This window comes from Asparagus officinalis, chromosome 10 (genome assembly GCF_001876935.1).
Source record: "Asparagus officinalis chromosome 10, Aspof.V1, whole genome shotgun sequence".
In the NCBI taxonomy this organism is placed as follows: Eukaryota; Viridiplantae; Streptophyta; class Magnoliopsida; order Asparagales; family Asparagaceae; genus Asparagus; species Asparagus officinalis.
Window position 1 is genome coordinate 7,035,367 of NC_033803.1, and position 63,551 is coordinate 7,098,917.

The 63,551-nt window shown below is 41.3% G+C and overlaps 4 protein-coding genes across 13 annotated transcripts; all 4 read right to left on the reverse strand.

Moving 5' to 3' along the window:
- Positions 35,032-35,743, reverse strand: LOC109825848 (subtilisin-like protease SBT1.5). The gene has a single exon (XM_020392751.1). The coding sequence runs from the start codon at positions 35,710-35,712 to the stop codon at positions 35,041-35,043; it is 672 nt and encodes a 223-aa protein (XP_020248340.1). The 5' UTR covers positions 35,713-35,743; the 3' UTR covers positions 35,032-35,040.
- On the reverse strand, positions 35,937-37,295 carry LOC109826410 (subtilisin-like protease SBT1.4). Its single transcript, XM_020393443.1, has one exon. It carries the CDS (start codon positions 37,293-37,295, stop codon positions 35,937-35,939), a length of 1,359 nt encoding a protein of 452 aa, XP_020249032.1.
- LOC109826064 (probable inactive beta-glucosidase 14) lies at positions 48,010-51,311 on the reverse strand. Of its 10 annotated transcripts, none has more exons than XM_020393023.1 (12): positions 51,065-51,311; positions 50,752-50,842; positions 50,354-50,422; positions 50,018-50,067; positions 49,785-49,948; positions 49,596-49,654; positions 49,405-49,480; positions 49,249-49,323; positions 49,041-49,128; positions 48,797-48,865; positions 48,684-48,727; positions 48,010-48,231 (listed from the first exon to the last, which is right to left on the reverse strand). In XM_020393023.1, the coding sequence occupies exons 2-12, from the start codon at positions 50,827-50,829 to the stop codon at positions 48,227-48,229; spliced, it is 777 nt and encodes a 258-aa protein (XP_020248612.1). In that variant the 5' UTR covers positions 50,830-50,842; positions 51,065-51,311; the 3' UTR covers positions 48,010-48,226. The 10 variants fall into 10 exon arrangements, with proteins under 10 accessions (XP_020248612.1, XP_020248611.1, XP_020248608.1 ...); XM_020393022.1 differs by lacking the exon at positions 48,010-48,231 and adding an exon at positions 48,239-48,472; XM_020393019.1 differs by lacking the exon at positions 48,010-48,231 and having other exon boundaries at positions 48,479-48,695; positions 48,765-48,865; positions 50,354-50,388.
- Positions 54,062-59,563, reverse strand: LOC109825933 (senescence-specific cysteine protease SAG39-like). Its single transcript, XM_020392850.1, has 4 exons — positions 59,254-59,563; positions 54,605-55,006; positions 54,371-54,535; positions 54,062-54,301 (listed from the first exon to the last, which is right to left on the reverse strand). The coding sequence occupies exons 1-4, from the start codon at positions 59,561-59,563 to the stop codon at positions 54,267-54,269; spliced, it is 912 nt and encodes a 303-aa protein (XP_020248439.1). The 3' UTR covers positions 54,062-54,266.

Below are 63,551 nucleotides of genomic sequence, written 5' to 3' on the forward strand. Positions count from 1 at the left end.
TCCGATATCTCTTTTGCAGTAAGCATGGTAAGTCGCTACATGCATGATCCGAGGAAGGGTCATATGGACGCAGTGTACCAGATTCTTAGGTATTTGAAGAGTGCCCCCGGAAAAGGGCTGATATTCAGGAAGAATGAGCATATGAGCATTGAGGGTTATTGTGACTCGGATTGGGCTAGCTGTGCTGATGACAGGAGGTCCACCTCAGGATACTATATCTTTATAGGAGGCAACTTGGTCTCGTGGAAGAGCAAGAAGCAGTCAGTGGTGGCGAGATCAACAGCTGAAGCAGAGTATAGAGCTATGACCTTGGGAGTCGCGGAATTGTTGTGGTTGAAGAGTATGTTGGTGGAGCTGAAACTGGATCAAGGAGCAAAGATGAAGCTGTGGTGTGATAACAAGTCAGCCATCAGTATCGCTAATAACCCAGTGCAGCATGATAGAACCAAACACATCGAGATCGATAGGTTCTTCATCAAAGAGAAGTTGGACAGTGGATTACTAGAGTTAAGTCATGTTTTAACTAAAGACCAGGCAACAGATTGTCTGACTAAGGGACTTAGCTCAGTAGATATGATTAGAGGATGTGACAAGATGGGCTTAGTGGATATCTTTCGCCCATCTTGAGGAGGAGTGTTGACATATTAGGATAGTTGATGGTGTTATTTGTAAGATGTGTTAGTAGGGGGCCTATATAAGCCCATGTTATCTCATTAATAAGATTAGGGTTTTCATATTCTTTATGTATATACTCCAGTGATGGATATAGGCCTCATGTATTAAGAAATTACAGAAACTCAGAAGAATCAGGCAAACCAGGCGGGCGGTCGACCAGTCCGGTCGACCGCATTCGTGCAAAAAGCTTACTGTGCGACAGAAAGGTGGTCGGTCGACCGGGCCAGTCGACCGCAGGTGTTTCGGTCGACCGGTGCGGTCGACCGAGGAGCTCTCTGGATTTTTGGGTTTCTGCTGGAAGGTGGTCGGTCGACCGGGCCGGTCGACCGGAATTGATCGCGGTCGACCGTGCCGGTCGACCGACGTCGTTTTGGGCTGGGCTTTCAGGTTTTAGATCTTACTCTTGTTGTGCGGCAGAGGTGCTGCCGAAATTTTCACTGCACACAACAAGGGTCGGAAGAGAAGGAGACCAGGTGTTGGGTCTGACGCTTGATCAATGGAGGAGATTATCAAGAAGTTGAACCCTGCGGAGGTGTCAACTTTGATGAAGCTGATGAAGTTGTCGGCTGGTGAGAGCGCGACAAAACCATCCAAGAAGTTGAAACTTCCTACCATAGATCTGAAGTTTGATGGACCAGGTACTTACCTGAGCTGGTCACGACGGGTGAGATACACCCTTGCAGGGAGGAACCTGGAGGGTTATCTGACAGGAGAGGTGACAGAGCCGGATGAGGACTCGGGGGGAAGAGATGAGTGGAAGGCCACTCATATGTTGGTCAGTCTATCGCCGCCACAGTGGATGGCATTGAGAAGGTGAAGGATGTCTGGGAAAAGTTGAGGAGGACCGATGATGGAGTGGGGAATAACCTGAGGGTGTTCCAGATTAAGGGTGAGATTGATGCCACAGTCCAGGGAGATAGGACTGTACAGGAGTATGCCACAGAACTGAAGCGGCTGTGGCTAGATTATGATCACTTCTCACCTCGGGCAAGCTGCAAGGACCCGGGATGTAAAGAACGGGAGGCCTTTCTATAGGAGAGGACTATGGTGTTTCTCAAAGGATTGACATCAGAGTTCGCTCAGCGAATCGCCTTGCTGCTAGCTCAGCCGAAGGTTCCAACACTTGAGGAGGATGTCTCTGCTATGATCCAGGAGGAGACTCGCATTCGACTGCAGGCGGGGACAAGTGGACTTCCTGTGGTGAAGTCCGCACTGGCAGCCTCTAGCAATACTGGATCTAGGGGAGAGACTCGACAGTGCTACAACTACGGTGCTGTGGGTCATCTAAGGCATGCTTGCACCAAGTCACCCAAGGAAGGAGATTCGGGTGGACGTGGACAGTTCGGAGGTCGTGGTCGTGACCGTGGGGGTCGACGAGGTGGAAGAGGAGCAGGAAACCGGGCGAATCTGACGATAGCAGAGGAAGAAGAAGCTGAGGTGATCTTTACTGAGGAGGATCGTGCTCTCCTGGCGATACTCAGGAGGAAGCAACAAGTAGCAGGGGATGGGACTGAGGAGGCATCTACTTCATTCTTCGCCAGAGGCAACACTGCTACCTATGCTCATCCGACCAAAGGTACTGATGACATACATGCTCTTGCTTCTATGTCTCCCGACAGATCCATCAGCATGAATAGTTGACTCCGGTGCGTCTCGCCATGTGACAGGTAATGCTAGTGAGTTCTCATCATATACTCACTTAGCATCGCCTGATAGTATTCAAACAGCTGATGGTACATTTCAGCCAGTGGTTGGTAAGGGTACAGTCGATTGTACTGGTTCTGTAACTTTGTCCAATGTTTTGCATGCTCCTTCCTTTCCAATCAATCTTTTGTCCATTAGTTCTATCATCCTCCAACTAAAATGCATTGTTTCTTTTGATATTCCCAAGGTAATTTTACAGGAGAATGGGACAGGACAGAGACTTGGGACTGACACATGGCGTAGTGGACTGTGGTATCTGGATCGTGAAGGGCTGGATTCAGCATTGGTGTCAATAGTAAAGAGAACAGGAGTAGGATCTGAGATGAGTGCTGAGAGTGTGTTGATGCTTCATCACCAAAGCTTAGGACATACTTCTTTCGGTGTTTTAAGTAGGTTGTATCCATCTTTATTTGAGAAAGTAAATAAAGAGAAACTTGTGTGTGATGCATGTAAGTTGGGAAAGAAGAATAAGAGTGATGTGTTTGGGTGCTTCCAAAACTTTCATAGGACTGTTCAGACTCAATATGGAGCAGTGGTGAAAGTATTGAGGTCAGATAATGGGACAGAGTATACCAACAGAGCGTTTGAAGAATATTTGTCAGTTCAAGGAATATATCACCAGACGACCTGTCCATACACACTAGCTCAGAATAGGGTAGCGGAAAGGAAGAACAGACATCTTTTAGAGGTTGCTAGAAGCATGATGATCTCTATGAATGTCCCAGAGACATTATGGGGACAAGCAGTATTGACCGCAGCAGCGTTGATCAACAGAATGCCCTCGAGAGTGCTGGATTGGAAGTCTCCGTGTGAGATATTGAAGGGAGATAATGGTGGGATCCTTCCACTCAAAGTGTTTGGCTGTGTGTGCTTTGTGAAGGACAACAGGCCATCTGTCGGGAAGCTTGCCCCTAGAGCTGTGAAGTGCATCTTTGTGGGATATTCTGCTACTCAGAAGGGATATGTTTGCTGGAGTCCGGTGGAGAAAAGGTTGTTTGTGATCATGGATGTGCACTTTTGAGAACTCGAGCCATATTACACCCAGAAGTAACTTCATCCGCTGGTAACTCGCCCAATACTAGAAGTATGAGGCGAGAGGAGGAGAATTGTGAGAGATCGGTGAACAATGTGGAGAAATCCATTTCTGTATCGATTCCTTGGGAGGGAGAATTGGTTGAGGAGGAGCAGGAGAATGACGAAGAAATGAAAAATAAGACAAGAGGTGTTAGGCCCACTGTTCAGGGGGAGCTACTAACCTATAGTAGGAAGGGCAAGCAAATTGCAGGAACAGTACCTACAGTGCCACTAGTGCTACCAAGTCTCTTGCCAACGCCTGCCCCGACTCCTGAAACACCTACACCACCACCAGTTTCATCCCAAGGTGATAACATTCCTCTCCCTACTCCTCCCACACCAATATCAATATGGAGGACTACTCGTAGTAATGCGGGAAATCCTCCCGATAGATATGGTTGGGATCTTGCCTAATTTGTATCATATTCTAATATCCACCCTGCACATGGGGCATTCATTGCATTATTGGACTCTGTTACTGTACCTAACAATTGACAGGTTGCTAAGAAGGACCTTAAGTGAAAAGCGGCTATGCAGGAGGAGCTAAGGGCTCTTGAGAAGAACCGCACTTGGGAGCTAGTAAAACTACCAGAAGGAAAGAGAGCAGTTGGATGTAAGTGGGTCTTCACTGTAAAGCAGAATCCAGATGGACAAGTTGAACGCTACAAGGCTCGTCTGGTGGCAAAAGGGTATAGTCAGACATATGGCATCGATTATGATGAGACTTTTGTACCGGTGGCAAAGATGAGCACTGTTCGGACCTTAATCTCTCTGGCAGTAAATGGTGGATGGAAGCTACACCAACTAGATGTGAAGAATGCATTTCTTCATGGAGATCTAGTGGAGGAGGTATACATGGAGATACCACCAGGATTTGGTACAGATCAGACAGTGTGAAAGGTTTGCAGATTGAAGAAGTCTCTCTATGGCCTGAAGCAATCTCCCCGTGCTTGGTTCGACATATTCAGGCCGGCTATGATAGGTATGGGATACCAGCAGATTAATGCCGATCATACCGTGTTCTTTCGAAGAAGTGGAGGTCACATCACTATGCTTGCAGTATATGTGGATGATATGATTATTACAGGGGATAATGAGAAGGAGATTGCCCAACTCAAAGTGAGACTGGGTAAGGAATTCGAGGTGAAAGATCTTGGCTTGCTTCGATACTTTCTTGGAATAGAGATAGCTCAAGGAGCGAAGAGGATCGTCCTATCCCAGAGAAAGTATGCACTGGATCTTCTCAAAGAGACAGGGATATTAGGGTGTAAACCTGCAACTACACCAATCGACCAGAAGTTTAAGCTGGGTGCTGAAGCTGGAGAACCAGTTGATCGTGACAGATACCAAAGGCTGGTGGGCAGGTTAATCTATCTGAGTCACACACGTTCCGATATCTCTTTTGCAGTAAGCGTGGTAAGTCGCTACATGCATGATCCGAGGAAGGGTCATATGGACGCAGTGTACCAGATTCTAAGGTATTTGAAGAATGCCCCCGGAAAAGGGCTAATCTTCAGGAAGAATGAACACATGAGCATTGAGGACTATTGTGACTCTGATTGGGCTAGTCTTTGGCCGCGGCAGCCTATACTGCCGCGCCAATAGCCGCGGCAGTATAGACTGCAGCGGCCAAAGAGAAAGCATTCGGGCAGTTATTTTGCCCCTGTTTCAACTGTGGTGCACTGAGACCCCTATAAATACCTCCCTACACACGAAATAAAGGACAGAGAGTATTTTTGGAGCAGAAGAGGCTTGAGTCTTTGGTGATTTTGAGAAAGAAAGAGAGAATTTTCACCCTCTGACAAGCATCATTTGGTGAATCCTAGAGATCTAAGCTCAGACTTGATCTTTGGAAGAACGGACATCTTACATCGATAAGATATTCGTTTTCAAATCTTTACTTCGATAAACGAAGGAGAGATCCCTAAACAACCTCTCGATCTACGAATCGGTGGTCCACGAACTAAAGCGTTCCCGGCACAGGCAAAGTCCCACAAAAGCAGGAGTTGATAAACAATTTCTGTGTTATTTTCTCGAGAGTTGTATTTTCTTTTATTTTCATTGTAATTCTTTGTAAACGATCGAAGTTTTAATGGAATCTGCAATGGAAACAACTTTCGCTGAAAACATCGGTCGGCCGGGCCGGTCGACCGGAATTGATCGCGGTCGACCGTGCCGGTCGACCGACGTCGTTTTGGGCTGGGCTTTCAGGTTTTTGACCCGTTTCGTTTTGTAAGCTATATATATCCTAAACCTGATTTGTTAGGGTATCAGAAGGACGATTTTGAGCAGCCTCTAAGAGAGATTTGTTGCATCCAATTGTAGGAGAGCTTTGATAGATCAAGTGCTTTGTTTTAGGATTTGGTCTGAGAGATTTGTAACCCTATTTGTATTCTCTTGATTTCTAGTAGAAAGAACTCCCCCCTCCTTGCCCCGTGGACGTAGGCAACTTGCCGAACCACGTAAATTGTGTGTTCTTGCTGTGATTGTGGTTTGCATATTTTTTGTGGTTTAGTTCGAGTTATTGTTCGTGTTGCCCTAGAAAGCTTCCGCCGCGTACAACAATTGGTATCAGAGCTAGATCGACAACATGGGAGATGCAAGCACGTCAGGTTCGTCTCTAACAAAGGCGATACAGAGTCTGAGCATCAATAACACGAAGATTGATGTTCCGAAGTTCGATGGCAAGATCAATTTTGGATTGTGGAGGTGTCAGGTGATGGATGCTTTGGATGCACAGAATTTGGAGGAGACTCTTGAGTTAAAAGAGAAACCCGCTGAGTTGGAGGATAAGGTTTGGAGAAAGATGAACAGTAGAGCTTGTGGTGTTATTAGGTCATGCTTGACGCCGGATCTTATTTATGATGTTATGAACGAGACGTCGGCGAAGAAGATGTGGGAAACACTCAATGAGAAATATCTTACGAAGAGCATTGAGAATCGGCTTCACTTGAAGAAGAGATTTTACCAGTTCAAGATGAAGAGAGGGGTTTCCATCAGGGAGCATGTCAACAATTTCACTAAGCTACTTTCAGATATGGCCAATGTTGATATTATAGTTGAGGATGAAGACAAGGCGATGCTACTTCTGTGTTCGTTGCCCGAAGATGATTATGGTACGTTCGTTCTCACTATGATCAATGGAAGAACTACAGTTAGCTACAAGGAGGTGACCTCAGCTTTGGTGAACTATGAGTTGAGGAAGAGTGATGGTGAACCCTCCGAGAAGGCATCGGGAGATGCGTTAGCAGTTCGAGGCCGAGATCCAAACCGTCGTCAGTTTAACCGCTCAAAGTCAAAGAATAGGAGTGCCTATAAGAGTGTTGGTAGAAATCAATGTCGGTATTGTAAAGAAGAAGGACATTGGAAGATTGACTGTCCAAAGTGGAAAGAAAAAGCCGGAAAGAATAAGGGAAAAGCTGCACAAGCTTCAGAAGTGAATGTTGCAAAAGCTATTGGTGAACATTCAGATTCAGATTCTTCAAGCTATTCATGCCCTGCTTTACCGTCGGTTTGCTATGCGGATTCCACGGAGTAGATGATGGATTCGGGATCTACATATCACATCTGCCCTAAGAGGGAGTGATTTTCTAGCTTTGAGGAGCTGGAAAGAGGGGATGTCGTGCTTATGGGTAATGATCACGTATGCCCTATTGGTGGTATTGGTTCAGTCCGGATCAGGATGCATGATGGTGTAGTAAGGGAATTGAAGGAAGTGAGGTTCGTGCCGCAGTTGACGAAGAACATCATTTCTCTTGGGACTTTGGAGGCAGCAGGATATCGAGTGATCTTAGAGGATGCTACAGTGAAGGTCACGAAGGGTTCTATGGTGGTGATGCGAGGTATCAGGGAAAACTACCTATACTACTTGAAGGGCAAGACAGTTACAGGGGGTCTGGCAGCTTCTATCACTACAGAGGAGGACACTACCACCTTATGGCACATGAGACTTGGACACATAGGAGATAAGTCCCTACAGTCATTGGCTAAACAGGAGCTATTGAAAGGTGCTAAGACCTGCAAGATGGAATTGTGTGAGCATTGTGTACTTGGGAAGAAGACTAGAGTGAAGTTCGGTACCGCTGTTCATAACACCCAAGGTACATTGGATTATACTCACACAGACGTTTGGGGTTCTTCCAAGAACACATCTCCTGGTGGGGCCAACTATTTTGTCACTTTCATTGATGATTATTCCAGGAGGAATTGGGTATACCCGATGAAGCATAAACACCAGGTCCTGGATATTTTTGTGGAGTGGAAAAAGAAAGTGGAGCTGCAGACAGGTAGAAAGGTGAAGACTCTACGTTCAGATAACGGTGGAGAGTACAAGAGTGATCCGTTTCTGCAGTTTTGCCGGGATCACGGCATTAGAAGACACTTCACAGTTTGAGAGACACCGCAACAGAACGGGGTGGCTGAGAGATTGAACCGTACCTTACTGGAGAAGGTGCGGTGTATAATGACGCAGAGTGGATTGCCTAGATCTTTTTGGGCCGAGGCGTTGGTTTATGTGAGCCATCTTATGAACAAGTTGCCGTGCACTGCGATAGACGGGAAGACTCCTTTGGAGCGTTGGTTTGGTTCGGTGGCTAGTGACTATGAGTCGCTTCGGATATTCGGGTGTCCAGCTTATTATCATGTCAATGATGGCAAATTAAATCCGAGAGCGAGGAAAGCAGTCTTTGTGGGATTTAGGGATGGAGTCAAAGGCTTCAAGTTATGGGATCCACAGGATAAGAAAATAGTTATTAGCAGAGATGTCACATTTGACGAGGCGTACATGATGAGGCCTCGAGTCCCTCAGCAGGTGGAGGGAGACCAGACATGAGAGATATCACAGCAGGTGGAGGATGATGTGATTCCACCCACTCCAGAAAACACTGTATCCATTGAGGATCCTACAGAGGTGACACTGGGAGGAGATGAGATGACAGATGGGCAGATACAGGATACAGTAGATCATGGGACTCAGGAACAGGGTCATGTTCAGAGGACCATTGCAGCAGATAGACCGAGGAGAGAGATTCGTCGGCCAGCTAGGTATAATGATGTCATGGTCGCATATGCATTATCAGTGGAGGTCGTTGATGATAAGGTTCCAGCCACATTCAGGGAGGCAGAGTCTAGCCCCGATTCGATCAGGTGGAGGGAAGCTATGGAGGAGGAGATGCGGTCTCTTCAGAAGAACGACACTTGGACACTTGCACATCTACCTAAGGGTAAGAAAGCTATTGGTTGCAAGTGGGTATATGCGAAGAAGGAGGGATCTTCTATTGGGGACATTCGGTTCAAAGCCAGATTAGTTGCCAAGGGATATGCACAGCTTGAGGGCATTGATTACAACGAGGTATTTTCACCCGTTGTGAAGCATTCGTCGATTCGGATTTTATTGGCGTTGGTGGCACAATTGGATTTGGATTTGGTCCAGATGGATGTGAAGACAACCTTTCTATACGGTGATTTAGATGAGGAGATCTACATGACACAACCACAGGGTTTCAAAGCTGCAGGAAAGGAAAATTTGGTTTGTAAGCTGAAGAAGTCTCTTTATGGTTTGAAGCAGTCACCAAGACAGTGGTATAAGAGATTCGACGGCTTTATGATTGGCCGAGGGTACACAAGGAGCCCATATGACCCATGTGTTTATATGCACAAGCTACAGGATGGTGAGCTCATATATTTGCTTTTATATGTTGATGATATGCTTATTGCTTCCAGGAATTCTTCGGCTATTCGAAAGCTGAAAGAGGAGTTATCATCCGAGTTTGAGATGAAGGATCTTGGAGAGGCAAAGAAGATATTGGGTATGGAGATCGAGCGAGACAGGGTGAAGGGGAAATTGAAGCTTACACAGAAGAGCTACTTGCAGAAGATGTTGAAGAAATTCAGCTTTGATGGCAATGCAAAAGCAGTTAGCACACCATTGGCTCCCCACTTCAAGCTTTCAGCGTTGATGTCACCTGTTTCAGTTGAGGACAGAGATTATATGTCGAAGGTCCCATATGCTAGTGCAGTAGGTAGCTTGATGTATGCGATGGTGTGTACGAGGCCAGATTTGTCACAGGCCGTGAGTATGGTATCGAGATACATGCACGACCCCGGGAAGGGTCACTGGGAGGCCGTGAAGTGGATTCTACGGTATGTTCGAGGCACCGCGGATGTTGGTTTAGTATTTCAGAAGAATGAGAAGGATGGGCGTGATTGTATTGGATATGTGGATTCGGATTATGCTGGAGATCTTGACAAACGCCGGTCTACGTCAGGTTATGCTTTTACATTGGCAGGTGCACCTGTATGTTGGCGTTGCACGCTTCAGTCCACAGTGGCTCTCTCTACTACAGAGGCAGAGTATATGGCAGTTACTGAAGCTATTAAGGAGGCTTTATGGTTGCGTGGATTATTGGAGGACTTGGGGATCGCTCAGGAGACTATTCAGATATATTATGATAGTATGTCAGCTATCTATTTGGCGAAGAACCAGGTTTATCATGCGCGCACGAAGCACATCGACGTCAGATTCCACTTTGTACGGGACGTCTTGGATGATGGAGATGTCATATTGGAGAAGGTCCACACAAATGACAACCCTGCAGATATGTTGACCAAAGTTGTTTCAGGAGTGAAATTTGGTCATTGTTTGAAGCTTTTGAACATCCTTCAGTGCTGAGGCCTTTGGAGGCCATTAATATGAACTACGTTCGGCTTGATTCCTTGGGCAAGAGGATACGTAGGCAGTCTTTAGATGCAGCCGGTTTGATCAGTTGATCAAGATGGGGGGAGATCGTGTTTCAGCTCGAGTATTGTTCCTGGACTTGTTGAGGAACTATTGGATGATTTGGTGTCGGCTCAGTTTTTGGTGGAAACATTCGCCGAGGTGGAGAATTGAAGAAATTACAGAAACTCAGAAGAATCAGGCAAACTAGGCGGCGGTCGACCGGTCCGGTCGACCGCATTCGTGTACAAAGCTTACTGTGCGACAGAAAGGAGGTCGGTCGACCGGGCCAGTCGACCGCAGGTGTTTCGGTCGACCGGTGCGGTCGACCGAGGGGTTCTCTGGAGTTTTGGGTTTTCTGCTGGGAGCTGGTCGGTCGACCGGACCGGTCGACCGGAATTGATCGCGGTCGACCGTGCCGGTCGACCGACGCTATTTTGGGCTGGGCTTTCAGGTTTTCGACCCGGTTCGTTTTGTAAGTTCTATATATACCTAAACATGTTTGTTTAGGAGATAGGTTGGACGAATTTGAGCAGCCAAAGAGAGAGAATCATTGCATCCAATTGTGAGAGAGCTTTGAGAGATCTAGAGCTTTGTTTTAGGGTTTGGTCTGAGGGATTTGTAACCCTATTTGTATTCTCTTGATTTCTAGTAGAAAGAACTCCCCCCTCCTTGCCCCGTGGACGTAGGCAACTTGCCGAACCACGTAAATTGTGTGTTCTTGCTGTGATTGTGGTTTGCATATTGTTTGTGGTTTAGTTCGAGTTATTGTTCGTGTTGCCCTAGAAAGCTTCCGCCGCGTACAACAATGTAAGGGGACTGGGACTCCCATTTCATCCACTATTTCTGCATCGAAGCTTTTGAGAGCAATGTGGCCTCTAGGAAAAGGGATATTGAATAAAAATTCGTTCACCACTGAACCTGGTCGCAGAAAGAAAGGTGGCGAGAGGAATACAGAAGTTTGGATTGAGTCGTCGGTTTGATCAGGAGCTCGTGATGCATCATGAAATTTAGCCAATAAGAATATCACTAAGGGCAGTTTCCACAATCGAGATAACCACATTTTGTCTGAAACAGAGAATGTATCATCAGCTGTAAGGAACATAAACTTGAGACTGTCACATTATTCAAAGCCACTGTATCAGTGAGCCAGGCTTCTAATTTAACACGAGCCATAAAGGTTTTAAATTAAGTACTCTAAATAAGATATTCATGTTTGTGTAAGATTTTCAATAAATGATAATTATGTGATCTTTCAGTCAGTTTCAAACAAGATCAAATTAAGGAACCAATACGTATTTAGTATCATGTGGAGAGACGCATGATCAGTCTTATGAATGTAATGACATAACGGGACAAAATCCAACTAATCGATGTAAAAATATTATGTCCTCGCATTCTGTCTCTCCACACCCTTGAATTATATAGGAATGTCTATATGCCCAAATTTACAGGTTCATACATAACATTCACAGGATGAGCTTATGAATTGTGTTGAGCAGCACCTGATCAAGTAAAGTTTTATCTGACCATCTACGTTCAAGAGAAGGCAGTATACATGTTTCATTACAATTTTACTTGATCGGCTAAATTCAAGAGAAGCCAATATGCATGTTTTAGGATAATTCATCACCTCCACCGCGATAAGAGAAGTTTCGGCAGTCGCATTTGATATAAGCTGCTAGAGTTTGTTGCGCACTTCCCTATTTTAAGTTAAATTTTATTTTTCTGTTTTAGTAACAAACTTAAAATGTTGTGAGTTGGATTAAACAGCTAAATCTTCATGTATACTGCCCTGCCCTGTTTTAAACTAGGGTTAATTATAGTCCCCATGCAGTATCACATTATGCTACTTATTACCCGTTAGAGGTTTGATATAGACAGATACACCTCCCGAGTGATTTGTTTCATATATTCTTTTACCCCAGGGGGTTTATGTGCAATTAAACCTTTAAACAAAACTGCGATGACTTGAATCAAACTGCTACATGTTTGATATAAACTGCTATGAATCTTAATGAATCTCTACAGCTTGTTGAAGCATCTCGCCGAACAACCCTCGTTTCGGTTTTCTTGGGAGAGGAATTTGAGTTGGGATTGTGGGGTTTTCATGAATACCTCGCCATGGAAGAACAGCATGCATGCCATTACATTTACAAGAAAATGAAACTTCAGGGAGAAATGGTGCAATCACTCAATCTCCTTCCATTAAAATAACCGCAATCCATTTCTACTCTTTTAACTTTACTTACAAAAGGAACCTACGCAACTAATCTCACCCATGCTTCTATTAAAACTGACACAACCAATCAACATACGAAAGAAACAAGAAAGAGAGTACAGCTATGGAGACGAAGAAGGGGGTATCTTACCTTTGCTACTCCACCAAAAAAAGTAAATTGAGAGAGAGCCAAGAGCTAAAAAGAGATCACACGATAATTGCTCTAGCTATAAGCCAACATCAAAGTGCCAACTAATTCTGAATTTGGCAAAGATTAAAATGACAATAAATTTGTAGGTCCATGGCTAGAGGATGAAGAGATCGCACGATATATGCTCTGGTTATAAGCCAACATCAAAGTGCCAACTAGTTCTGAATTTGGCAAAGATTATAATGACAATAAACTTGTAGGTCCATGGGTAGGTTTAACTTGAGCCAGTCAGTTATGAAGACTAGCTAATAAATTTAACTTTGAGATGGAGAAAAGTCAAAATTATGTAATACTAAAGAAGTTGGTTATAGTAGGGTTACGTGTGGATAGACCCCTACAGTTTTTTTTTGGGGGGTTTTCCCACGAGGAATCCCCCTACCTTATCGTAGATGGGGCTAATCCTTGCTCACGCTTCGTGAGTGGCACTGGCCTGAGGGTTTTTTTTTTTACCTAATGGGGGATTCGAACACGGGATTAGCTCGTTATGGATCGTCCCCCAACAAGAACACAACAGGGCCTTACATCATTGTGTCAACCCTAACCATTATAATATTATTACTTTGAACTTATCATTTTCTACCTTGTTTCTTCAGGTAAACCAACCGAGTGAAAATGTTTGTACTATTTTACCTTCAGGAATCTACTTGTCAATGTAAATTTAAAAAAGAAAAAGACTTTCTCTCAGAATAAGAGAGTAAAGATGCATCGTTCAGGAGGTTATTTGCAGAACTAAGACTAAAAGAACATTAAGTTCCCAAACATGATGCCGCAGGGAGTCTATCCGCAATTGACCGTGTACCGCAAGACTTCTTCAAAAATAATCTTCTTGAATCCTTTGTCAAGAACCGAACTTAAGATTATTATTTATCTGATAATCGTTTGATTAGACAAAAAATTTCTCTCTTATCTTTTCAAACTTCCTTTCTTGGAATAGATAATTCAAGGAAAGAGATGTACCTCCTCTGCTCCTTTCTGTCTCCCTAATTTCATACCCATAAAAAATCCCACGCATGAATTATTGTCACGCTACCAGAGTACGGGGCCACGTTGTGCCTGACCTTGCCCATGAGTTTGTTCGGGTGGGGATCCCTTTTGCATATTGGTACAGCTTCGCGAGCCTTGAAATTTGTTGGAAAGAATGGTTAAATCAAAAATAAAATAGAAAAATTATGATGTTCTGTAATTTTAAATTTTTTAGTCCACTGTTGTGCGTTTGAGAAACGCTGTGCTTAAAGTAATATTTGACCTACTCCGGTGCAATGATCTTAAGGCCAAACTGCTTCTAGGAACAGCAGCACAGTACTCTGGTGTGCACTAACCCAGTACTGTTAAGATCTCCTCGATCTATAAGACCTTTCGGTCAAAGCAAAGATCTCCCCGATCTCAGAACCTTTCGGTTCAAAACCTTTCGGCTTAAGGGCAAGTTTCTACGGGCACAGATTCTGCAGTAGTAGCACAACAGCAACAACAACGTCAAGATCTCCTTGATCTGACGTTCGTTTTCCAAACTCGCGTGTGTTTCTTCATGAGCTACCCAATGGCGCTATTTATAGGCCTCTAAGCCCAGCTCAAGAGTCACTTGCAATTAATGTGACTGTTACAATTCTCAATGATAATTAAAATTATAACATCAATGCATTAAATTGCTCTAAATGCTGTTGTAACTGCTGCATGCAGTGACTCTTGAATATGAGGCAACCAATGGACGCGTTGCTACGTAACGTGAGGATCACGTCTCAGCAAATCAGGCGAACCTCGTTCGTCAAACGAACCTCGTCAAACAAGCGAACCTCGTATGACAGACGAACCTTGTCGAACGAGCGAACCTCGTATGACAGACAAACCTCGTCGAACGAGCGAACCTCGTCAAACAGGCGAACCTCGTATGACAAACGAACCTCATCGAACGAGCGAACCTCGTTAAACAGGCGAACCTCATTTGACAAACAAACCTCGTTGAACGAGCGAAACTCGTTGAACAAGCGAACCTCATCAAACAGGCGAACCTCGTTTGACAAACGAACCTCGTCGAACGAGCGAACCTCGTCTGATCTTGTGAATCAGACGAACCTCGTCTGACTTCGAGAACGCTAAAGTCACACCCTCGTACGAATGCGTAGCTTGTCCGCATGCTGCGAAGCAACCTGCGAGACAACCTTTGTGGCGACCATAGTGGCAGCCAATGTGGCACCACCTCGCCTCGATGCCTCCGTGCGAAGTGCGCCTAACAAAGCGCCACTTAGCACCTCAGCCCGATTAGCCCCGATTCCCGGCCCATTGGCCCACGACCCACTAGAACTTATGAGGGATTAATTCAAATAAAACACTTCTCGGCTTGTCGTTGGCAAGCCTCGAAAGGGATTAATTCAAATAAAACACTTCTCGGCTTGTCGTTGGCAAGCCTCGAACAAGGGACATTTTGAAATATCAAAACATTAACTTTCCACTAGGCTACTAAGCATTTATGAAAAGTACTTGTAGTTAATATATATAGTTTGAAAACTCATTTTGGAAAGTGGTTTTAACCAAAAAAATCTAACAATCCCCCACAAAATTTTAAACTAGTTTCGTGTTATGGTGTCGTCGTTTCAATCGTTGTGCATAAGGTAGATGTCGCAAGGACTTGCATCCCCCTTAGACCAACTGAATAGAAGATAGATGCATGGTGTCGCAGAGACTTGAACCAGCACATGTCTAAAATCCAGCGATCACACACGATCAAACTCATCTGTGGTAGTTTCCACCTTGAATCACAATTGCCTTTACCTTTGCATATTTATGGCCCTGTGATTGTCCTGGTTTCTGCTAGGGCTCTAGGTATCTTTCCACAAGATATCATATGAGACGGCTAAATCTCTACCTAGGCATAGGTGAGTTCTTTAGGCATGTTTCCTATCAAATATCCCACATCCGAAATGCTTTGAACTCATTAAGGCTTAAGAGTCATTCTCTCTCATGATAGGATTCTAGGTGAGTCCCTTAGGCGTGTTTCCTATCTAACACCCCATATCTGAAATGTTTTGGACCCATTAAGGCTTAACAGCCAACCCCTTTACATGATAGAATTATCGGTGAGTCCTTTAGGTATGTTACCTATCCAACATCCCGCATCCGAAATGCTTTGGACTCATTAAGGCTTAACAGCCAACCTCTTTACATGATAGGATTTTACTTGTAAATCTTACTTGACTTTTGAACCAATCATCTTGTCATTAGTAGCGTAAGTTTTGAACTAATAACTTGACAAAATGGTAAGCGTTTGTAAGACTCACCAAACTTTGAAAATCTTACTTGACTTTTAAACCAGTTATCTTATTATTAGTAGTGTATGCTTTGAACTAATAATTAGACGAACATGATAAGTATTTGTATAACTCACAAAACTTTGAGACCCATTACAGCAGACATCCTTTCGACTATGTCCTTTTTTCAGACCTTTAGTCAAAGGATCAGCCACATTCTCTGAAGACCGAACGTCAATCACCGAGATGACTCCTTGGCAAATGGGTTCTCTCAAATAGCCATGCTTCAGACGAATGGTCCGCTTCTTTTCATTGAACAACGAGTTTTCTTCCACAGCACCCGTTGCCTGGTTATCATAATAGATTATAATTGTGCCTCGCAATTCCATCAATGGAAGGTCTCGGAGAATACAATTGAGCCACTCAGCTTCATCTCCTGCAACATAGAGTGTGAAGAACTAAGATTCCATCGATGACTGTGCAATCATAGTTTGCTTCTTAGATTTCCACAAAATGGCAGCTCCGCCCATGGTGAAGACAAAACCTCAAGTAGATCTGCACTCATCTGGTTCTGAGCACTAACTCACATCTGAATAGCCTTCGATTATAGCCAGATATTCAGTATAGAATAGGCCCAGACCTGTAGTTCCTTTCAAGTATCTTATCAATCTCTGGACAACATCCAAATGAAGCTTTTCAGGATTACTTGTGAACCTACTAAGCATTCCTACAGCGAATGCTAGATCTGGCCTTGTGCAGCTCATCGCGTATATAAGACTTCTAATTATCTTTGAGTACCTTAGCTGCTCTACTGGTCTTCCAATGTTCCGTCGAAGCTTCTTGTTGTAATCATACGGCACTGACAGTTCTGACAGGTCGTAGTAGCCATACTTCCTTAGCATGCTCTCGACATAATGAGATTGGGACAATCCAATACCCTCTTCAGAGTATATGATTTTGATTCCGAGAATCACGTCCGCAGTTCCAAGGTCTTTCATGCTGAACTAAGCTGATAGAAATTTCTTGGTAGATATTACTATCTTCAAATTACTCCCGACAATGAGCATATCATCCACATAGAGAAAGATAATCATCACCTTTCCTTCAGCGACCTTGATGTATAGGCACTTGTCAGACTCACTAACTTGATACCTATTATTGTGAACAACCCCATCAAACTTCTCATGCCAGAGTTTCAGTGCCTGCGTAAGTCCATATAGAGACTTAATAAGCTTACAAACTTTACCAGCTGGAGCATCAAGTCCTTCTGGTTTCTCCATGTAGATGTCTTCTGTGAAGTCTCCATTGAGAAAGGCAATCTTCACATCCATCTGTTATATGACGAACCTGTTTATCGTCGCCCATGTGATAAGCATTCTAATGGTAGTGATCCTAAAAATTGGTGCATAGATATCAAAAAAGTCTATTCCTTCTCTCTGAGAGAATCCTTTCGCCACCAGTCTTACTTTGTACTTCTCAATAGTACCATCAGGATGAAGTTTCTTCTTGAAGATCTACTTGTAACTGATAGGCCTAGCTCCTTCAGGTACATCCACCAGCTCCCATATGTGATTTTGGATCAATGAATCCATCTCATTATCTATAGCTTCTTTCCATAGGAGAGCATCTGTTAACTGCATTACTTCTTGGAAAGTTTTTGGATCTTCTTCCACATTATAGGTGATGAAATCATCTCCAAAAATTTTCTGTCTCCTGACACGCTTGAAAGATGGTTCAGTAACTCCTTCATCACTGACACTTTCAGTTTCTCGCGAAACTGGTTCCTCTGGTGCATCTGACGTACTAGCATTCTCTGCTATATCTTTGAACAATAATATTTTATCTTTGATAAACTTATCCTCAAAGAATTCTATATCCCGAGCTTCAATGATGGAGTTCGTTCCAAGATCAAGGAACCTGCAAGCATCACTATCTTCAGCAAAGACAAGAAACACACATTTGTTTGCCTTTGGTCCGAGCTTAGGCCTTCTGATATCTGAAACTCGAACATATGCGAGACACCCCCACACTTTGAGACTATTCAAAGGATCTAGATATCCTAATCATAACTGATGAGGAGTACTATCAATTTTGGAATAGGGTACTCTGTTCAGAATTCAGTTTGCCATCAGCAAAGCTTCTCCCTAATAGCATGTAGGTAGACCGGATATGATTAGCATCGAATTCACCATCTTGGTCAATGTGCAATTCTTCCTTTCTACAATTCCATTAGATTATGGAGAATACGAAGCAATAGTTTCAGTAATGATTCCATGCTCCTTGAAGTATGCCTCCGACTCTTTAGATCGATACTCTCCTCCTTTGTCACTCCTGAGTCTTTTCACCTAAAATCTAAGCTGCTTCTCCACTCGAATTCGAAACTCGACAAACTTGCTAAAGGTTTCATCTTTAGATTTCAGTAGGTAGACATGACAGAAGCAAGAGTGGTCATCAATGAAGGTGATGAAGTACTTCATGCCGCATCGAGTGATGAAGCTCTTGAAATCATAAGTATCTGAATGAATCAGATCCAATAGGTTGGTGTTCCTTGTGACACTTGATATCATAAGTATCTGAGTGAATCAGATCAGCCATTGATACGTTCTTTTTGGCAGCAACATAGGAAGAGAACAAATCTCTGTTGGAGCAGACATGATAGGTAGCACATGTATCTAACCACCAACCAGAGATGTTGTTGGGAGTTACCACTTGAAAGAGCATAGCCACACAATTATCAAGTTGATTAACATTATGTGTTGTTCCCTTCTTTGGTGCTTTGCAATCCTTGGCAAAATGTCCTTGCTTCTCACAGTTGAAGCATTTGCCACTCTTCTTAAAATCTTTCTTCTGAACATTCAAGTTCTTTGCATTATGGTTCTTCTTTTTGTTAAAAGACTTCTTTTTATTAGAAGAAGAACTAGTACCCTTTTCAGAATTAGCAGCCACCATATTAGCAGACACCTTCTGCTTAGCAAGGAGTTCATTCTTCATGCGAGTCCAAATGAACCTCTTCAAATCAGACAGAGTCACCTATTTTTTCCTTCTTCCACCTATTTTTTCCTTCTTCGAATGTCTTTGGAGAATGATATCCAAGATGGAGGAAGCTTGTTGATAATTGCACCAGAAATGAAGGTTTGAAAAAGATTAATCTTTTTATCCTTCAGCTTCAAAACAAGTTTTTCAAGCTATTTGACTCGAGGCAAAACCTCAGTGTCATCTTCGAATTTGAAGTCAAGAAACTTGTCAATGAGGTGAGACTTGGAAAGGTTCTCCTCATCCTTGTATTGCTCCTCCAGAGCATTCCAGATTTTCTTTACAGATGACTTGTTGGTGTAAACATCTGCCAGATAATCAGCCAGGCAGTTAAGGAGATAACTCCTGTAGAAATGATCATCTTTAGCCCAAGAGGCTTCAGACTCAGAGTTTTCTTCAAATTCAGGTTTCTCCTCAAAACCACATAGTAGATTTTCAGGAGTTGTATCCCGAAAATCACTTTTCGACGCCAAGCCTTAAAGTTAGATCCGTCAAAATTCTCTAACTTGAGACAAACCACTCCAAGAGTCCTCGCAGGATCCATTAGTAGATCAAAAATATTACTTTAAGATTGTTGGAAATTATGGTTAAATCTAGAATAAAACAGAGAAATTATGATGTATTGTAATTTTAAATTTTTTAGTCCACTACAGTGCGTTTGAGAAACGCTATGCTTAAAGCAATATTTGGCCTACTCCGGTGCAAGGATCTCAAGGTCAAACTGCTTCCAGGAACAGCAGCACAGTACTCTGGTGTGCACCAACCCAGTACTGTCAAGATCTCCTTGATTTATAAGACCGTTCGGTCAAAGCAAAGATCTCCTCGATCTCAGAACCTTTCGGTTTAAGGGCAAGTTCCTACGGGCATAGATTCTATAGAAGCAGCACAACAGTAACTACAACATCAAGATCTCCTTGATCCGATGTTCATTTTCCAAGTTCGCGTGTATTTCTCAAAAGCTGCCCAAGGGCACTATTTATAGGCCTCTAAGTCCAGCTCAAGAGTCACTTGTAATTAATGTGATTGTTACAATTCTCATTAGTAATTAAGATTGTAACATCAATATATTAAATTACTCTAAATGTTGTTGTACGGCTGCATGCAGTAACTCCTGAACACGAGGCAACCAATGGATGCGTTGCCACGTAACGCGAGGGTCACATCTCAGCAAATCAGACGAACATCGTTTGACAAACGAACCTCGTCAAATAGGCGAACCTCGTATGATAGGTGAACCTCGTCGAACGAACAAACCTCGTCAAATAGGCGAACCTCGTATGATAGATGAACCTCGTCGAATGAGCGAACCTCATATGACAGACGAACCTCGTCAAACATGCGAACCTCGTTTGACGAGCGAACCTCGTCTGATTTTTTGAATCAGACGAACCTCGTCGAACAAGTAGAGCCTCGTCAACCAATTGACGAACCTCATCTGACTTTGAGAACTCTAGGGTCACACCCTTGTGCGAATACGTAGCTCGTCCGCATGCTGCGATACATCCTTTATGGCAGCCAACGTGGCGCCACCTCGCCCTTATGGCTCTGTGCGAAGTGTAAAGTACACCTAACAAAGTGCCTCAGCCCGATTAGCCCCAATCCCCGGTCCATTAGCCCACGGCCCTGTTTGCGTCGAAAGTTGCTCTCGTTGTGGAATTCATTATATCTTCAGTCGATTATAACAAATTCAAAAGAAATAGTCTTTTTATAGGACTTCTTTTACACAACAAAAATGAAAATTACAACTTCTTAGAAACAAACGCAGGATCGTTGTTTGGATCACTGCTTGCGTGGGATCTTTGCCTGTGCCGGGAGCGCTTTGACTCGTGGACCACCAAATCACAGATTCTGATTGAATCGTGAGGGGTTTAATGATTCTTCCTTCGTTTATCGAAGTGAGAATTTGAAACGATATCTTATCAAAGTAAGATAGTCGTTCTTCTTGAGATCAAGTCAAAGCTCAAATCTCAAGGAATTGCCAGAAGCTCAGGAACTCTGCTCTCTCTGCTGCGAATTGCTCAAAAATGATCAGCCCTCTTCAAAAATGATCTCAGGGGGGTATTTATAGCCCCTAGGATGAACAATGCTTCCGAGACAGTGTTTACTGTCTCGGCGGCCGAGACAGCAAAGACTGTCTCGGGTTCCGAGACAGTAAACACTGTCTCGGAAAACCCAACTGCACAGTCATTTCTGCAGTAACTACCTTCCCACGACCTTCCCACGTTTTATAACTCCGTTATTTTGGCAGTTATCAACGTGATTCTCGCCCACAACGTTTTCCATGTTCTTTGGCAGTTAATGGCCACGTGTCGGCGGTTTATAAAATAGTTTCTGAGCCTTCGAGAACTGTCTCGCTCTGCGAGATAGTAAACACTGTCTCGCTCCGTGAGACAGTGAACACTGTCTCGCACGGCGAGACAGTAAAGACTGTCTCGCACGGCGAGACCGTAAAGACTGTGTTTATACTCATATACTATATTGGAGTGTTCGGGAAATAGTTTAACCTCATATACCCGTTAGGAGGTAATCAGGTTATTCTTAAGAATATTTTGAGTAATATTCTCCAGAAACTTCCTGTTGAGATTAGGGAAATAGTTTAGACTCGTATACCTATTGGAGTATTCTGGTCTCTTGTTTGTTGGTAGAGATGAACCCGATGATGGAGAGGAAGAATTTTATATTCTATCTCCTGGTCTCTTGTTTGTTGGTAGAGATGAACCCGATGATGGAGAGGAAGAATTTTATATTCTATCTCCTGGTCTCTTGTTTGTTGGTAGAGATGAACCCGATGATGGAGAGGAAGAATTTTATATTCTATCTCCTGGTCTCTTGTTTGTTGGTAGAGATGAACCCGATGATGGAGGGGAAGAATTTTATTTGGAGTAATATGGTCCCTTTTTTGTTGGTAGAGATGAACCCAATGATGGAGAGGAAGAATTTTATATTCTATCTCCTGGTCTCTTGTTTGTTGGTAGAGATAAACCCAAAATCGGAGAGGAAAAATTTTATATTCTATCTCCTGGTGCAAAGGAAACTCAAAGTGGGATCTCCACTTAGAGAATCTGGACGGGTTTGAATAATCCTAACTGTCATAAGGTTTGATTATTCAACTGAAAGTGGACCTCTCGTTCATGGAAAATGAATCGAAAGGAGATTTTGGTTGTGGTCCTAACTATAGTTTATGGACCTCTCGTTCATGGAAGGAATCGAGAGGGGATTTTGGTTTTGGTCCTAACTGTTTAAAGGTTTGACCAAATAGGGGTTTGAGACGATCCTAACTGTTTAAAGGTTTGACCGTTCAATTTGAGTGGACCTCTCGTTCATGTAAGGAATCGAGAGAGGATTTTGGCTTTGGTCCTAACTGTTTAAAGGTTTGACCAATCATGGAACTAATCGAGAGGGGATTTTGGTTTTGGTCCTAACTGTTTAAAGGTTTGACCAGATGGGAATTTGAGACGATCCTAACTGTTTAAAGGTTTGATCGTTTAATTTGCGGACCTCTCGTTCATGGAAAGAATCGAGAGGGGATTTTGGCTTTGGTCCTAACTGTTTAAAGGTTTGACCAAATGAGGGGTTGAGACGATCCTAACTGTTTAAAGGTTTGATCGCTCGATTTGTGGACCTCTTGTTCATGGAAGGGATCGAGAGGGGATTTTGGTTTTGGTCCTAACTGTTTAAAGGTTTGACCAGATGTGAGTTTGATACGATCGTAACTGTTTAAAGGTTTGATCGTTCAATTTGTGGGCCTCTCGTTCATGGAAGGAATCGAGAGAGGATTTTGGCTTTGGTCCTAACTGTTTAAAGGTTTGACCAGATGTGAGTTTGATACGATCCTAACTGTTTTTGACCAGATGTGAGTTTGATACGATCCTAACTGTTTAAAGGTTTGATCGTTCAATTTGTGGGCCTCTCGTTCATGAGTTCATGGAAGGAATCGAGAGGGGATTTTGGCTTTGGTCCTAACTATTTAAAGGTTTGACCAGATGTGATTTTGATACGATCCTAACTGTTTAAAGGTTTGATCATTCAATTTGTGGGCCTCTCGTTCATGGAAGGAATCGAGAGAGGATTTTGGCTTTGGTCCTAACTGTTTAAAGGTTTGACCAAAATATGAGTTTTGTGAGGGAAGATTGATCTAAAGAGGTGATCGAATCTCATCTCAGCAAAAGAGTATTCGGAAGTCATAGTAGGAGTTTAGTGTTTATCACTTTGTTCATAATGATCGGGTTATCCCTAAGAATATTATATTTAACATTCTTCCGGAAACTTCTTGTTACATGAATTATCCACCCCCAGCTTTCTTTGTAAAACTGGGTGTAACGAGGAGTACGTTATCCTCAGTCGCATGTTCGGGTTATCCTTAAGAATATAAAATTCTCTAGGAATTTCCCGTTACATAAATCATCCACCTCCAGCTTCCTTTGTGAAGCTGGGTTTACCATTGTATTCAGTTGGATGACCGAGAAGCAGTTTATACTCGTATACTCTTTGGAGTGTGGGAACACAGTTTATACTCGTCTATCCGATGGAGTATGGTGTCATTTTTATTTGGTTTGTGTTGCCGTTATGACACCGGAGTCAATTAAGGCTTGGATCTTGTTTTTGAGTCCAAAGAAAATCTCAGTGGGATGAAGAACCCTTCTGTGGTACGCACAGTAATTTGGATCCGTAATCCTCTTAGCTCCCTCCTGATTCATTGGCGAGGAGATATTTCAATATGGCTGGAGCTTCATCATTTTCGAAAGAATACTCCTTTTGAAACTTCGGATCGAGAGTCGCGTTCCTAGCGATTGTAGATGTCGTCGGTCGGCTTCTCTCAGCTTTCTTTCTTTTAAGAAAGTATTCAGCTTGTTCACCGCGTACTTTCAAATCTTTCCAAGTTTTGGATGGTACGACCCCCAGGGCTTTCAGGACATCGATGGAGAGATTATTATGACATGTTTGCAGGATGAACTCTTCTGTGAGTGGATCTCTGCAATTCATTGCTTTGTTACGGAAGCGTTTGACAAAATTGTCGACTGACTCTCCGTCTTTTTGCTTCTCATCTAAAAGGGTTCCGATTGATACTTCGATGTCATCATCGAAGAAATTGCTGAGGAACAAACTTTCCATGTCATCCCAGCAATTGACGCTCCCTGGCTTGAGACGTCGATACCAATCGAAGGCGGGCCCACGAAGGGTGCCAACGAATGACCGGACCATTAAAGCCTCATTTCCAGAGATCATGCCCAAATGAGACTTGTCGAACGGTGTGAAGTTAATCAGATTGAATTTTGCTGGGTACGGTATTGAATCACATTCTCTTGGATAGGGACACGGAATACCCGTTTTCTTTACTTCTTGAGCCGTCATCAAAGCATTGATTTTGTTTTCAAGCTCTTTCATTTTCCCGTTATCGTTTATGTCTTCATTCGAAGGACGTTGAGGAGAATGAGTTAGACCACCCCCTGTAAAAGGTGCCATTGAATCACCCCCAATATCGTTATTGGGAGGATGCGTTAAACCACCCCCAGCGTTATTGCTATTGGGAGGTGCATCAGCAAAGATGACTTCATCCACTTCCGGATCACTGTCATCTGTAATATTTTGAGTGTGGCAGCTGGATTCAGCTCGCTGACTGGACTCAGGAAGTCGAGATCGCTGAGTTAGCAATTCTTTCATTTGTTGAATAGCCAACTCCATTTCTGTCTTCATCTCAGCTCTAATTTCTTCACGTTGTTTGGCTAGAGCTTCTTGAAGTATTTAAGCGAACTGATCAGAGGTGATCGTGAGTACTTCTCTGGTTTGCCCTGTGCTAGATATGGTATCATCCGAAGCGATCGCAGAACAAGTGTCCGAGAGCTCATCCTCTGATGACATTCTTTCATGCATTCTTTGGTAGTCCCTAGGTCTGATAGCTATTAACCGGAGTCGAGACATCTGTCGGGCAATTCTTGAATTGACTTTTCCTCCCGGTAAAAAGTCGGGATTTGATTCACTTGAATGCCATTTAGATTTTCCTTTATCAGCCATGTTGATGGTGATTTCAGGGAATTCGTCGTCTTGGACAGCTGATCTTCTCTTGCGGAAATGTCTCGGCTTAGGCTTCGACATTTCGGTGAAAAGACTGAGCTGATCTTCTCTTGCGGAAATGTCTCGGCTTAGGCTTCGACATTTCGGTGAAAAGACTGCGGAATACTGAGACTCATCGTGGGATGGCTTCTCATTTTGTGTAGTTATATTCCGACAATGCTGCTTTTATAAGTCGTACACAGGAACAATGAGAGCGAATAATTCTCTTTCAAAATTTATTCACACCCCCAACTTGATAATACGATTCATCGGTATGATTGCCAAAAAATCGTATCGTTTGTTGGCATGACCTCCCAGGTATGACGATGTCTTTTGGTGAATGTGTCTTCTTCTTGGGGTGTAAAACCTTGTTGGTATTCTCAGGACAATTTATTACTGTCTTTGAGCGATCCAAGGTTATGTCGGGAGTCACACATTTAGAACCACCCCCTTGCGGGTATGGAGTCTTAACGGGCTCCGAATGCTGATTTTGCACAACTCCAGACTTTGGAATCCAAACTTTGCAGAGTTTTGGTGATTCTTTGGCCACCGTTTCCTTGTTTCCTTCTCGTCTTTGTTGTAAGAGAGCACGGGCATGAGCAGCGTTTGTACGACGCTTTTGTATGCGTTCTTTGAGGGTCGAGCGAGCCCTCTTGACAAAAGTCCATTCATCTGTTGTGAGTTGTGCAGAGATATGAGTGGTTGTTTGTTGAGACAATTGAACCACTCGATGCCTCCTCGACTTTAGGTCCGCGTGATAACGAACCCCGTCGGTTTGTTCCAAGGCCTTAGCTATTTGGCGAGCGCGGCGCTGACGTTGTCTCTGACGAGCCCTCTTCGTCAGTGCCGGTGGGCTTTGATTCGATGGCTCTTTAACTAGATAAGAGTCATTGTGAGCAGAGGTGTTGCTCATAAAATCCTTAGCAACAATCAGGCTAGAGTCTTCATTTTGTGCCTTCTTTGGCATGTAGGTCTTCCTCAATTGTGAGATCCTCTTGTACTTGCGAGACAATGAAGATCTTGAAGAGGATGATGAGAGATATTCCTCAAATTTGGTTTGGTCGAATTCGTATTCGACCACAAATTCAACTGGAATCTTGATCGGCTGCGACACGACGGTCTCGGCAGCGAGACCGTTGGCTCCCACTGTGGTCGCCAGTTTGTTTGCGTCGAAAGTTGCTCTCGTTGTGGAATTCATTATATCTTCAGTCGATTATAACAAATTCAAAAGAAATAGTCTTTTTATAAGACTTTTTTTACACAACAAAAATGAAAATTACAACTTCTTAGAAACAAACGCAGGATCGTTGTTTGAATCACTGCTTGTGTGAGATCTTTGCCTATGCCGGGAGCGCTTTGACTCGTGGACCACCAAATCACAGATTCTGATTGAATCGTGAGGGGTTTAATGATTCTTCCTTCGTTTATCGAAGTGAGAATTTAAAACGATATCTTATCAAAGTAAGATAGTCGTTCTTCTTGAGATCAAGCCAAAGCTCAAATCTCAAGGAATTGCCAGAAGCTCAGGAACTCTGCTCTCTCTACTCCGAATTGCTCAAAAATGATCAGCCCTCTTTAAAAATGATCTCAGGGGGGTATTTATAACCCCTAGGATGAACAATGCTTCTAAGACAGTGTTTGCTGTCTCGGCGGCCGAGACAGCAAAGACTGTCTCGGGCTCCGAGACAGCAAAGACTGTCTCGGGGTCCGAGACAGTAAACACTGTGTTCCGAGACAGTAAAACCCTGTCTCGGAAATCGTTAACTGCCTGATAGTTTTTTGTAACTGCCTTCCCATGTTTCAAACTCCATTATTTTGGCAGTTATCAACGTGATTCTCGCCCACGACGTTTCCCACGTTCTTGAACAGTTAGTGGCCACATGTTGGCAGTTATGCAAAGTAGTTTTTGCCCTCTGAGAGCTGTCTCACATGCGAGACAGTAAATTCTGTCTCGCACGGCGAGACAGTAAATACTGTCTCGCAGGGGCGAGACAGTGAATGTCTCGGGTGCGAGACAGTAAAGTCTGTCTCGCGTGCGAGACAGTAAAGTCTGTCTTTTTCTTTGATTTTTCGATAATCTCCTTTTGAGCTGCGCTTGGATATCTTTTAGCATTTTTTAACGCCTACAGGCCCCCCGGCCCAAGGCCCACAGCCCACGACGCACGATAACTTATGAGAGATTAATTCAAATAAAACACTTCTTAGCTTGTCGTTGGCAAGCTTCGAACAAGGGACCTTTTGAAACACCAAAACATTAACTTTTCACTAGGATACTAAGCATTTATGAAAAATACTTATAGTTAATATATATAGTTTGAAAACTCATTTTGGAAAGCGGTTTTGACTAAAAAAATCCATACATTTTATATTATGTATTATATGTTATATATATATATTATGATATAATAATATATATATATTATATATATATTATATATATTATAATTTTTATAATATATATATATATAATATATATATATATATATATATATTAGAGAGAGAGAGAGAGAGATAGAGGAGGGAGAACCTTGGTACTCACAGTTTTTAAGGCAACTTGGTAGTGATGTGGACTAATCTGCCCCTTACATCACATCTCTATAAAATAAGCCTATCAATCCACCCTTCACCAACTCCAAGTTAGATAGGGACAAATTAGACTACATCACTACCAAGTTGCTGGAGCACAACTTGGGTACCCAAGTCTCTATTTTTCTCATTATATATATAAATAAATAGTATATTATATATATATATTATGCGCCGCAGTTGAAAATTTTGGCAGCACCTCGGCACAACAATAGAGTTAGATCACAATAAGAATCCTTGTTTCTTAAAGGGAACAAGAATCTGAAGCCGAATATCCCATCAAAGTGGGATACTAGCTCTTCCTCTCGTCAGTTCTAGGACTGCTCATCGAGGGAACCTAAAAAGCTATTACAAATCATATAAATAGCGAGACAACCAATTTTACGTGGTTCGGCAAATTGCCTACGTCCACGGGGCAAGGAGGGGGGAGATTTACAATTAGAGGGAGAGAATACAACTAGGGTTTACAATTACTCAATCTAAACCCTCACACAAACTCTCAGATTCCTCACACAAAAACTCTCTCAAAAGGATGCACAAAACCCAAAAATAGGCCTCTGCCTTTTCTTTTGCACAGCCACACACAAAGAGTTTTCTCCAGCCACAAAAAACCAAGTCCTTGCACTTGCACCGCCGATTTCTTTCTGCGTTCCCCTCTTTTGCACGCCCTAGGAACTCATGGAAAAAAGATATTTATAGGCTGTTGCTTCGTACTTGGGTGGGCCGCACAAGACTCCACTTTCATAATTGCTTGTGGCCCTACCCGTAATTGTTGCTGCCTTTCACGCGGTTGCTTGTGCTCCGCTTCATTCACGTGTCCGCTGGCGCCCACCACGTCACATTCACAATTCTCCACCTCGGCGAAGTTTTTCCAAACTGAGCCGACACCAAAGCATCCAAATGTCCCACTTGTTGTGTCCAGTACGTCGTGAAGTTAATTTACGATAACAGACTCACTCCACAACAAGTCGGGAACCCGAACGAGAGTCCAAACAATCTCACCCCATCAAAAAATTAACTAATCCAAAACCGGCTGCATCGAAAAGACTGCCTACGTATCCTCTTGCCTAAGGAATTAAGCCAAACGTAGTTCACTCAAATGGCCGCCAACGGCCTCAACAATCATGAATATGCAACAAGTTTCGACAATGATCAAACTTGTTGCTCGAAACCACCTTAGTGAGCATATCTGCCGGATTATCCTTCGTGTGGACTTTCACAATCTCCACATCGCCATCTTCAAGAACATCCCAAATGAAGTGATAACGAACATCAATGTGCTTCGTTCTCGCATGAAAAACCTGATTCTTCACCAAATAGATAGCACTCATGCTATCATAATGAATAGTGACAGACCTCTGCGATATACCAAGTTCCTCCAAAAGTCCTTGAAGCCAAATAGCCTCCTTCACAGCCTCCGTAACTGCCATATACTCTGCCTCCGTCATAGATAATGCCACCGTCGACTGTAAGGTGTATCTCCAACACACCGACGCACGGATCAGAGTAAACACATACCCCGTCGTAGACTGACGCTTATCCAAATCTCCGGCATAATCCGAATCAACATAGCCAATGCACAACTGCCCACATGTAGTGTCCCGATCATAAACTAAACCAACATTGAGCGTACCTCGAATGTACCTCAAAATCCATCTCACGGCGTCTCAATGACCCATTCCTGGATCGTGCATGTATCTCGAAACTATGCTCACCGCCTGTGAAAAATCCACCCTCGTAAATACCATCACATACATCAAGCTTCTAACTGCACTCGCATATGGAGTCTTCGATATCAACTCTTGATCTTCAACTGTCTTCGGTGAAAGACCAGCTAAAAGCTTCAAATGGGCTCCCAAAGGTACACTAACCGGCTTCGTATCCATGCTAACATGGAATTGCTGTAGAACCTTCTTCAAATAAGCCACCTGTGTCAAACAAATTCTTCCCTTCTTCTTGTCTCTGTCGATCTCCATCCCTAGAATGCGCTTTGCCTCGCCAAGGTCCTTCATCTCAAACTCATTTGAAAGCTGAACTTTCAACTCATCTATAGCCGACCTGAAAATAGAGGCAACTAACATGTCATCGACATAAAGCAACAAATAAATATACGCACCTCCTCTCAACTTGCAAAAATATACGTAAGGATCAAACTGGCTCTGAATGTATGAATGACCAATCATAAAACCATCGAATCGCCTATACCACTGTCGAGGAGACTGCTTCAAACCGTATAGCGATTTTTTCAATCTGCAAACTAATTTTTCCTTCCCTGCAGCTCAGAATCCTAATGGCTGAGTTATATATATTTCTTCATCAAGATCATCATGAAGAAATGTGATCTTCACATCCAACTGATCTAACTCTAAACCATACTGTGCCACCAAAGCTAGCAAAATCCGAATCGAAGAGTGCTTCACCACCGGAGAGAAAACCTCGTTATAATCAATACCTTCCTCCTGTGCATAGCCCTTCGCAACTAACCTAGCTTTGAATCTCAATGGAGTGCTCTTAATACCCTCCTTCTTCGTGTATACCCACTTACAACCAATTACCTTCCGCCCCTTTGGAAGCTCAACTAGCTCCCATGTATCGTTCTTATGAAGAGACTCCATCTCCTCCTGCATAGCTACCTGCCACGAATCAGCCTCTGAACTCTGCTCGGCTTCTCTGAATGTAGTAGGCACTATCTCATCGATACTCTCCACCGGAAGTGTATACGCAACTGTGTCAGCATACCGTGTTGGCATCTATATGTCTCTCCTCTGTCTCCGAACCATAATAGAATCCTGAACCTAAACCGTCGGTCCCTGATCCTGCACATCAGTACCCGTATCCTCCGTGTCACCGTTGTGCTCGCCTGATGTCACCTCAGTCAGCACTCTAATAGATATTATATCATCTGGACAATGTGGAGCTGCATCGATCTCCACCACCTACGATATCTCCTTCGTCGGGTCACTCTCTACCTGATGAGAGCTGGAAAGCTTCAAGATAGAAGCCTCATCAAATGTGACGTCTCTACTCAGCATAATCTTCCTATCAACTGGATCCAAGCTTCAAGATAGAAGCCTCATCAAATGTGACGTCTCTACTCAGCATAATCTTCCTATCAACTGGATCCCAAAGCTTGTATCCCTTGACACCAAAATGTGACGTCTCTACTCAGCATAATCTTCCTATCAACTGGATCCCAAAGCTTGTATCCCTTGACACCATGCTTGAATCCTATAAATATAGCATTCCTAGCTCGAGGTTCCAATTTATCTTTTCTCACATGATAAAATATAGGGCACCCAAATACCTTGAGCTAGTCATAATCATGTGTTGACTCTCCCGACCACTTCTCCATAGGGGTTTTCCCCTCAATCATATATGAAGGCAGTCTATTAATGAGATGGCTCGTATATGTAAGTGTCTCAGCCCAAAAGATCTTCTCCAAACCACTCTGCGACAATAAACATCGGACCTTCTTTAGCAAAGATCAATTTAGCCTCTCTGCCACCCCCATTCTGCTGTGGTGTATGACTAACTGTGAAATGTCTCTCTATGCCCTCATCTCGACATAGCTGCAGAAAGGGGTCTGATGTGTATTCACCGCCGTTGTCGGATCGCAACGTCTTGATCTTTCTCCCAGTTTGCAGTTCCAATCTCTTCTTCCACTCCATAAACAATCTAGGACTTCATTCTTATGCTTCATGGTGTACACCCAACAACGTCTAGAATAGTCATCAACGAACGTGACGAACCAATATCGATCACTAAGTGATGTAGTCTTGGTGGGACCCCAAACGTCTGTGTGCACGTAGTCCAGGATGCCCCTCGTCCTATGAATGGTTGTCCCAAACTTCACCTTCGTCTTCTTACCAAGAACACAGTGCTCACAGAATTCTACTTTAACACTCTTGGCTCCCTTCAATAGTCCCTGCTTGCACAAAGCCTGCAGTGACTTCTCTCCTGTGTGCCCCAATCTATAATGCCAAAGCCTGCTCATGTCCGCCTCTGAAATAGCCAAAGCAACCTAGCCAACCTCGGTGCTCCCCTTCAGATAATACAAGTTCCGATTGCGGGCTCCCTTCATCACCACCAAAGATCTCTTAGTAACATTCGCTACAGCGTCTTCAAAGGTCACCTTGAATCCCTTCGCCTCCAAAGCTCCAACTGAGATAAGATTCTTCTTCAGCTGAGGAACGAATCCCACCCCCTTCAATTCATGGACTACTCCATCATGCATCCGGATCCGCACAATACCTATCCCACAAATGCCACAGGATTAATCATTTCCCATGATAATAACGCCCCCATCGAGTCTTTCGAACGATGCAAACCAATCTCGCCTAGGGGTTACATGATAAGTAGTGCTGGAATCAAGCATCCAATCTGATGCATCCAAGTGGTTCACCTCCGAAATAATCAGTAGAGAAAAGCTCAAATCATCGGAACCATCACCTTTCGCAATATTCACCTCATTGGCCTTCAGGATCTTTTTCTTGCCATTCTCCTTCTCCTTGAGCTTCAGGCAATCTCTCTTCTAATATCCCTGCTCCTTGCAGAATGCATATTGGTTCTTTGCTAATTGGTGGTGGCTTCTTGACTTTGACCTCCCTCTATTATCACCTTTCGGATATGGGCTTCTACCTCTCGTCGACAATGCCTCGCCTGAAGTACTAGCGCGGGAAGTCTCCTTATCCTTCCTCCTCAAACCGTAGTTCGTCAAAGCGTTAGTCACTTCACTATAGCTGATAGAAGATCTCCCATTTAATAAAGTGAGCACAAAGGTGTCATACTCCTCATCCGGTAAGGAACCCAATAAGATAATAGCCTTGTACTCATCCAAAATCTTCTCATCAACATTTGCCAAGTCCGACAACAACTTAGTATAGTTGTTCATATGCGCCGCTAGTGAGGTGCCTCTGAACATCTGGAATCTGAATAATCTACGCAGCAAATGCAACTTGTTCTCAACATTCTTCGTAAGGTACTTATTGTTGAGAATTTTCCACATCTTCATCACAGACGTCACCCCAATCACATCATATTTCAACTCATGTTCCAAACAAGACCTGATCATCCCACAAGCATTCCTATTCATCTTTTTCCATATCGCCTCTTCATATTTTGGTGGTCTTTCGTGGATCATAATGGTCTCCTCCAAGTTCTGAGCATTAAACGCATCCTGTACATCGCTCATCCACAAACCAAAGTTGATTTTACCATCATACTTCACCACACTAATTTTGGTATTCTGAAAACCAACTTGAACTGTACTCGTCATCGACTTGCTGCTTTCACCTTATTCTCCCATTGCAAACTAACTCCAAACTGCAAAGAAAGATTCAAACTTTAAAAGGAATAAGAAATTACCCAACTGAACCCTAGATTGGATTCCAAATAGAACTCCTAACCACACGAGGAAAGCGAGATCTTCAATGGCAACTTTAAATCATATCTCCACCGAAGCCTAGAACTCTAAGAACCAAGCTTCCAACTGAATCTTCCTCCACCTAATCCAAAACACCCTAGATCTGAAATCTGGGCTCTAATACCACTTGTTGCGCACAGCGAAAATTTCGGCAGCACCTTGGCAGCACCTCGGCACAACAATAGAGTTAGACCGCAATAAGAATTCTTGTTTCTCAAAGGGAACAAGAATCTGAAGCCGAATATCTCATCAAAGTGGGATACTAGCTCTTCCTCTCGTCAGTTCTAGGACTGCTTGTCAAGGGAACCTAAAAAGCTATTACAAATCACATAAATAGCGAGACAACTAATTTTACGTGGTCGATAAATTGCCTACGTCCACGGGGCAAGGAGGGGGAGATCTACAATTAAAGGGAGAGAATACAACTAGGGTTTACAATTACTCAATCTAAACCCTGACACAAACTCTCATATTCCTCACACAAAAACTCTCTCAAAAGGATGCACAAAACCCAAAAATAAGCCTCTGCCTTTTCTTTTGCACAACCGCACACGAAGAGTTTTCTCCAGCCACAAAAAACCAAGTCCTTGCACTTGCACTGCCGCTTTCTTTCTGCGTTCCCCTCTTTTGCACGCCCGAGGAACTCATGGAAAAAAGATATTTATAGGCTGTAGCTTCGTACTTAGGTGGGCCGCACGAGACTCCGCTTTCACAATTGCTTGTGGCCCCACCCGTAATTGCTGCTGCCTTTCACGCGGTTGCTTGTGCTCCGCTTCATTCACGTGTCCGCTAGCCCTCACCATGTCTCTCTCTCTCACTCTCACATATATATATATATATATATATTAATCCTCAATTCCCTCAAAAAAAGGTCCTCGGGATCATGACTTTGGATCATATGGTTACCTTACTGTATATATGCAGTGACATGCTCACTGTTGCGGTTTGCGGAGTGGACTTGTGTTCACACGATGCCGAAGCTTCTTATATGAACAAAATAACGTTTTCTCATATGGTTACCTTACTGTATATATGCAGTATCATGCTCACTGTTGGGGTTTGGGGAGTGGAGTTGTGTTCACATGATGGCGAAGCTTCTTATATGAACAAAGTAACGTTTTCTGTGTCGAGCGCCGGAGCTCTCCGTCCGTTATGGAAACCAATCGCGCCAATGATCTTCTTGTTGCATCCGCCTTGGTTAAAGCAGTATTTTATGTTCCATATTGGCGCAGTGGACGTGGAGGCATCCTCTTGTCATCGAAAGATGAGTGGTCAAACTTGATGCCAGAGTCGATCATACCGATTATTACACCTCGACCTGAATCTGGCCACAGTCCGTTCGACCGGCTCAGACCCAAAACTTCGGGCTGTACGTCGTTTGGAGTTCGCATTCGTGTTCAGGATACACACTTAGTACTCCTGGTTTAGATTTTGTCGCCTGCAATTACTCTGGCGTCAGATTCGCAATGAAGCCGCTGATAGCATGTCGATATGCGTAGACCATCCAAGGCTCACCAGAGTTTGAGGTTGTGTTTGGCAATGAAGACATACCAAATTTTTTTATCTCTAATGCTGAGGAATTTAGTGTGTTCGGGCTTGAGAATCTGTTGCGTTGCTTTCATGGATTTCAAAGAGAGAGAAAGACAGTAAGAAGGACAAAACAAAGGTTAGATGAGAGAAATTGACGAGCTTGTGAATCTCCTTTGAAGTGGACATAGGCTATATGGATTTATATGTGACCTTCTATAATTGGCATCAAAATTGCTTATCGCAGCTAGGAGAGAAATTGTGCTTTAGGAGAGAAAAGGTAGAAGTTGGCCAATATATAAGGCATACATTAGTAATACGAATTTGAATGGGAGTCCTCCACCTACTTGAAGAGAAATTTTCACAAATTTGTATATCGAAACAAAGTGATCGTTTGGATTTATCTGAAGATTTATATTATAATTTATATAGAGCAATGGACATTGCCATTTTCATGACATACTTCTTCTGTTATGATATCTGCAATACCCATTTCAAGACTATTATGTAAATGCACACCAAGTTCCATGTGTTTACTTACCTATTTTTATTTCAACAACTTTACGGCTCTTTGGGATCTCAGGTAAATGTAACTGCAATAGGACTCCTCACAAAATACTTGCCAGAATCCCATACCAGTTGCCCTTCTGAAACTTTGTCTGCTTTGGGTGGAACTCCTTGAATACTCAATGTCACAGTAAAATCTTGCTTTTCACCTTCATTAGTGAATGTAAGGGTAATGGGGGAAACATCCACATCCACTCCCTCTGGATTATCAACCTTCACCGTGTAAACCGAGTTAGCATCACCAACGTTCGTCACCGTTCGATTCACAGTCTTCGATACCGATTTAGCTCCGAGATACACCGAAATTGAAGGATAGTTCAATTGCTCAGGCTCAATAGCTTGAACTTGAGAACACACAATCGGGCCACGAGCAATTGTCGATACCTCCAAATCCGTAAGTTTCATCCCACAAAGGTATCGGATGTAATCGTGCGGGTCAATATCATATATCAGACCCGGATCATTAGCTGCCACCGGGTCGACATGACCCGCGCCCATCGTGAAAACTCCGGCATCTTTACCGTCATATTCATCTTTTATGGGATTACCGTCTTGGTCTTTGGTGTAGGCTGTTGTCATGATGGCTGATTTAATCGCAGCGGGCGACCAATGTCGATGATTGTGCTTGAGGAGAGCCACGATCCCTGAAACGTGAGGTGCAGCCATCGAAGTTCCACTTACCATGATAAACGTCTTATCCGTGCCTGTAGGATTCGGACCGACTTCAGTTGGCCAAGCTGCGAGAATGTTCGAACCGGGTGCAATAACGTCTGGCTTTATTATGTTACCGTTAAAGAGGTTAGGCCCTCGATTCGAAAAGGAGGACACTACAGGTGCAGGGCGATGTCCAAATTGCGTTCCGTTGAACTTTATCGCTGCGGTCGGATTTGATGCCTGGTCGACATAGTTTATAATTTCCAACGCGTCGTTGAAGGTAACACGAGAAGCTGGATGGAGAAAAGCATCGGAGTCCGTTCGATTCCCATCCACGGCTGGCTCATGACTATAACGGCCACGCCACCGGCCTTTTTAACGAGATCGCTGGCTTCCACATTCTCCTTATAATCCCCACTGGCTCCACACAGCACAATCTTACCTTTGACGTTGATCAATTTTAGAGAATTACCCCGGCATTTCTTCGAATCCTCTGATTTCAGGACGCCATATGGATAAATCAAAGGAAACTGAGTGGAAGGGAAGTTATCTGGCTGATAAGCCGATTCCCCATAGAATTCTCGGCCATCTCCGAGCTCTACTATTGATCTTACCCTTCTGTCCATGGCGCTCGACCCAACGGTTAGGATCCATGGAGCTCCATCAACTCTGCTTGGAAGAGGCCCATCATTTCCCGCTGCTTGAACAGGGAGGATTTTCTTTGTAACGGCCGCAAACGATCCGATCGCTACCTCATCCTCATCAAGTTTCATTGGGTCGGGATAGCCTAAAGACATAGAGAGCACATGTACCTGATCATGGATAGCTTGATCTATACCTTTGAGCAAATCTATAAAAGTCCCAGGCAATACTTTATAGACTGAAAGATGAGCTCCGGGCGCCAGGCCTGAAGCCGTGCCATTAGCGTAACCAAGGACATTAGCATCATCGACGGTGCTACCAGCTGCCGTGCTCGCCGTGTGGGTCCCGTGCCCGTCGTTGTCCGACGGAGAAACTATCCGTCCATTATGAAAACCAGTAGCTGCGATCAGCTTCTTGTTGCATCCGCCTCGGCTCCAGTAGCATTTTCCTTTCCAGGTCGGCGGTTGCGGAGGCGGTGACATCTGCTTGTCGTCAAACGAAGGGTGGCTGTACTTAATTCCAGTGTCGATCACACCGATTACTTGACCTGCACCGTAACCTGAGTCGGGCCACAATCCATTCCACCGGCTCAGGCCCAAGAACTTTGGGCTGTAGGTGGTTCGGAGTTTGCACTCGTAGTCAGGATGTGCACTCACTACTCCTTGTTTAGATTTCAGCGATTGCAATTCTTGGGGGGTAAAGATTGCAGCGAAGCCACTGATCGCGTGTCTATATGTGTAGATCATCCGAGGCTCACCGGAGTCTAAGGTTGTGTTTGGTAAGAAAGACATGTACCAATTTCTTCGGTCTCTGAAGGTGAGGGATTTGGTGTGTTTGGGCTTTTGTACATGGACAATGTAGGCTTGAGAATCTGTTGTGTTGCTTCCGTGGACTTCGTAGAGAAAGGAGAAGGCCAAGAAGAGCAGGAGAAAGGTTAGATGAGAGAAACTAATGGGTTTATGTATCTCCATTTATGTGTGGATATAGACCAATGTTGAAGACTGAAAACAGAGAATCGGGTTATATAGAATCAAGAACCAGTTCAGGTTCACAGTTATTTCAATATTTAATATATATTGCAATGAAGAGGATAATAAGCCGGGAGGAGGGATCCAATGTTTATAAAATTGTTGCTTTAGAAGAAAAGAATAAAAAATTAGAAATAATGCGTGTGCATGTATATAATAGGAGTCGTATATGCTATGCTTACGCTGGAAGAAGCATCCTATGAGTGAATAATGCAAGAACAATGAATGTTAACTATTTATTTTCTTTTAGTTAGGTTACGCTTTATAGTTCGTTAGAAACCAACTCAATAATTAGAAGCTAACTTTATTCTCGGCTTGATATAAGAAAAAAACCCCTTAACTTTGGATGATTACCAAATAACCTCCTATAACTTTCAAAGCAACAGCAACCCCGACAGAACCACTTTAGCTTCAAGATTTTATCAAAACCCCTATTGAAACGAGATTTTCACTGAAAAAAACATCCCACTGCCTAATTTCACACCTATGTATTCCTCTGCTAGAGCCTACAACAAAGCATCTCCCCTAACAAAATAAGAAAGAATTCGTCGCCGCACGAAAATGGTGTTGGATATTTATTAAGAAAAGGCAATTTTGTCTTTGTGTTTTAGTCCCACATCGGAAAATTGAAAAGAATTCTCTCTCCCTCAACCCTATAAATACACCCCTTTTTCACATTCTAAAAGATAAGAAAATAAACACTACCACATATTTGCTCTAACGCAACGGTTCAAAACCGTTGCGCTAGCCATGGAACCGTCGCCCTTGAGCAAGTGCGACGGTTCTCAAACCGCCTCATATGCTGCCGTTGCCCTAGCTCTACCGTAACAGTTTTGAACTCTATTACGACGGTTTTTGAACCATTGCCCCCGCATCTAACGCAACGGTTTTAAAAGGTAAGCGGTTTTTAAGCCATTGTAACAGTTTTGATTGAGCTATTGCGACGGTTTTTAAGCTATTGCAGCGGTTTTGATTGAGCTATTGCGACGGTTTTTAAGCTACTGCAACGGTTCTTTTAGATATTACAACGGTTTTTAAAGACCTAACGCAACGGTTTTAGTAGGCTAAAGCTATGGTTTTGATAGAGCTACGGCAACAGTTGGAGCTGTTGCAACAGTTTTAAAAGACCTAACGCAACGGTTTTAGTAGGCTATAAGTATGGTTTTGATAAAGCTACGGCGACAGTTGGAGCTATTGCAACAGTTTTAAAAGACCTAACGCAACAGTTTGGATTGAGCTATCGCAACAGTTTGGATCGAGCTATCGCAGCGGTTTGGATCGAGCTATCACAACGGTTTTAATCGAGCTATTGCAACTGCTCAATCGAAGCTGTTCTTGGTTTCCTACGTCAAAATAATTATAGTATTCAATTACCTAAACAATCTTTTTAAGAACATGGCCAAGTCAAATTTTAATACACAATATAAAAGTGATTTGTTAGATCTACATAAAACTTTAGATCTAAAACCATATAGCCATGATTAATTCGAAGAGATTAACAATAATCAAAAGAGCGGAAGCTTATACCTGAATCCATAGATGAACCTGAGATGGGTTTTGGATCTTCTAACCTTAGGGTTCTCTCTAGCCGAATTTCTCTCTCTAGATGGGGGTGAAGAGAATTAGAGAATGTAACCCTAGGTTAGGGATCATAACCCCTTATTTATAGATGTTGTACATTTGCAATTTGACCCCTCAACAAATCACAATTACAACCTGGTATCTGCACATATAACCTCATGACTTATTTAAATACCCAATTAACCCAAATTAATTGATCACTTTAGTGGGTTATCCTGAAAGATAGCAATACACATTGATTAATCATATGTGCCCACAAATAGATTTATTAGATTAAATCCAACAATCTCCCGCTTGGGCACCATATGATTCCTTAAATTATGTATAACCTTATGAGCTCAAAAATTGCTATCACTGAAAAGGTATTTCCGAACAATCTCGTCCATTGACTATATCAATATAGGATCAAAGCGGCCTTCGTCACATTTATCGTGACTCGACCCATCAATGGTCACATATACCAATACAATCAAACGACATAGATCAATCATGGATGTGCAGCATGAAAATTACATGCAATGTGATCAGTACATGTCTATTTTCAACTGGTCCTCCTTAGTGAGGTCAAAACCAAACATAATGTAACAGAGTGTCTTAACTGAATACTTTATTCTGATCAGACAATACAACCAAACATAAAGCACCACAAATACAAACTCCCACTAAAACATAATATCCTCAAATAATACCACACCCATATGAGCAGTATGCTCATGAAAGACCTTAGGTGGCAATCCCTTAGTAAGAGGATCAGCTATCATGGAGTTTGTCCCAATGTGCTCTATGGATATCTGTCCACTCTGTACCCTTTCTTTCACAACCAGGAACTTAATGTCAATATGTTTTGACTTAGTTGAGCTCCTGTTGTTATTGGAATACATTACTGCAGATTTATTGTCACAATATAGCCTTAGTGGTCTTTCAACATTTTCCAAAATGCGCAGTCCCGTGACAAAATTTCGCAGCCATATTCCCTGATTGGATGCCTCATAGCAAGCTACAAATTCTGCTGCCATAGTGGAGGAAGCTACTAGTGTTTGTTTGACACTTTTCCATGATATAGCTCCTCCTGCTAACATATAAATGTAGCCTGATGTAGACTTCCTGCTATCTTGGCATCCAGCAAAATCAGAGTCCGAATACCCAATGACCTCTAATTTCTCTGATTTTCTGTATGTGAGCATGTAATCTTTTGTTTTCTGAAGATACCTCATAACCCTTTTGACTGCTATCCAATGATCCATACCAGGGTTGCTTAAGTATCTGCCTAACATCCCAACAATGTACGCAATATCCGGACGCGTACATACCTGAGCATACATTAGACTTCCTACAGCCGAAGCATAAGGAATCTTCTGCATTTCCTGAATTTCAAGGTTACCTTTAGGGCACTGATTGAGACTAAACTTGTCTCCTTTAGCAACAGGGGTGTCACCTGGTCTGCAATCTTGCATGCCAAACCTTTTAAGTACCTTATCGATATAGCTCTTTTGTGATAATCCAAGAATACCCCGAGAGCGATCTCGATGTATCTGGATCCCTAATATAAAAGAGGCGTCCCCAAGATCTTTCATCTCAAAATTCTTTGATAGAAATCTCTTGGTTTCGTGCAACATGCCTATATCATTAGTGGCAAGCAAGATGTCATCGACATACAGAACCAGAAAAATATACTTACTCCCACTGAACTTGTGATATACACAGTCATCAACAATGTTCATCTCAAAACCGAACGAGATAACTATTTGTTGAAACTTATGATACCATTGACGAGGAGCTTGCTTGAGTCCATAGATGGATTTCCTTAATTTGCAAACCATATTCTTTGGGTCTCCTGACACAAAGTTTTCTGGTTGCACCATATAGATCATCTCATCAATGTCACCATTGAGAAATGTAGTCTTAACATCCATCTGATGTAACTCAAGATCAAAATGAGCAACAAGTGCCATGATTGTTCTGAAAGAGTCTTTCGATGAAACCGGAGAGAAAGTCTCTGTATAATCAATGCCTTCCTTTTGAGTATAGCCTTTAGCCACAAGACGTGCCTTATACCTCTCCACATTACCGTTTGCATCCCGCTTGGTTTTAAAAATCCATTTACAACCAATTGGTTTTGCACCTTCTGGTAATGGGACAAGTTCCCAAACCTTATTGTCTTGCATAGACTTATACTCTTCATTCATGGCATCAATCCACTGTTGAGAGTTAGAACTTTTCATGGCCTGAGAGAAGTTGATTGGATCATCTTCTAACATTCCATTACTTTCCTCATGTTCTTGAAGAAATACAATATAATCATCCGAAATAGCATTTCTCTTTTCTCTCGTGGATCTCCTTAATGGCACTGGTTCTTGAGGTTGTTGAGTTTGTTCTTCTAGAACAGGGAGTTGTTCAACATTATCATCTTGAGGTTCCGGATTTACTTCTTGAGCAACAACAGGTATAGGAACCTGAATATTGTCAAAAGTAACTGTATGGATTGGATCTGAAGCCAATTCCTCCTCAAAACTAATGTCTCTAACCTTATTTCTCCCCCCAAACTCAACATCCTCAAAGATTCCTCCTCAAAAGCAATGTCTCTAACCTTATTTCTCCCCCAAACTCAACATCCTCAAAGAATGTTGCTGTTCCCGTCTCAAAAATATTCCTTAGTGTGGGATCATAAAACTTATAGCCCCTAGAGCGTTCAGAGTACCCAATAAAGTAGCTGCTAACTGTTTTGGAGTCCAATTTTTTTTCATTCGGCCTATAAGGCCTTGCCTCAGCTGGACATCCCCAAATATGTAAATGCTTTAAACTGGGCTTTCGACCAGTCCAAAGCTCATAAGGTGTTTTAGCAACTGCTTTACTTGGTACTCTATTCAGAATGTAAGCTGCTGTCTTAAGTGCTTCTCCCCAGAGTGACTCTGGTAAAGAAGAATGAGCAATCATACTTCTTACCATATCCTTAAGAGTCCTGTTTCGTCTTTCAGCTACACCATTCATGCTAGGTGAACCCGGCATAGTGTACTGTGGGACGATACCGCATTCCTCTAGGTATCTAGCAAATGGTCCTGGACGTTGTTCACCTGAACCATCATATCTACCGTAGTACTCACCACCACGATCAGATCTGACGGTTTTAATTCTTCTGTTGAGTTGATTCTCAACTTCAGCTTTATAGGCTTTGAACATGTCCAGAGACTCAGATTTTTCATGAATAAGATATAGGTGCCCATAACGTGAGTAATCGTCTATGAATGATATAAAATATTGTTGACCATTCCAGGATTCCGTAGGGAATGGCCCACAAATATCCGTATGTATCAATTCTAAGACATCCGAAGATCTGTTGGCACCTAATCTCTTCACTTTGGTCTGTTTTCCCTTGATACATTCAACACATACGTCGAAGTCCGAAAAATCAAGGGAATCCAAAATGCCATCAGACACAAGACGCTCAACTCTACCTTTTGAGATATGACCTAAGCGCTTATGCCATAATGTCGCCGAATTTTCCTTATTTAATTTACGCTTAGTACCACGTGATTCCACATGCAAGGATTCATTGTAAGAAGCAATTGTATCAAGCAAATATAGGTTGTCATAAATACTCAAGTAACCGGTTCCCACAACATTTGAATTAAAAGATAAACTGAATTGACTGTTTCCAAATGAACAAGAATAACCTGATTTGTCCAATACAGAAACAGAAACCAAATTCCGTCTAAAAGACGGTACTACAAAAGTATCTTTCAAATCCAAATAAGAACCAGTTCCTAACAACAACCTAAAGTGCCCAATTGCTTCCACATCTACCGATTGTCCGTCGCCCACAAAGATGTGTCTTTCAACATCACTTGGCTTTCGGTAGCTCAGGCAACCCTGCATAGAAGCACTTATGTGAGTAGTAGCACCAGAGTCTAACCACCAAGTGTTTCTAGGTACTGAAGCTAAATTAACCTCAGAACAGACCAAAGCAAGGAACGTACCCTTATTATCACGCCAGGCGTGATATTTTGTACAGTCCTTCTTTACATGTCCAGGCTTCTTACAGAAGAAACAACCCTGATTATCCTTATGTTGTTTCTTCTCAACTGGACCCTTAGCTGCTTCCTTATCATTCTTCCTTTTCTTGCCCTTATCCTTAGAGGCATAGGCCAAATGAGCACTTTCTGTCTTATCTTGCTTCAACCTGTCTTCTTCTTGCACACAGTATGAAATGAGCTCATTTAGAGTCCATTTCTCCTTTTGGCAGTTATAACTGACCTTAAACTGATTAAATTGTGCAGGAAGAGACAACAAAACCAGATGCACCAATAACTCATCACAAAGATCGAGTTTAAGTGTCTTAAGTTTTGAAGCAATATGAGACATTTCCATAATGTACTCCCTGATATTTCCTTTGCCCTTATACTTCATTGAAATCAAGCGAGCTAAAAGCATGCTTGTTTCTACCTTATCGTTTTTAGCAAAACGCTTCTTAATTTTGGCAAGGAAATCTTTAGCCTTAGTAATCCCTTCGGATTCTATGCCCCTAAAGGGTTCCGGAACGCCGCGCTTAATGATCATAAGACTCATGCGATTTGAACGCTCCCACTTCTCATGCTCCTTCTTTACATCAGGAGTGCTTTCCGCATTGAGAGGTTGGGGTTGTTCAGTTCTTAATGCATAGTCAAGATCCATGCAGCCAAGAACAATTAATATGTTCTCTTTCCAAACCTTGAAGTTTGTCCCATTTAGCATGGGAATTGAGTTGATGTTAGCAGAAATTGTTGCAGCAGATGCATTAGCTGAAATAAAACAAAAATGCTCACATCAATAACCATAATCAATAAAATTCAAATAATGACAATCCCCATCCAAGATATCGGGCACAACATTAATATCAAGTCTTTGGACAGTAATATTAACTTATAAATGATACCTTATTGCAATGATCAAACATTGACAATAACTCATGTCAAATAATGAAACTATCTTTGGATCGATTCATTATTCACATGTAAACCTTATAATTGTCACACGCTTATCATCGCAGATGTGTATACAGTCTAAATAAATATTAACCTTCCTTTGGGCCGATTAAATATTTACACGAAAGTATACACACAAACATCTCACATTCCTCATGAACAATCTACACAAGAGAGGTTACTTTGGCAACTTCTTGTTTTAATTAATCAATTGGAGTGAGAGACAACCTTAATACCTTAGTGTCATAATATTTGAATTAAATAATTGATTAAAAATCAAAATAGATTTAAATTAAAAAATTTTAATTTAAATCAACTGAATTTCCAAAAAAAACTTAATTTGGGGTCTCATAGCTTAATTAGGGCCCATAACTTAATTAAATAAATTAAGTATACCAAAGTGGACCCATGAAAAGCCGAGGCTTAACCATAGTGAACACGAAGTTCGCTTGACTTCGAACGCGTGGTTCGACTGTATTGAGTACGAGACTCACTTAAGTACGAACGCGAGGTTCGTCTGAGAACGAACGCGAGGTTCGTTTGAAAAAGAACGCGAGGTTCAACTTGAGAACGAACGCGAGGTTCGTTTGAAAAATGAACGCGAGGTTCAACTTGAGAACGAACGCGAGGTTCGACTGAAGTACGAACGCGAGGTTCGACTGAAAACGAACGCGAGGTTCGACTGAAATACGAACGCGAGGTTTGACTTGAATTGAGCGTGAGGCTCACCTTAGAACGAACGCGAGGTTCGTTTGATTTGAGCGTGATGCTCACTTAAGAACTGAACGCGAAGTTCGGTTAAGTTTGAGCGTGAAGCTCACTTGAGAACGAACGCGAAGTTCGTTTGAGGTAACCACCTCCTTAATTTTCGCCACGTTTTCACGCACGAACCCTTAGGGTTTCAAACTGAAACCGTCGCCGATCAAACCCAAAAAATACTTTGATTTTTATTTTCAAAAACAGATCCAGAATCGAAAAAATTTTCTTGATCCAGATCCAAGAAAAAAGCAAAGAAAAAAAATCCAAAAATTCCAAAATGTTACTGTTCATCCAGGAAAAACTTTACTGTTCATCCAAAAAATAAAACCATAACTGTTCATCCGAACATTACTGTTCATCCGAGAACAGATCTTAACCAAAAAACAGAGATTTTAAGATCAAAAAACCCAATTTTAAGAACTTAAATCCCTAAGAATTAATCAAGGTGGCTCTGATACCACTTGTTAGATCTACATAAAATTTTAGATCTAAAACCATATAGCCATGATTAATTCGAAGAGATTATCAATAATCAAAAGAGCGGAAGCTTATACCTGAATCCATAGATGAACCTGAGATGGGTTTTGGATCTTCTAACATTAGGGTTCTCTCTAACCAAATTTCTCTCTCTAGATGGGGGTGAAGAGAATTAGAGAATGTAACCCTAGGTTAGGGACCATAACCCCTTATTTATAGATGTTGTACATTTGCAATTTGGCCCCTCAACAAATCACAATTACAACCTGGTATCTGCACATATAACCCCATGACTTATTTAAATACCTAATTAACCCAACTTAATTGATCACTTTAGTGGGTTATCCTGAAAGATAGCAATACACATTGATTAATCATATGTGCCCACAAATAGATTTATTAGATTAAATCCAACAATCTCCCACTTGGGCACCATATGATTCCTTAAATTGTGTATAACCTTATGAGCTCAAAAAATGCTATCACTGAAAGGGTATTTCCGAACAATCTCGTCCATTGACTATATCAATATAGGATCAAAGCGGCCTTCGTCACATTTATCGTGACTCGACCCATCAATGGTCACATATACCAATACAATCAAACGACATAGATCAATCATGGATGTGCAGCATGAAAATTACATGCAATGTGATCAGTACATGTCTATTTTCAACTGGTCCTCCTTAGTGAGGTCAAAACCAAACATAATGTAACAGAGTGTCTTAACTGAATACTTTATTCTGATCAGACAATACAACCAAACATAAAGCACCACAAATACAAACTCCCACTAAAACATAATATCCTCAAATAATACCACACCCATATGAGCAGTATGCTCATGAAAGACCTTAGGTGGCAATCCCTTAGTAAGAGGATCAGCTATCATGGAGTTTGTCCCAATGTGCTCTATGGATATCTGTCCACTCTGTACCCTTTCTTTCACAACCAGGATACTCGCGATGGCCGCAGCAGATGCTGCGAGTTTTTGGAAGTAAAAAGGATTTGACGCGGTTTATTGTAAAAAGGATTCGGCACAGCTTCCTTAACAGGAAGTGCTGCATGCAGATCGCTTACAATAAATGTTGCATTTTCACTTGCAGCGAAATAAACAGTTTGCTGAAAGGATATAATTCGTTGGAGCTGCATGTTGGGCTCTCTTTATAGATTGAAACTAAATAAAACGGAACCAAACAGACACTTGTTTGACGAAGCTACCAGTTTCTTGTCTAGGTTTGAGCCCAGTCTAATCTCACTGCAGTTAAGTTTCATCTATATAGATATAGATTACACATAAAGATTGTATAGAACATTTAAGTGCATATGACAGTTACTTGATACATAAAATGCATTCTGAATGCTTAGATGAAGGCCGATTGGTTGGGGGCTTAGTTAGTCTTTAATAACATATATGTTTCATAGCCCCTTGTATCTTTGGGTCTACAACACTGGGTCAATGTAAAACTAATGACACATCCCAGAAACACAGCACAAATAAACGAATACAGATAATCTGAAATAGGGGAATAGTTTCTGACACCGAAATCTTCACTTCATTAAGGTTTATACTAAATAGGTTTAGTTATGCCGTCCTCAGTGACTACCATAGACTCTTTGAGGTATTATCACAAAACTATCACATACTTTTCTGAAAGCACATGGGCAGCGTTCTACTGATTTGAAAGTTATGATATATTTCTCTAATTGAAGTAGTTTGCATATGATACAAAAATTGATAAATATATCTGGGAGCAGAAACAATACCGATTCAATGGCATAGCAAGGGACCATCAAGATAACACCAACCAGAAACTTCTGCTCCTGTAATTTCACAGACAAAAAAACAAAATTAAAAAAAATCCAAATCAAGCTAAAAAATAACAACGAAGATAGCAAGGCGCACCCAATTGCTTAAACTGCTGGCACCTTAGAGCAATGTGCCTACAACTCGTCCAGCGTATGTTTTCTGGACAGATACCAGATTGTGTTCTGGTAATAAAAAATGTCCTTCAACATAAAGTATTACCAGTGGCTACAGTACTTTTTCCACCTCTAAATGCCCTTTAAATATTGCTCTAATTATTTTCCTAAGAACTAGTGAGGAGCATGTGCGTTGCAGGTGACTGCTACATATGGAGTTGTTGCGTATCGAGATTTCTATTAGACCCGTCAATTGCCGTAAGTTGTTTCAAATTTGTCATTTGAATTGCAATTCTACTCTTTATTTAAACAACTAATTTCAAAATAACTTAAGTATCAAAGGCCATATTAGCAATTTCAATTATTTGAGGGACCAATTTCAAATAGCTTAAAAAAGGGACCAAATAGCAATTAAATAATTTGAAGGACTAATTTCAAATAGTTTGCATATGATACAAAAATTGATAAATATAGCTGGGAGCAGAAACAATACCGATTCAATGGCATAGCAAGGGACCATCAAGATAACACCAACCAGAAACTTCTGCAAAAGATATTGGGGAATAATAAAATTGGCCACCACCTTCTTTGTTATTGCTTGAACAATTGACTCAGGGACTTGATCACATGGATCAATGGCTTTCTCCTTATTGCTTTGTAGCATGCTTACATAGGTGTGTTGTTGTATCTTTGCATGATATGTCCTACACTTTTCTCAAAGTAAAAAAAAAAAGATTTTCAGCGCACACCATTTTCAGTAATGTACGTAGGTGTGTTGTTGTATCTTTGCATGAAGTACATGATCACCTTCTCCATGCCATGTGGAACCACAAACATAGTTGGCATCCCGGTCTACAACATGAAATCATATTTATAAATGATAGCCAATAAACAATCTAATATTGCGTCTAAACTTTTGATAATCTCTGTCTACTATTTTTCTTGGCGCTTACCGAAGCTCCAATAAGCACCCCATTTCTTTGTGAGGTGGCGAATACTAGCGCATTTCCTGAAAATTTATCCAGCTCGCATGGAGAAAACATGCAATCCTTCACATAAAGACTTGTGTAGTGATTGACTCCTATGAAATCCACTCCCTTTCGTAATTTGGTCTTCTCTTCATCTGTGAATGTGGGTAGCCTTGATCCAAGGACTCGACGCATTTCAATAGGATAATCACCTTGTAGTAAAGCATCCAGGAACCTTATAAAGCCAAAAAGTAACTTCAATATTTCATTTAATAAATATGACACATATATATGAGTGAAATCTTTCTATTAACTTCTTCAAACAAACTTGATATTACCAAGCCATTTCAAAAGAGAGTGCCCGCTGAGCTGCCAAAATGTCTATTGTGATATTTCTGAGAGGTTCATACCACTGGGTCATAATTACAATTCCAATAGAGCCTCCTTGTTTCGCCTTAATAATTGATTTCACATTAATAACCACTTCGTGTCAATGAAAAGCATGCAGCATATTGACATTTTTATCTGGTAGATGTTTTTGTAGATGCCAACAGCCCTTGCGTGGGATAATATGATATTATGTGCAGCGATATACGGTTCGGTTGAAGAATCCCTGAAAGAACAATTTCCAAATGGTTCTGAACAACGACCAGGAGGGTGCTTACCGTTGAGATAACCAAATTTCAGCATAAGGTTTGGCTCATTAAATGTGCTCCAAAACTTTACTCTATCACCGTTGAGATAACCAAATTTCAGCATAAGGTTTGGCTCATTAAATGTGCTCCAAAACTTTACTCTATCACCAAATTCCTCGAAACATACTTCCGCGAAATATGCAAAATCTTTCCTGAAAAAAGGAAACCGATGTTAGGAGTCCCCACACATGAGGAGATGCATTTATGTCTCCAAATTTCACCGCAAGATTTATCATATAAAAAGATGATTAGATTAATGCAATTGCGATGTAACAAAATTTATATAGAGAGAGTGACAAGTCGCAACAAAATGAAAAAGGAATTTACTGTATCTTCGGACTAAGCCATGCACCATATCGCGTTTCAAGCTCTTGTGGTATATCAAAATGATTCAATGTCACAAATGGTTGTATTCCTGCTCCAGAGTCATGAAAGAGAAGGCAATAACAGAAGCAGCGAGAGTTTATTATTCATAACACAAAATTTTTGTCTTTAACTTATTCATTTAAAATTACAAGGAAGCTAAAGAAATTACTTCTGAGCAAGAGGGAATCAACAAGGTTATTGTAGAATGCTACGCCCACTTGATTAATTTCTCCAAACCGACCTCCTATTGACAAGCAAATCTTCCATTAATATGTCAGGTTTTATATAGTAGCAAATATTGGAGCTAATCAGATAGTAAACTCACTTGGAAGAATTCTAGACCATGATATCGAAAATCTATACGAGTTAACACCCAGAGAATGCATCAAGTTGACATCTTCCTGTTCAAGAACAAGCTCTAAATCATCAACTCGCTGATCTAATCCTGAAAATAAAAGTTTTACCCCCAAAATTTCTGAAATAGTCTTCACACATTGAAACATAATGAAGATGCACCTCATAGAGATGATAATGATTATCGGCAATGTCTCCATTGTTACCATCCTTTACTTTTCCTGTCAAAGAGAGAATGAAATTATGATTTATTTGCAAATTAACTAAGCGCCCTGTGTGGTTTATGAGGGAATGAAGATTGATCAACGCACTTAAATATAACATTGTAAATAAGAGAGGCATTTAGCATACTACTATTACTTGCATAGCTATTGTTGTAACTTGTTGAGTTTGAGCTAAAGCAGGGAGTAATGCTAGTTGTTGTGCTGTCAAGAGAACTTCTTGACATCAAACTGCACTTCTCAATCTCCTCCTCATGAATTTCCCCATCTTTAGAAAGAAGAGGAAGCCTCAACCTTTGAGCTGCCTCAGCAACAACTAATCGATGTTCCAGGGAATCATATACCTGGAATCGAAGCCTCAACCTTTGAGCTGCCTCAGCAACAACTAATCGATGTTCCAGGGAATCATATACCTGGAATCGGAAACATTTCAAACGCCTAATTTTAAGACATAAAAACAACATAGAACTTTGTTACTAGCTAAAAAGTACAAGTACATGTATTATTGGCTTTTGTGGAATGGTGTTATTTTACAATCTAACAGGGAGATTGCTTTAAAATAAACAAGATAAAAGGGGGAAAATGCATTAATCATGTCTCCTATTAGCCAGAAAATTGCAATTGTCTGAAGATAGCAATTTTTACTCCTAATTTGCATTATCGGTCATAAGATAGACATTGGAAATGTACAAAAGTTACCTGAATAATCATCTGATATAGCCTTTCTCTCTCCGCTGCGGTAAAAGTAGAAAAAGCTTTGTCAACATCCTACAAGTTCATATTTGCCAAATTACAACATGCGACGTTATTCTTTCTGACTACTGATTATACATTTTGAATTCAATTAATCCCGTAAAAGTTTGTTAAATTTTTTTTGTTACTAGCAGAATAAAAACGTATGTTCCCTTTCTTCAGTTTATGATACAAAATTCTGCAATTTGATTAAAAGGCACAAATTGAGAAGGAACGAGCATTTAAAAAAAAGTAAAAATTGTAACTTTCTCACGGCATATCAACGATGATTAACAACAAAAACACGGGTTTCATTTCAAACGTCAGAGAGATGAAAAGGGATTTGAGCGCCAGAGTGAGATTACCTCTGAAACCCTATTCTCTCGAGATTTGGAGGCTTTAGATTCAATGCATTTCTTTTCTTTATTCAAAACTTTCAGCATTTTCCCTTATTTTCTGCCCAACGTGCACCAAGAAAATTAGCAAATTTGACTACAATTGACATCAATTGAATTTATAATGCACGAATTCTAGAGAAATAGATCAAATCTAGAACCAATCTAGAAATTCAGATATCACTGATGAAAAAAGCCCCTGCAATCTAGCATAATTTTTTCTGAAAATCAATCGATCCACGCAGAAATTTCTAAAAACATACTTAAATAATCACGAACTTACTTGAGATTAGATGAAGATCGAGGTTGAGAGGATCGCTAGGGCTTCCCTTGTATCAAATCGACCTTGCTCATGGACTCGAAGAAGGATTCTAGGGTTTTCGAAATCGAAATCCAGGTGAAGAGAGTGGAGATGAGAATCAGTGATGAGATCGACGATTATATGTTGATCTTGGCCACGACGATTTTAGGGAGCGGAAAATTTTGGCCATGGCGATTTTAGGGAGCGGAAATTTTTATGGATTTCGTTAAGCGGTTGTTCGCGGGAAAAATCGTGTCTTTCTTCATTGATTCCATTGCACTCTTGTAACTGTTTTTCGATTATAAAAATCCGGTCTTTTTATAAGATCCGGTTACAACGAGATCAAAAAAGAAAATAAAAATTACAACTTTTCTCTTTTGTTGAACAAATCACGAGCTCCTGTTTTGCGGTCGCTCTCTTTGTGGGTTCTTTGCCTGCGCCGGGGTTTATCCGTGGACCACCGCGAGATCTAGATCCGATCGGCTCTACGCAGTATGACGGGTATTATTTCGCCAAGGAAATAATAGCCGAGGGTACTATTTCGCCAAGGAAATAGTAGCCTTTAATTCTCGGGATCAAAGACCAAGCTTTGATCCGGAGTACGCCTGCGTAGATCTGAGATCCGGTCCTCTCGAACTCTCGCCTTATTTGGCGTTGACGATCGCCGAGCACCAGATCTGGATGAACAAGTCCTCGAAGTCCCAAAGCTTGGATCTTTTTTTTAGATCTGAGTCTTCAATCCAGCAGGGCTTCGCCTCCAAAAATTCCAACCTTTACAAATGAACCAAGGGGGGCCTATTTATAGGCTCTCTGAACTGTGCCTGCGCACAGAACTGGGCCGGCACACCGAGCCACCCTTAGGTGGCTTGGTTTCGGCCGAGCCCCCCTTTAGGCGTGGTTTTCCGTCGTTTTCCGTTTTCGGTTCAGTCTGTGATCCGGTTCTGTGGTTGATTTATCCGGACTTGAATCGTTGACCTGATTTGGCAGTAAATCTGATTCCTGATTTGGCAGTAAATCCACTTCTGAGTTCGAGTCCGAAACTGATCTTGATTCGATCGTGATTCGTCCGAGTCTGCCCTTTGATGGATGACTCGTTGACTCTTCAACCCGTTAGCTTGATTCCGCACGCGAGTGGATCTATTTCATTGTTTGCGTGCGATTTGTTAACCTCGTCGTCTCGTTGGTTCGTCGGTTTGTGCCGAGCTATGCTAAGGGACCTATAAGCAATTTTATACGCCTACAGCGGTCAGGACCAAAAGTCTTCCAGAGTTGAGAGGGAGATATTTCGTTAAGTGGTCAGGGCCGTGGGCTTTAAAAACTTAAGCTCCAAAAGCCAAGGAACAATTATTTGGTCCAGCGATAATTACTAGGCCTATGACAACGTTTTTTATAAATTGTTGCATTAGACACTGTAAATCGTTGCGATAGATATCTAACGCAACAGTTAAAACCATTGCACCTTAACCGCTGCAATAGATCAATTATGTGGTAGTGATACTTCTCTATGGTCTAAATTATATATAAACTCGGCAGTAAACCATCGTAAATTATAGGTAATCAAGTAATCACATATAGAAATTAATACATTACAATCACCAAGATGTCAAGTTTTTACATAGAAGCTGTTAGTTTTTGTTAAATATGCTATCATCCCCATTGTGTTTGTCAAGATGTCAAGTTTTTACATAGAAGCTGTTAGTTTTTGTTAAATATGCTATCATCCCCATTGTGTTTGTAAAAAGTGTAAACAAAATCACAATAATATGCTATCATCCCCATTGTGTTTGTAAAAAGTGTAAACAAAATCACAATATTATAAAAACTTACGTATTGTGATATGCCATCAACTATACTCTCTATCACCATATATTTACCTATTTCACATCTCTAGGCAAAATAAAATTACTTCACTAAATTTTATCAACTACAAGAATGAGGGATTCATATTCTACCATATACTATGGACAACCACTCTATGGAAAAAGAATAAAACTAAACTAAACAAATAAGATGCAAATTGAAATAACAAAAAGAAGAAGTAGCACACACTGATAGAATACCAATCACTAGAAAACAGAATTTTGAGGAGAGATTACTTATAGAGAAGGGGGTGGAGGCTTGAGAGTGAGCCGCCGGCAGTCGGGTTGACCATTATAGGGGGATACGCTCTAGTTGAGACACTAAAGGAGATGACGACGTTAGTTGAAATGTTAGGTGACGGCGGTGTTAGGTGATAGTAGCGGTAAGGCAATGGCGGTCTTATGTGACGGCGACGGTTGGGCAATGGCAGCGGTGAGAAGATGGTAGCAGTCATGCGCCTGTCAGCATTGCAGCTAGAGTTCAAGACCTTGACGTCAGCAATGGCGGCGGTGGTGGCGTGAAGAAAAGAATGGAAAAGTTAGGGCTTAAACTAGGACTCAGATTTTCACTCAAATTGGACTAGTTGTAGAGGAATTGAAAGAGGAGAGAAGAAGGGATCCGATGGGCATCAAGAAAGAATGGAGAGCAGAGAGAGAACAGAGGAAGAAGGGGGGTTTTCTTCATTTTCTTCGGTTATAAAAAGGGCAAAGAAAGAACGGAGAGGAGAGAGAACTGGTTTTGTGGAGATTGAGGGCGGGGTATTTTGGGATTTTTACTTGAGAAATGTATAAATACAAGATACCCTAACTCTAAATTATACTATTTGGGTTTAGAGACAAATACATAAAGTTAATTGGGTTCAATGATACAAAAGAAAGTTGTTGGGTTTATAGATAAATCAGAGTAAAGAATTGGGTCTAAAAACAAAAAACTCTAAATATACCACAACAGAGAGAACAACTCATGAGCTCCCTTAACGAGTCATCAATTTTGAAAAAAGTTGAAGAGAATGGACATCATAATTTTCTATGTTGTAATATAAAAATAGCATAGGATTAGTAGTGTAGTTATCACTGCTCATATCCCCATGACATTTTTACCGGTTGTTTAACTACTATATAAGACAGAATCAATACCAGCAATCATTACATAATATCCACTTGAAATACAAAGTTGCCCAACTTATAGACACACGTCACACACGCCCACTTTGCTACAAGTTTTCACAACTTGGGCAAAGGTTTATTCAAGCAGGTACAAGGAAAGAAAAGAAAATACACACCACTACTTGCTAGGTAGCTAGAAAACAAACACTTGTTTTTGATCAAGCGGTTGGATACGAAGCTTGCATAGCAATACCACAGAGCCCTAGAAAACAAACACTTGTTTTTGATCAAGCGGTTGGATACGAAGCTTGCATAGCAATACCACAGAGCCCCCCCTCAGCATCGACATCCCTCTCCATCTTTATGTATCCATTCTCACCCCATGAAGACCCCCACGAATTCTTCGCAATCCAATACTTGGTTCCATCACTCTCAGTACCATAGCCAACAATAGTCACTGCATGGCTCAGGTTAGTCCCACACGAGCCTGTGAAGATGCCGCTAGAGTAAAATTGGAGAGCAAAGCTTGCATGGCTCAGGTTAGTCCCACACGAGCCTGTGAAGATGCCGCTAGAGTAAAATTGGAGAGCAAAGCTGCCTGCGTCAACGGCAACAGACACTGGCTGATTCGCCACAGCTTTGAGTAGCGCTACTTCATCGTTAGAGGGTACATCCTCGTACCCGCTGATCGCGACCGGATGTGAGAAGGAGCTTTTGGAGCTGCAGGTTTTCGCAGGACCCGTTAGTCCCTTGTACGTGTAGTCGGCGTCCGCTGATAGGCCTTCATTGTTGACGATGAACTCAAAAGCTTTGGCCATGTGGCCACCGTTGCAGCCGTTGTTCTCGCTGCTGGTGTCGCAGTCAAGGAGCTCTTGTTCCGAGAGGGATATCAGATTGCCGGTTTTGATCTGAGAGATGCCTTCAACTGCAGCAACAGCAGAGAATGCCCAACAAGATCCTGTTTTGGAGACATATAAATGGCTAGCCAGTTATAACGACTAGACATGCACAGATTTTTTTTTTAATTTTTTTTTTAATTTTTATTTCTTGCGTTTAAATCCGGCAGTGTGTATGGCTAGCTAGTTAACTTAAGGGCTTAATGATTATCTTTCCTTTTGGGATATGAGAATTGCATGGCACCTCGATTCATAATCTAGATTAGTCTAATTTCTTTGAGCAGCTTAATTCCCCCTTTAACTGAACTATTTAGTAAATGTTTCTAAAACCAGGGCAACAAGAAGATATGCAACTGATTCTGGTCCTTCAATTCAAACCTCTCATTTTTCCATATTGGAGTATCAGGACTTGGATTTAGACCCCTCTAGTGCAGACAGAGGTGGAAATCATCTATAAATGCACTTGGCAATATGGAACATTAGAGGATTCAACAAATCCTCTAAACATATGATAGTAAAAAGATTTATACATGAATATAGACTATCTTTTATTGCTCTACTGGAAACTAAAGTTGCTAAAGGTAAAATGCAGTCAATTGCCAGGAAATGTGCAAAAGATTGGGACTGGATCTCCAATGCTAATGAAACAAGCAAAGGAAGGATTTGGATATTATGGGATAAAGATATCCTTACTATTCAGGTATTAGTGATCTCAAAGCAATACATAACTTGCAATGTGATGTCAAGGGATGGGAATCTGTCATGTTTAATCACTATCATCTATGCTTCTAATCATAATGCTAGCAGGAAAATAATGTGGGAAGAATTGCAGAACTTTAAAAGGAGTGTTAGTGGTCCATGGTTGATTGGAGGGGGTTTTAACACTATTATCAATAATGAAGAAAAGATGGGTGGCATTCCAGTTTCTGATTCTGACACTGAAGACCTGCAGACTTTTATTCATGCATGTCAACTAATACATATTAAGTCAGTGGGGTGTTTTTTCACTTGGAATAACAAGCAAGAGGCAGATGCAAGAGTATGGTGTAGATTGGATAGAGTACTAGTTAATGAGGATTGGATACAATGTTATTCCTCCAGTCAGGCAGAATTTTTGATGCCATCTTGCTCTGATCATTCGCCAGCTCTGTTAACAGTAGGAAATGAGAGGGTTGAAGGGAAAAAACCTTTCAAGTTTTTTGATATGTGGACAAAGCACTCAAAATTTCTACCTGTGGTACAATCAGTCTGGAGTCAAGTAATAAAGGGATACAACATGTACAGACTCCACTGTAAACTAAAGAATCTTAAACCTGCACTAAAAGAACTTAACAACAAGCATTTCATGAATATCACTGAGCAGGTAGCAAGAGCAAAAAATGAATTATGTGACATTCAACAGCAGCAAGCATTTCATGAATATCACTGAGCAGGTAGCAAGAGCAAAAAATGAATTATGTGACATTCAACAGCAGCTGAGCAATAATCTCTTTGATTGGTAGCAAGAGCAAAAAATGAATTATGTGACATTCAACAGCAGCTGAGCAATAATCTCTTTGATTCAGCTTTAATAGCAAGAGAGAAGGAATGTGCAAAAAAGTACCTTAATCTTATGGAATGTGAGTGCTCCTTCTATAGGCAAAAATCAAATATCAATTGGGGACTACATGGTGATAAAGGTACTAAATTTTTCCACTCTGTTATGAAAATGAAAAGGCATCAACAGAATATCTTATCTATCTACTCTGAGAATGGGGAAAGAATAACTGATATGCCTGGAATCATTTCTGAGTTCACTGGCTATTACAAAAGGCTTCTTGGTACTGCAAGTCCCACCTTGTCGCCAGATCCTGATACAATTGCTAAGGGACCTGTCCTCACTAACAGCCAATGTGATGATCTGTGTTGCCCTATTACTAGAGAAGAGATCAAAAATGCAGTTTTTACAATGCCTGAGGGGAAGGCTCCTGGCCCTGATGGATTTAGTGCTGAATTCTTCAAGAAGGCATGGAACATCATCGATACTGATCTATATCTTGCAATTGAGGAGTTTTTCTGTACAGGTAAACTTCTTGGAACCTTCAACTCCACATCTATCACTCTTGTGCCTAAAATCCTCAACCCTAGTACTCCAGCAGATTATAGACCCATATCTTGTTGTAATGTAGTTTACAAAATCATTACAAAAATAATAGCAAGAAGAATTCAAAAAGTTATGGGATATCTAATTAATGAAGCACAAAGTGCTTTTGTAAAGGGGAGACTCATATCTAGCAACATTCTTATGGCTCATGAGCTCATCAAACACTATGGTAGAAAGAAGAGTTCTCCCAAAGCCATCCTAAATATTGACCTGAGAAAGGCCTTTGACACTATCAGTTGGGGGTTTATCAAAGATATGTTGATAGGCTTGGGTTTTCCAAATATGATGATATGCTGGATTTTGGAATGTATAACCACCCCCAAGTATTCTCTTTCATTGAATGGCTCTTTATATGGGTATTTCCATGGAGCTCGAGGCCTCAGACAAGGGGATCCATTATCTCCTTACCTATTTGTGTAAGGAATGGAGTATCTATCAAGGAAATTAAATACTCTAAAGGAAGATAGAATGTTCAAATTCCACCCCAAGTGCTCTGGTTTGAACATTGCACGTTTGATGTTTGCGGATGACCTCTTGCTGCTCTGTAAGGCTGACATGTACTCAATCTCTAGATTAAAAGCATGTCTTCAACATTTTAGCCAAGTTTCTGGTCTGGAAGCAAATTCAGCAAAGTGTTCAATCTTTTTAAGTGGGATTGATAACAGTTTAAAAGATCAAATTTGCAGCTACCTTAACTATCCAGAAGGTGTTCTGCCTGTACGTTATCTTGGAATGCCTTTGATTGGGAAACGACTCACATATTTGGATTGCTCTCCACTTATCAATAGGATTTCTGGTCAGTTACAAGACTGGCAACAAAAAAGATGCTTGTCATATGCAGGTAGGCTCCAATTGATCAAGACTGTAATCCTGGGAGTGCAAAATTACTGGACTAGCAACTACATATTGCTGATAAAAGTTCTTGAGAAAATTGACAAGCTATGTTCTAATTTCCTCTGGGGTCAAAAAATCCACCTGATTGCATGGGAAAATGTGTGTAAAAGCAAGGAAGCTGGAGGACTGGGGATTTTTTCTGCTAAAAACTGGAACTATGCAGCAGCTATAAAGTTGATGTGGTCAATTCATCTCAAGAAAGACTTGCTGTGGATTAAATGGATTCATACAAACTACTTGCAATCTTCAGATTTATGGCAAGTTCAGAGCAAAAGGAATGATTCTTGGATGTGGAAGCAAATTATAAAGGTGAGAGACTTATTATTATCCAGATTTGGTAATATTCAGAATATGCAGAGTACTATTCGTGCATGCTGCACAGGGGATAAAGTCCAGTTATCAGCTATGTACAAAGTCCTATCACTGTCATCCTCTTCTATGCATTGGTCAAAGACAATTTAGAATGGATTACACTACCCCAAGCATTCCTTCATTCTTTGGCTAGTATGTCATTCCAGAATTCTTACCCAAGATCGGCTATGTCATATGGGGATCCTAAATTCAAATGAATGTGTATTATGCCCCAATCATCAACAGGAGTCATGCAAGCACCTATTTTTTGACTGTCAGTTCTCAGCAAAAATCTGGAATAACTTGATGGAATGGTTGAAATATTCATGGAGATCTTGTGACTGGAACCGTATCATAAACTGGTATTCGCACAAGCTCAAAGGGGGAGGATTTACAAGGAAATTGAAGAGAATGGCCCTTTCAATTGCACTGTACTCTATTTGGCAAGAAAGGAATCGGAGGATTTTTCAGGAAAAATTTAGAGAGCCAGAGCTAGTTTTTAGAGATATCAAACTGGCAATTTACATCAAAATTCTTAATTCAAACTTACCTGTACATATAAAAGATACACTTGAGAGGTTGTGATTATGTTACAGTGTAAACACCAAGAGATGGTGTGTTGATGTACTCCATATTTCACATATTGGGAAATGAATAAAATTTTTCATTGACCAAAAAAAAACTGAACTATTTAGTTATTTACTTGTCTGGCCTTCATATGCTCTTTAAATGCTCAGGTAATTAAAAGTTACGTATCTAATCAGTAATCATCTGGATGTAACCGAACCTGCTGAAAAATGTTTCCTTTTTAATTATAGAAAACGGCCGGTAAAGGCCGGCAAACTGAAAGGACTATATTTTTGGACAAATTAATAATAATGCGCTTAATTATATATTTAGAGTATATATTTGCTTAATTACCGCAGTGCCCTTGGTGCTTGATAGGAGTGACCGCGCCTCTTGTCCTCCAATCCACACCCGAAGGCACGTCGATAACGTTCTCGTACATGAACCCTTTCGCTGCTTTCACCGCGGTCATCAACGGAGGATTGAACCCACTGCAGATTTCATTGTATTCGTCGTTGGTGAGGTCTGCGAACTGGTTAATCCCAAGCTTAAATTTGTGGCCCCCAGCATTGAACGACTCTATGAGTTCCTTATTGGTCTTGAATGTGGCAAGGCGATGCGCCTTCTCTGCTTCGTTCTTGTAAACTCTCCCGTGCTGGGACATCCAGGGGCACCCCGCCGAGTCGGCGGGATGCCGAGGCCTGGAAAGCGCAGACACCCAAGATCAGCAAGCTCATGAGCCGTAGGAATCTAACTGAGGCCATGCTGCTTTGAAGTTACTGATGTGCTGTACTGCGAGGAATCGTACGCGCGTAAGGATTTGTGCACCAAGAGCATGAGGAGGTATCGGTTTATATAGAGTCTAATTAATTAAGGCACTCTTTTTCTAGCTACTCAAATAATTAAATTTAGGATAAGACCCTGCAGATTAATTTCAGGGTGTTCAGGGCCGTCACAAGCATTTTTGAGGCTATATGAAGTGAAAAATATTTGGGTCCTTAATATTATTTAAAAAAATTTAAATATTAGTTTTTAATAAATAGATTTTATATAAAGTTTAATTTTCTAGCTTTTTGAGATGCAAAGTTACTAATTAAATTTTTATATTGAAGCTTTGATAATAAATCCTTTTCACTTGATAAAATTACCAAATATTTAATCTTTCTTGAGACATTGTTGAGCATAAATAAGATTTTATTAATTTAATTTTTGAAAAACTTCTTTCTGCATGCTGAAGCTATACTAACAGGTATTGTCAGTAGTATTCTATAAGCTATCCATGCATTGGGAAAAGAATTTAATTTTTTATAAGGTTTAGTATCCAAAGTGTTGTTTTTAATTCAGTGTTTATTATTTCTTTTAAAACTTTTAGTTCTGAAAATAAATATAAATCATCAATATCAGATAACATGTCATGTTTTTAAAAAAAAAATTCAAGATCCAAACAATTTTCTTTTAGAAAATCATCACCAATCATTTTAATTTTTCTACATCATACAAAAAGCCAAAATTATCTGCATATATCTTAAACCGTTCAAACCTAATTTGAAGTGAAGAAATGGCATTATCAACTATATAGTTGAAATAATTAATTTTAAAAGATTCTTTAGGTGAAAGTCTCACCTCATTAGTTTCATTCTCATCAAATTTTTTCTTTCTTCTAATTACATGTTTTTCACAAAATTTTGGTTCTACGTTCATTTAATTGGCAATCTCTTTAGCACAAATCATGTAAGGATTAAAATCTAATCAATTTAGTTGAATAAAAGATATAAAAAAAATAGAAACACAAAATACATAACAAAACCGTGATATATATATATGAGGAGAATGAATGTAAATTTATTAAAATAAATAAAAACCAACAAGCTTACCTTTTATTTTGGGGCATTCCGGATTAGAATTGCAATTATGTATGTTGAGTATCAAAGATTAAACAAATATGAAAGATGAGTGAATGAGAAGAGAATAAAGGAAGTTAGCAAGAGAAAAAACACATAAACTATGCATAAACGAGAATGAGTATTTAATATGTGTTTTTGTCTCTTTTTTACCATTACAATGTAATTAATTATAGAAATAAAATATAAAAAGTTACAATTAAACTTTATTAGTGTTCTTTTCCAAAGATAAAGAAAATTATAGATAATTATAGCAATAAATAACTATGCTCTGAGCCCCCAAAACACAAAGCCCAAGAATTTTACACAGGTAAAGACTATAATACCCATTCTCTCTCTCTAATATTATATTCGTAATAACCATACAATCTCTCCTCTCTCCCTCCTCCTTCCCCCACCATTTTTGCCCTAGCTCCCTCCGTCCCTTCTGCAATCCTTGTGGTGGCCGAAGCTCCTCTCCGGTCTCACGCCTCGACCCCTCGCCTCTGCTCGCCGAGATCCTCCATGTCCACCGTTGATCCCAACGCGGTGTCCGCTCGACCCCTCGCTCGACCCCTCGGCCTCCGCTCGCCGAGAATATTTCATGAAGCTCAGGACCTCAACCTTAACATGTCCCTGCAGCCTGGGCCTCGTCCTGAGCACGCACGAGTTTTCTCGTGTAACTATTGCCGACGGATTTTTTACAGCGCCCAAGCTCTTGGAGGACACCAGAATGCACACAAGCTCGAGCGCAACCTAGCAAAGAGGAGCAGAGAGATGTCTAATGATTGAATTGATCTCGCAATGACACGTGCGAACTTGATGTTGCTTTGTAGCTTCTGAAACTAATGCATCTAGATTTACTAGCAACAGAGTTTCTTCCTGTCACATGTTTTCTTTTTGGGATCTTTTTCTTTTTTTATTTTCCCCCTTCAAAATAAGTTTTCCTGTTCGAAAAAGAATGTCTCTTCTCTCTTGCATCAACGGTATTTTCTTTCTTCACGTTTAGTATACATGTACCCAATGATAGTTATCTTTTCTATTTGCAGATAAGGTTACGGTTGTTAAGGTTACGGGTTGTTAAGATTACGGGTTGCTTGTTAAGGTTACGTGTTGCTTGTTAAGGTTACGGTTTGCTTGTTAAGGTTACGCGTTGATTGTGAAGATTAAGCTTAACAACCAACCCGTAACCTTAACAACCAACGCGTAACGTTCACAACCAACGTGTAACCTTAACAAGCAAACCCGTAACCTTCACAAGAAACCCGTAAAACCTTCATAAAAATAAAAAAAGGAAGGAAATAGAAAAAAAAAAACTTTAATTTTTTGTACTTCTACTATAATAATTCATAACTTCATAAAAATAAAAAGCAGTAACAATTCTATACTTTCCTTCAGAAAATTCATGCTTACAGCACCACATAAAACTGTGCAATGTATGATTACTTTCATTTTACCACTCAACACTCACTGAGGAGGTCGACTGCCATGGTTTTGAGACCGTTGATAGGGTAGAGGAAGAAGACGATGATGCATACATTTGTTTTAGGTAGTGGGAGTGAGCTAGATTTTGTAATAATATTTCACTTTTAATTTTAATGAAATTTTCAAAAGCCAAACGATTTATGTGTTGCTTGTTAAGGTTACAGGTTGCTTGTTAAGGTTACAGGTTGCTTGTTAAGGTTACACGTTGGTTGTTAAGGTTACGTGTTGGTTGTTAAAGTTATATGCGTTGGTTGTTAAGGTTTCAGGTTGCTTGTTAAGGTTACGTGTTGGTTGTTAAGGTTACGAATTTTCAAAAGCCAAACGATTTACGTGTTGGTTGTTAAGGTTACAGGTTGCTTGTTAAGGTTACACGTTGGTTGTTAAGGTCACGGATTACTTGTTAAGGTTACGGTTAATCTTAACAACCAACGGGTTGTTAAGGTTTGGGTTGCTTGTTAAGGTTACACGTTGGTTGTTAAGGTTACGGATTACTTGTTAAGGTTACGGTTAATTTTAACAACCAACGCGTAACTTTAACAAGCAACCCGTAACCTTAACAAGCAACCCGAAACCTTAACAACCAACGCATATAACCTTAACAAGCAACGCGTATAACCTTAACAACCAACACGTAACCTTAACAAGCAACGCGTATAACCTTAACAACCAACACGTAACATTAACAAGCAACGCGTATAACCTTAACAACCACGGTAAATTTCCCTGCAGAAAAAGATGAATGAAGTATTTAACACACACGCACAAGTTGTATGAAAAGACATAAAGTATAATAATTTCCAAGAACGACAGCACTATACATGGTGGGGGATGATGGAGAGGGGGGTTTGATGTGGCGTCTGGGGGAGGAGGGATTGGGTTGGGAACAGAGGCGAGGGGTCGAGCGGAGGCTGCGCTGGGATCGGCGGTGGACAGTCGAGGCGTGAGACCGGAGAGGAGCTTCGGCCGCCACGAGGGTTGCAGAAGGGACGGAGGGGGCAAGGGCAAAAATGGTGGGGGAGGGAGGAGGGAGAGAGGACGGATTGTATGGTTATTACGAATATAATATTAGAGAGAGAATGGATATTATACTCTTTACCTGTGTAAAATTCTTAGGCTTTGTGTTTTGGGGTTCAGAGCATAGTTATTACGAATTTGGGGGTTTTTAGAGCGTTGAAAAAGTCTTGAGAGGGGGAAGCATACTTGTTACGAATTTAGGGGCTGGAAGCATTTTTCCCATATATATATATATATATATATATATATATATATATATATATATATATATAT

What these genes read in the sequence shown, in the direction of transcription:
- LOC109825848 (XM_020392751.1), bottom strand. Translation starts at nt 35,712, where the DNA reads ATGGTAAGTGGAACTTCGATGGCTGCACCTCACGTTTCAGGGATCGTG.
- LOC109826410 (XM_020393443.1), bottom strand. Translation starts at nt 37,295, where the DNA reads ATGGAGATACATAAACCCATTAGTTTCTCTCATCTAACCTTTCTCCTG.
- LOC109826064 (XM_020393015.1), bottom strand. Translation starts at nt 50,829, where the DNA reads ATGCTGAAAGTTTTGAATAAAGAAAAGAAATGCATTGAATCTAAAGCC. An exon ending in TATATCAGATGATTATTCAG is followed by an intron (nt 50,068 to 50,353) that starts GTAACTTTTGTA and finishes TTCCGATTCCAG; the next exon opens with GTATATGATTCCCTGGAACA. An exon ending in ATGGTCTAGAATTCTTCCAA is followed by an intron (nt 49,324 to 49,404) that starts GTGAGTTTACTA and finishes GCTTGTCAATAG; the next exon opens with GAGGTCGGTTTGGAGAAATT.
- LOC109825933 (XM_020392850.1), bottom strand. Translation starts at nt 59,563, where the DNA reads ATGTCCCAGCACGGGAGAGTTTACAAGAACGAAGCAGAGAAGGCGCAT. An exon ending in CTCTAGCGGCATCTTCACAG is followed by an intron (nt 54,536 to 54,604) that starts GCTCGTGTGGGA and finishes GCATCTTCACAG; the next exon opens with GCTCGTGTGGGACTAACCTG. An exon ending in TGCTGAGGGGGGGCTCTGTG is followed by an intron (nt 54,302 to 54,370) that starts GTATTGCTATGC and finishes TAGGGCTCTGTG; the next exon opens with GTATTGCTATGCAAGCTTCG.